This window comes from Crocodylus siamensis, chromosome 7 (assembly GCF_052110815.1).
Source record: "Crocodylus siamensis isolate JL-2025a chromosome 7, ASM5211081v1, whole genome shotgun sequence".
NCBI classification, from domain to species: Eukaryota; Metazoa; Chordata; order Crocodylia; family Crocodylidae; genus Crocodylus; species Crocodylus siamensis.
The window spans coordinates 13,550,960-13,621,575 of record NC_143401.1 but is presented as its reverse complement, the minus strand read 5'-3'; the positions used below and the strand labels follow the sequence as shown (position 1 = coordinate 13,621,575).

The 70,616-nt window shown below is 50.6% G+C and overlaps 1 protein-coding gene across 4 annotated transcripts; it reads left to right on the top strand.

Annotated features, from left to right (window-relative positions):
- The first annotated feature begins 18,201 nt into the window (after window positions 1-18,201).
- On the top strand, window positions 18,202-70,086 carry PKIB (cAMP-dependent protein kinase inhibitor beta). 4 transcript variants are annotated; one of them, XM_090057596.1, is made up of 5 exons: window positions 18,202-18,359; window positions 32,207-32,396; window positions 61,938-62,106; window positions 63,231-63,382; window positions 64,208-70,086. In XM_090057596.1, exons 4-5 carry the CDS (start codon window positions 63,238-63,240, stop codon window positions 64,288-64,290), a joined length of 228 nt encoding a protein of 75 aa, XP_089913722.1. In that variant the 5' UTR covers window positions 18,202-18,359; window positions 32,207-32,396; window positions 61,938-62,106; window positions 63,231-63,237; the 3' UTR covers window positions 64,291-70,086. The 4 variants fall into 4 exon arrangements, with proteins under 4 accessions (XP_089913722.1, XP_089913721.1, XP_089913720.1 ...); XM_090057595.1 differs by lacking the exon at window positions 32,207-32,396; XM_090057594.1 differs by lacking the exon at window positions 32,207-32,396 and having other exon boundaries at window positions 18,202-18,421.
- Window positions 70,087-70,616: the final 530 nt, after the last annotated feature.

Here is a 70,616-nt window from a genome sequence, read left to right as displayed (position 1 = left end):
TACCAGCAGTAACCTACAGTGACAAAATGTTGCTGACTCCTGCTGTATAGCATGGGGTTAGGTCATTCTCCTAACAAGTGCAAAACTGTGGTTCAAATCCCTACTCTGAAGCAGAGAGTACATGTAAACTATGGTATTCCCAGTCCTGGTATAGTGCTTTAACCTATTGCCCTATTGGGCAAAATACGAATCACGACCTTCTCTATACAAATGGTGCTGTTGTGCAGCCCTTCATTCTGAGTGCTTTGCTTTAGGCACCAATGCCTGAAATGGAAATTAAGTGCTCTTTCAGTTGAGCAAAATGTTTAATTTGACCTGAAGTGAAAAAATCAATGATTCATACAGCCCTCAGTGCAGGGATACTTTGCTGGTGTACTATACATTTGTGGATCAGCAAGTAGATGCACAGATTATAGAGATGGAGAAACAAAAGCTTAGGAAAGGGGATGTGACTAGTCCCACAGCCAGAAGTGAAGAATCAGGCTGTCAAGAGTCCCATCTCCCTGGACTGGGCTGCTTTCCCAGTGCTTTCAAAGTGGAAGGATCCTCTAATTGAAGCTTCCCTCCCCAAGGATTTGGAAACAGAATCCTCCCCTCCTGTTGGTTATGGTCCATCAATGCAGGCACTGCATGGCTCTGCTAAAGCCCAGGCCTTTCCCTCTGTGAATAAGAGCATGGATGATGTATTTAAGGAATCTGTGCAGTCACATACCACCTGGCTTCCCACTTGTTCCTTCCAATATATACATCACTGTAGAAAGCTCCAGTGCAGCAATCTGTCTTGCAGGTATGGGGTCAGCTTCCTTTACGTTGTATTTGACTGCCTCATAGTCAACACCTGTTTAACCTCACAACTACCCTGCAAGGCAAGGCTTCTGGGAGGCAAGGGAACTGCTACTATCCTGCTGTACTACTGGGGATCTGGGGCAAACAACACCTAAGTGACTTGCTCCCAGTTGCACACAGAAATGTTGTGGCAGAACATAAACGCGAACCTGCATCTTCTAAGACTCAGGTTAGCACTCTTACCCCCAAACCATCCTGCTATAGTGTGCTCTGTGGCATGCAAGGTCACATAACACAGCATACATGTGTCCTTGGACACAGGCTTTCTGTAGCCTGCTTCCCCCTCGCCCCACAGAATCACTGCAGCAAGTGGCCTGCAAATCTATTGAGGGGCTTTTTAACATGCATCATGCTAAGGCCACCTGGTATGGTCTGAACGAGGCACAGACTGCAACCACATGCCCAGCCATGCTCCCCAACCCATGTAATGGGGAGTGGATCTTTACCCCATCACCGCTGTGCAGTTGAACAGCAGTTTCCACTATCCCTGAAGCTGGGCTTCCTTGAAATCAGCCCTTGAAGTGAAGTGTTTTATGAAGCTTCATAAAATCCCATTTGAGAGCAAGTGGAGCATATACAACAGACCTTATATGTCCCATTTAGACATTTCGCAGGTATTTTATTTGTACTTGATTAACTCAAACTTACTTTTTATAAAGACCTCTCTGACAGCCCTCGCCTAGCCAGCCCTATGGAAGAAAACTAAATCCTGCCAATAAGTTATTCCATACTCCTCCTCCTTGCACTTCTTTAGACGAAGAAGTTCACCTGGATCTCAGGCCCTATTCTATGGTCATTTTTTGCCACTGAAAACCAGTCTGCTTGCAGCAAACAGGAGGGTGTCAGTGAATACTGAGGTCTGTTGCTGGAAAATGAATGCTATGATCAGAGCAGTTTGTGCTGGAAACCTGCCCTGAAATGTTTCACTTGCCCAGCCAGGGAGCAGAAATATGCCATGTTCAATAAAACAGATCTAGCTTTCATTGCTGAATGCTCCAAGCAGCTTTCCCAGTGACTCATCTATGAGCATCCTCCTGATCTGAGATGCATAATCTCGTGATAGGTCAGGATTTTCAGTAGCTATTGTGCTCTTTAAAAAAACACACGCACACTTTCAGTAAATCATTTCAACATAAAGTTGAAAGGAGCATCAGGATTTGGCCCCTTGTAACACAGCTATGATGCAACCTCCTAAGTTCTTCCAGGTACTGCCATTGCTCTAGAACAGGAGTGGGCAAAATACAGCTGACAGGTCGAATCTGGCCCACCAAGTGCTTCTATCCAGCCTGTGGCAGGTCCTTCAGCCCCGCACAACCAGAAGCAGGGGCAGCCTGGGCCTGGGCATGGAGGTGCCTCCTGGCATGGAGCACAGCCTGCCTTATTTCTTGCGCACAGTTCCTGGGCATGCTAGAAGCTGTAATCCATGGGGTTGGGTGGCATGGCAGTGGGACAGGGGTGACACGGTAGCTGGACTTGGCTTCCCAGAAGGCCCTGCAACAGCAGCTCACCCTCACCCTCATGCTCCATCTGCCCCACACCCACTGCCAGGGATACCTGACCAGCTCAGGACCACCATGGGCAGGGTGTATTTGGCTGGGTGGATGGGATGGGGCCTCAGGCAGGCAGGGGGTGGTATCCAGGAGTGGGGCAGGCAGGTGGGGCTTGGATCGTGGAGTAGTGACAGCACAGAACTGATGCCCATCACAGGGACATGGGGGAGCAAATTGTATCTCTGCCTTAGGCCCTAGACCCACACTGTCACTGCCCCGTGATCCCAGCCCTGCCTGCCCATCCCTCTCCCAGGTACCGCTCCTTGCCCACCCACAGTGTCATCCCATCTTCAGCCAAGCATGCCCTGCTTGCAGGGGTCCTGGGCCACTCTTCATGGAACCTCCCCTCCCTGCCCCCGCCAGTTAACTCACCTGCTTCATCTGGCACCTCCGGTGATACGTGCAGGGTGGATGGAGCCAGACAAAATCACTTGGCATCTCCCCACTGTGCTGCACAGTGTAAACAGCTGTGATGGGGTACCCCCCGACCGCTACCCTCAACCCTCACTAAAATTCCTTAAATGGCCCTCCAGCTCAAATACTTGCCCACCCTTGATCTAGCATCTCATAGTTAGAACTGGTTCCTAGTATCTTCTTGACACCAGAGCTGAGTGAAAACTGGAATTTCTATCCTGGGGAAAACTTCAATATTTCAATATTTTTTTGCCTGGCTCAGGACAAGAGGCTGAATGAATAACTAGCATGAACATATCTGAAAACAACCGGATGCAATGAATGACAAAATGTTTCCCTTCAGGTCAGTTTGGGCACAGACAGAAGTTACATTTTTCATGAGATCAGTTCTCTGAAAGTGCTCTACAGCCATGCTGTGACACATGCACAGCTGCAGAGAGCTTTAAAGGAGCCATACATGCAACAAATTGACCCTCATCAAGTGAGATGTCCGATGAAGGTGCTCCATTGTAGACCATCTTAGGGAACTTGTGTTCCCTAGGGTTAATTTGTTGTAAGATTGGAGCTGATGCAGCTCAGCCCCAACTTGGAGGCATTAGCAGGAAAGGAGGGGGGGTGGAGCTTGTGAGAGGGAGCTGGAGGGAAGGCAGATGGATCGGAGCCCCCCCCAACATCACAACCTGCCCCTCCCCTCTTCCCCCCTATCTCCTCCCCTCTCCAGCTCAGGCCAGGCAAACCCCAGCCAGCAGGTTGCTCCCCCTCCCTTTCTGCTGACAGCCTGGGGAGCTTGGGGGAAAGGGCAAGGCTGGTGGAGAGGAGTGGGTCCTCAGCTGCAGGCAGGCTTTTCAGGCTTGATTGGCTCCAAAAGGGAGGTGATTCTCCCCTCCCCCTGCCCTGACCCAACAGGCAAATATCTGTTGGGTTGGGGGGGCAATGTAACTCATGGTGCTTTATGCAAAGTGCCATGAGTTAGGGTGGAGGCCTGAATGTCTGTCAGCACTCTGTGGTGCCAAAATAATTTCCCCCTCATGACTCTGCCAATGCACTTGCAACCATCTGACTCCCATGGTGCATCACACTGCTTAGTCAGAGGGGAGATTGTGTAGCAATGTCAAGGTTAAAGGTCCTGCTGAACCTCGTGGCTCCATGGGCTCATGGGGCAAAGGCACTTCAGATCCATAGCAAAGAGTACACAAGGAAGTGATATGATTCCCCAGGCCATGTGACCAGGTGCTCAGTTACAGCAAGGCCAATGGGAACAGCCCAACTGGGCACACATCCAAATAGAGCTTGGACTCATGCCTCAAGTGGAAAATGGCTTAACAACCCTGCCCTCTCTTGGGATGAAACTTCCTGGACAGATATTTATTTAGCTTCTGGTTTCCTAATATAAAATTGAGAATCAGACACTTATACAGCCATCACTGGAATTCCAGCAACAGTGCTTTGTGAGGGGCAAATGGAGCCAGGCGCAATTCATTCATCTCCACTAACCTCAGACAAATGCAGCAGGCTGTGCATACTGGTAGGTATCTGCTCAAGTGCGTGGAAAGGAAAAAGCACCACCACCTCAGAGAATTTAGTTTTGTGCCCAGGTCGCAAGAGGAAAGTAGATGTTGCATAATTGATGCATCCTGACTAGTCTGAGAGAAGGACAAGGCAGACAGCTGAAATTTAGGTGGCTGCATACACACAACTGAGAGGACATACCTTCCACCTGAAATGAGCTTAAAGTCTCCAGTAAAGAAAGAGCTGAGAAGATCACCCAGACTTTGGCCTGACCTTCCAGGAAAGGTGTGTCAGTCCTACTTGATGCTCCATCCCTAACTAACACCAGATTGCTCCATGCAATGAACACTCACGTGTTTTGCTCTGCCTGCGCCTTGTGCCTGTCCCCTGACTCTCTTACATTGGCCTTTCTCCCTCCTTTATATCTATCACATAGTAGTAGATCATAGTAACACCTCCCTTTTGGCTAAGCTGTGTGTGTGTTGGATTAAATCTCTGTCTCCTTCTGCAAGCCCCAGGTAAAATGTCTTTGTCCACAACCAGAGTCAGGCTGCTATGCACCTGTGCATCATAGAATCATCGAATCAATGAGTGGGAAGGGACCTAGACAGATCATGGAGTCCGACCCCCTGCCATGGGCAGGAAGGAGCACTGGGGGTGGCAGGGGTCATAAGACCCCAGCCAGGTGCCTGTCCAGTCTCCTCTTGAAGATCTCCAGGGAAGGTGAGAGCACCACCTCTCTGGGAAGCCCATTCCAGGCTCTGGCCACCCTTACACTGAAGTAGTTCTTCCTAATATCTAACCTAAACCTATCCTCCCTCAGCCTGTGGCCATTGTTCCTGGTGACTCCAAGGGGGGCCCTGGTGAACAGACTTTCCCCGAGTCCCTGCTGGTGCCCCCTGATAAGGCTTGTAGGCAGCCACAAGATCCTCCCTCAGTCTCCTCTTGTGGAGACTGAAGAGATTCAGGTCCCTCAGCCTCCCCTCATAGGGCTGGCCATGGAGGCCCCCAACCATACGAGTGGCCTCCTCTGGACCCTCTCCAGGTTCCCCATGTCCCTCTTGAAGTCCGGGGCCCAGAACTGGACACAGGACTCCAGCTGCGGCCTGACCAGCGCCGCATAGAGGGGGAGCAAGACCTCTCTGGACCTGTTAGTGATGCCCCTGTTGATGCAGGACAGGGTGCGGTTGGCTCTGCCTATTGCCTCGTTGCATTGACGACTCATATTCATCCTGGAGCCAATCCTGACTCCAAGATCCCTCTCTGCCTCTGTGCTGCTGAGATGGTCAGCTCGTAACCTGTAACCATAATGCTGGTTCCCTCTCCCCAGGTGCAGCACCCTGCACTTGTCCTTGTTGAACTGCATCCTGTTGAGATCCGCCCACCTCTCCAACCTATCCAGGTCTGCCTGGATGCAGTCCCTGCCTGCCGGTGTATTCACTTTACCCCACAGCTCGGTGTCATCAGTGAACTTGAACAGGGTGCTCTCCACACCCTTGTCCAGGTTGCTAATAAAGATATTGAACTGCACCGGCCCCAGGACCGAGCCCTGGGGGACTCGGCTGCCCGCACCCTCCCAGGTCGACATCGACCCCGCCACCACCACCCTCTGGGTGCGCCCCTGGAGCCAGTTTGCCACCCATGTGACTGTGCATTTGTCAAAGCCGCTGTGCATCCTAGTAGTGCATCCTGTGCATCCTGGTAGCTTTGCCAGGAATAGGGCCCAGAGAACCACCTGCAGCTGGCTGCACTCCACCACTGCCCACTAGGCAGGGGTCCAGCCATGAACGGTGTGGGCCCCCGGCTGCTGGGGGGGCGTGGCTGTGCTGGTGGTGACAGGAGCACGGTGGTGGCAGGGGGAGTGCAGCGGCAGTGGCAGCCATGGGCGATCATGGACCGTCTGCAGATGTCGCCGGCGGGATGGTGAGTGGCAGTTGCCCACAAGTGCTGCCAACAGTGTTGGCGGTGCCTTTTTGCAGGGGGTGCACCACCACGCACAGGAGGTGCACATGCACCTGTGTGCACACCCTACACATTGCCCCTCGGTCCAGCTGTAGACAGGTGACCAGAGCATGCTCTGCAGGAGCCCAGCTTCTTCTTTACTGCCTGCAGAAGAGATACAGCATTCGGGCACTGGGGCATTTTGGCCATTTTAGGCCATGATACTTCACTGGCAGGGTCTTCAAGGCAGAAGTAGCACTGAGCAAAAGAGCAATTTTACATCAAGACTGAGACACAGAAGAGAGAAGAGCCTGGCAGCTCTGAGCTGCCCAGAATCAAACTGTTTGTTTTTATGACCTCTTGCACAGATGAGATAAAGCAGCTTAGCCGCATTGGAAGAAGAAAAGCAGTGAGCTTGTCTCAGTCAGATAGAAGGTCCTCCTGCCCCCACTTCCTTTAGACTCTGGTTGTTTATCTCCAGGGGAAATTGCGATTTACAATGGGTGGGGTCTATGGGCAGATTTGGCACTGCCCCCAGCTATCTTCCCTCACCACTGCTCATATCAGTGGGTTTGCAAATTGGCATCAGAACTCAAAGGGACTCTCAGCTTCTCATTTCTCTTCCAATTCCTGGCCAGTCGGGAGTTTGAACAGCTTTGTGTTACATAAACATACCATTTGCATCGGGACTGGAACAGATTTTGCTTGATTGCTTTTAAACATCATAGGATATGGTGCATTTTTAAAAATCGCAGCTATGTTTCCAGCCTGTGATTTGCTTATGTAGCAACTGAAGCTGATTTTGCTGTTTATGAAAGGAGCTATGGAGATAGTCCTGGAGAGTAAAGCCCTGGGCTTAACTACAGAACAGTCAGTGCTCTTTGTCCAACTCCAATGCACCCTGCATCCCTGTGCCTCCAGCCTAAGAGTAGGGACAGACTATTCAATGTGGGGCAAAATGGGGTAGATAGCTGCACCCCATCAACTGCCCGTGTGCATGCTTTTACCCTGCAGTAGGTGAAAGCTAAACTGTCAGACTCAGAACTTAGTCTTCAGTTAAAGAAGAGTCATCTACCATAGTTGAATTGCCATTTGGGATGGAGTGGTTGACATGGGGAGATCCTACACCCCTTTGCCTTATGTTAACTGTTCTTTTGTCCACCCGCTGTGAAGAGGGCAGTTATTCAGAGTCCTCAGCAATGGGCCTCAGCTGCACTTGGTCAACATTTTTTTGAGCAAACAATATAGTTTTGTTTCCATATCAGGTAGAGGAGGTAAAGTTGTTAATAAGGATATGGAAATGGCATATATACCCAGTAACTATTTCTCTCAGAAGCAGGACAATGCATTCACCTCTTCCGGTGATATGCATGTGTGATGGGCTAGCTGGCAATGACTTGGCCCAGAGGTTTTGAAGGGGTAAAAGATGTTTGGAGGACTTGGGACTCCCTTTCTTCACCAATCAGGCCCCAGAGACTCACCCGCCGTGTCCCCTGATTGGTCCCTTGGGTCACCTGGAGGGGGATGAAAGGGGCAGCACAACTGATTCAAGGGAGATCAGCGAGGGACCACAAGGAAGGAGCTTCAAAGAGCTGGCAAGAGCTGGGCCAGTGGGGTGGAAACAGTTGCCCCAGAAGCACCTGAAGGAGTGGGACCTGCAGGCAGCAGTTGAACCCTCAGCGTGTGGCGTGCAGCTGGCAAGAGAGCTCCCCACTGGGCTCCAGGATCCCTACGAGAGGCTGCATCCAGCGGGAGAGGCTCCCCCGCTCCAGCAAGAAGCTGACCAGCAACCTGAGAGGTTCCCAACTTTGTTTCCAGCTCCTCCAATAAGAGGCCAGGCAGCACGACATGAGGCTGGGGCTCCAGGAAGGTCAAGACCCCTAGTAGCCTAGTCCAACCCTAGGACGGGTGACTGTATGGTAGAGTTTCTGCCTCTCACATGGGTGATTTGAGTTTAAGTCCCAGCTGGGATGACTTGGGGTGAGTGAAGTAACAGGGAGAGGTTTTTGTTGCAGTGGAAAGGGGTCATTGTGTTTTCCCCCTTTCTCCCTCTCCAGGTACCTAGGCCCTATATTCCTTGTTATTTGACATTTTGTATTTTGTGCCTTTTATATTTCGCCAACCAGTATTGTTTGTTGTGCTGTTTGTGTTTTATATTTTGTTAACCCTGTCTTTTGCCAACTGGATGAATATGTCTATAATTGTATAAGTGTCTAACCTTTGTTGAATCCTGCCCCCTCAGGGCATTGTAGTGTCCCCTATACCCCCTGCTTTATGCCTGTTATGTTCCCACTACTGTTCTCTCATTAAAAGGTATATGGTTAAGTCCCCATTAGTGATCTCCCTCGACAGCGGGAGAAGAGTTCCTATACTTCCCACAGCGCTTGTAAACCTGCTTTGATCCCTTCAGCTGGAGAGGGGGTACCTCTTGGAGTATTGCCTGGATTACACATGTGTAACCCAGGTGGCGGTGCAATAGTTGCCGCCCCTGCCCAATATCAGCGATGGTGTGGTGAGAGTGGGGCAGGGCTTCCAGCCAGCACTGATTTACTTTCCAGCCAGCCTCTGTCCCAAGAAGGTCTAACACTTAACTGATTTAACTATTCACACTTTATTTACAAAACAAGAATAATAGGAAAAGTTATTTACAAGTGACCTGAAATGGCATAACCAGAATCACAAAACAAACCACAATGCAGTAGTCGGCCCTTGACTCAAGAACCGCAGGTCCGGGTAACTGGCAGCTTTCAGCCACTGCTGAGGTGCTACCACAAGGAAGCAACATGGTCACCCCCAGCAGCTCCAGCAGGCTTCCCAACAAATGACAGACTGCAACAGTGTAAGCTCTTCTGGTCTGCAGCAATCAAATTGTATCAAACCCCAACCCCACAAAGAGGCTGAAGGGTGACTCTCTGTGACAACCAAAAAGGCAAGCAACAAGCAACAGAGTAGGCGCCTGCAGCAATGGTCATGACCCAAGCACAAAGCTCAGGGACTCCATCTGATGACAATCAGCTGCAGAATAAGGGACAGGAGCGAGTCCCCTCCTGGGCAGTCAGTGGCAGAGGGTCAGCAGCACAGGCAACTCCCAGGGGTCATTGCTCTAAACCCTGCTCCAGATGACAGGCCAGGCGCCCCACACACCTCGCAGCTCGCCAGTCCCGCTCCGAGCGCCGGCCTGCGCCCCGAGCTCCCAGGGACCCTCGTCCAGGCGCTCTGCTGCTCCTCAGGATCCCAGTGTCTTGCCTGCTGCTTCCCCGGGGAAGGTGAGGGGTTTCCTCAACTCGCCAACCCAGCTCCCTGCTCCAGATAAGGATGCCGCCTGCGCTCCTGGGCGCTGTCTCTTCTCCGCAGTGGAGTGGGGGGCTGATTGCCGCCCCCAGCCTCCGGGACGCCCGGCACGTCCAGCACACTGCGATGGGGCCTTGGGGCACCAGCTCTCTGCCCCAAGCCCTGGCCGCGGCTCCCTCTCTGCTGCAGGGCTGGAGGCATGGCCGGCTGCCACTGCCTTCTTCTCCCAGGGCCCTCGAGGCTCTTCAGAGGGGTCTCTCTGCTCTCTCCGCTGGGTCAGCTCACCCAGCTCTTCTCAGGCCTCCTGCGTTGTTCCCCAGAGTCACTGTCAGCAGCCTCCACGCCAGTTCGGCTGCTGCTTTTATCCCCTCTGGCAGTCCCTCCCTGGCTTGCAAACCGGTCAACAGGACTCAGGCTGGCTGGCCCCCAAGCCCAGCCATCCCCCTTCCATGCAAACGAGCGGATTGAAAACCCCTTCTTTAGATCGGCTTCTCCTTTTCCACAGGGCAGGGCTCCCCTGCTCCACCCTTGGGGTCGCTCAGACTTCAGCGGCACTGTTTCTAGCCCAGGGTAAGTGTCTCAAGCCAATCTGGTGAGCCCACATTGGGCTCACCCATCTTCCACATGTAGATTGTAACTATATTAAATTGCAGCTGCTAAAGTTGTGCATGTCTAAGAGTTGCACTGGAGAATTTAAGAGCTGTAACTGAGGAGCATCATGAGCCACTGATGTTTAATAAAGGTTAGGCTACCTGGGAAACTCCAGAGTGCTGGAACATGGACAGTGACACAACAGAAAACTCTGTAATTGAAGTAATGGTTGGCTACAGCCAAGGAAGGACCCTGGCAAGATCTCTTACAGTGTGCAGATAAACAAGGCCTCTTGGGTACTCCAGACTGTAGAACTCTTCCCGGTACCTTTGGTATTGACTAAAATTAGGGTGAAATAAACCCCCCAAGACCACAGGAACAGGGGGGACATGACCAGATGAGTGGGAACATGCGTTTCCCTGGGGACAGGCTGCTGCTGCTTGTCCCTGGGAAATGCCCATGCCACGTGCACTCTGGTACAGGACAGTTACCCTGAGTGGGGTAGGGGAGGCTGGAGCCCGCAACTGTGCTGGCCCCAGCAGCCTTACCTGGGGTCCTGGGGGCCTCCAGGAGCTGCAGCCATGGTGCTTCTGCAGTAGGAAGCCTAGCCAGAAGTTGGAGTGTGCTCTGGCCAGCCAGGCTCATTTTTGGGTGGCAAGCACTGCTGCCATGTGCACCACCCCATTTTTTTTGGCATGGGTTTCTTTGATCCTTGGATCTCCCAGGGTCAAAAACCTCCCATGCACTGCAAAGTAGCAGCATGGGGAATGCCTGCACGTGCAGTCTGTGGCAGCACAGGTGAGTCTGCAGCACCGCGTACCACGTATCTCTACTCATTTGGATGAGCCCAGGGTGTTACATATTCATGACCCATTCCACAACTGGCTAAAAAAGAATGGACTCTGCAGCTCTTCTGCCCTGGGTTACTGCTAGGGTCAGTGATTCTCAAAATGAGCCAGTTATTCCCAGTTATTGCAGAGAAGGAACATTGGTAGCAGTTAGAAGGGAGGTAGTTGAGACTGATGCCCAACAACGCTTTGCAAATCCTAGGGAGTAGCATAGCCTCAGTAAACACCCTTGCAGTGAAGCAGTGCACAGGACTGCTGTCCCAAAGTCGTTTGTGTGCTGTTCCTCAGAGTTCGGTCAATAGGGCCAGGTGGACAACCTGAACCTCTCATGCTGCTCCACAGCTGAGCCAGCCACATTCCCAGGGTGTTGCAGCTTTTTTGCAGCACTGCAAAAAGCTGCCTCACTGGACCAGGCAGTGGGTAGGTCTCAGGAGCTGATGCACTCCTGCCTGCCCCCCCACCCGGGATGAGCTGCCTGCCAGGTGCTGTAAGGTCCCCCAGGGGCTGCTACAACCTGGAGACTGAGCCATGCTGCGAACAGCTTCTGGAAAGGGCTCCCTCCCCTCCCCTTCAGCTCCGTGTGGCAATTTAACACAGGAGAATCTGGGCCTAAGGGGCCAACTCTTCTCTGGGTGGCGCTAGGCCAGAATTACAGCCCGACACTCAGGCCCTGTTGCTGTGAGCGGCTCACATGTAAAGGGTGGGGGTTTCCTCGCCGGGAAGCCCCACCCTCATTCTACATTTTTTCAAACAACCCAGTTATTTCTTCCCCCTGAACAATGATGCCTCAGCACCTGCTAGCTGTTTTGCCATCTCCCTTCAGAGCTCCTCTCCTCCCATGGGAAGGGAAGTGTCATGACCGATCAGGCATCACGCATCCTAAATGGACCTGGCCTGCATCGGTTTCCCTTCCCACTGATCCGCAGGGCTGAGACTGCTGGAGAGAACGGGAAAGCAGGCAAGGAGAGAGCAGGGAGTGAGGAGCTAAAAATAGCCCTTGGAAATACCTCCCTCTGCAGAAAGCTGCCTCGGGAGCTGTGCTGCTCCTGTCAGCATGGATGGATGCACATGCCTGCCTGCTGACCAGCCCTGGGGCTCCCCCCGCCCCTTTTCACCCTCATCACCACCTTGCACTGCAGCCGGGTGAAGGGTGCCTTCTGAGCAATGCGCCAGCCTGGCATGCAGGGAACTGGGGTCTGCCGCGACCTTCCTGTGTGACCCGAGGCAAATCGTTGCCTTTTTCTGTGCCTCTGTGTCCAGTCTGTTACATGGGCATCCTCCCTCCTGTCTTGTCTCTCTTGGCTGTCAGCTCTTTGAGGCAGGGAGTGGGCCTGGAGGGCACCTAGCACAAGGGGGCCCTGGTTGTGGCTGGGGCATCTGAACCTGACCATCATGGAAATCATGTCACACTCTCTGGCACAAGCTGACCACAGTAGGGGCTGTGGGGGGGGGACCGGGGACCTCCCACCTAAAGGTTCAGTATCGCCAGGCCATTCTCTGCACCAGGGATTTGCAACCAGCTGTTTGCATCACCCTGTTGAAGATCCTTTCAAGGGTGCTGCAGGATACAATGCAACATCAACACTGTTAGGCATGCACATATGATTCTCAAGATAAACTCAGAGATTTCAAATATAGATGCACAGTGTCAAAATCATTTTGCTCCGTGGTGGTCTTTCTGAGTTATTTGCCACAGACAAATTGCTCTATTATTTTTCTGGAATCAAAAAATGAGTGAAAACTAAGAGCTGGCATTTTCTGAGCAGAGCCTTGAGTCTAAAAAGTGTGAGATCTACTGTTTTACATCGTAAGGCCTATTCTCTCCTCCTTGCTCAGCTGAGCACTTTGCTTATGCCAGTGTTCCCACAAAATTCACAGGCATATCCTTGTGCTGAAGTCTGCAGGGGCAGGTCTTAGATGGCCTGACAGCACTCACGAGCTCCTTGCTCCCTGGAGGGATCAGACAATGCCACAGTGGAGAAAGGGAGAATCTTCTCTGCCTTTCTTGGCCAGAGGTGCCTGCCCCATCCAATCCTCACAGCTGCTTTGTACCCACAGAAAGGGGATTTCTGTTGCACTTGCCTTGGGGAACCGATCCACTGCATATTTGCAAAAACTCCTGATGACAAGGCTGCACTTTGCCTCGCTTGGTCCCTGGATGGCAAAACTAATTTAGAAATGTTCTTGTGTAACCCCTGCCTTTCCCCTCCTCTTACACAAGGGCTCAGAGGACGGGGCGCAGCAGAGAGCAGATGAACCACAGCAGATGACAGGCAGACCTCTCTTCCCAGACAGGGAAGGTTTGGGCTGTTGCTCATGTAATTCATAGCAATATCTGGTGAGAACAAAGGACTCCCAGCTCCTACCCTCTTGAGTACAGATACCGACTGTCTGAAGGGCTGGTCCGACCCCACACATCTCCCTGCAGGAGACTTAAAAGGGGCCAGGAAACTTCTTCTACACCTGAAGCATTGCTTTTTGTTTCCTACCCTGAGATCTTACATTGAAAGACAGTAAAAGTCCCTGGAGAGCCTCTGGAGAAATCTCTTTTTCCAAGGGTATAACATCCTGCTTCTCTTCTAGAGGCTGAGCCTTCTACCTACTGGTGCGGGACAGAGAACGTGTCCACCTTATGCCAGGTGAGAAGGTGGAAACTTGTCTCTGCCAGGGTGATTTAAACAACAGGACAACAGTTACTTGAAGCAGCGTAGGGACTTGGAATGCTAGAAGCAACCCAGGAGTTGATGGCTTAGTGAGCAGAGTGCTGGGGAGACAACTCTTCCCTGTATCAAATCCTGGATTGTCAATAGGCTGCACTTGTAAAGGTCCACACAAGACCATGCTGCAACTGAAGCATCATTCCTCAAAAGCCATCTCCTTTCAGTATATACGAAGTGCAAGGAAAGGCAGACCAGCTCTCAGGGCTGCTCTAGGGGACCAGGGTACAGCCAGGATGCCAGGTACAAGGGAAAGTGCAGATGAGAATTAGCAAGTCAGGCTGTTCTGCACTTTCACCAGTAGGTGGCAGTGACAAGTCCCACACCTGGTTAGCATTGAATTAAAATCGATTGTCCCAGTGCCAAAAATTGTGTTTGCTGAGATTTTCCATCTCCCGCATCTTGGAGAATAAAAGAAGTCCAGATCAGGTAGTTGGATTTCTTTTTTTATCAAGTACTTTACTTTCTGCATTCATCTCAACAGCTGAGCTAGAAAGGCAATGTAGGAAGGCGTCAGGTCATTCAGGGAACTGCTTGGATGGGACGTTCGTAACCAAAATCATGAAAACTTCTGTATTCATAACCTCACCATCATAGATGAAGCTGAAGAATTAGCCCGAGTCATGTAGTGTTAAAAACAGGAGATGTCACCGCTTGAGATAAAGGAGCAACTTCTCTAGCTAGCAGCAGCAGTGGACTCCTATCTAGACCTGCCCCAAGTGGTGAGCTAAACCACACATTAAACAAATTGAGCTGAGGGTTTTTAAAGGTCTTGTTTATTAAAGAACCCTGTAGATATTGGGCTTAAATGGAGGTAGGCACGCACTGCAGAGAAGTGCCAAGTCAAACATCAGTTATGGTTATAAAATAATCAGGGCCAAGTTCTCCTATGTCATAAATGACAGCATCTGACATCAGAGCAGGGTGCTGTAAAACTCTCATTTGTGCTGCTTCATCCCTTTCTGCCTTTTAGCTCAAGCGAGCCGGCAGCAGGCAACTCCCCTGGAAGGCTGTGGCCCGAGATTTGAAAACAGACAATGTAGCCCCTCCCTGGCTGGGGGTGGGGGGGAGTATAGATCCCCAATTCCCCCTACCAAGCCCCAATTCCATCCCCTACATGGCTCTGGAGGCAACACCCAAAAAAGTTTGCACATCTACAACCCTTCCCCTTCTCCCTCTCCAACTTCCTAGCTGCTGGCCCAGACTCTCCATACACAGCCAGTACTTAAAGAGAAAAGCAAGGAAACACCTCCCAATTACACTGGAGGACACTGCCCGTATCCCATCTCCTTCCTACAAGCCACGCTGCACAGGCCTATAAATGCCAGCGATGCCTTAGACCTGCATTTCAGGGACAGGAGAAAATGGAGCAGTCTGATCTTGACCCAGCTCTCTGTCTTTCTCCCATTGTGGTCCCAGACACCAGGGTTGGCAGCCTAAGCTTTCTCAGTTAAGTGCAGCATCCTTACTATACAAAGCTCTGCTTGAATTGCCAGGGTGTAATGAAGAGATAGGCCACTCAGGCAAGAGACAAGTCTACAGACAGGTCTGGAGTCATACTCATGGGTCACGGTATCAAGGCCAAGTGCCAGCTATAAGGCAAGGTCCAGGGTCCTAGTCATGGGCTCACAGATAAGCAGTTTTGAGCTAACTGCTGCTGCTTCTCTGAAGTTCCTGAGCTGCATTTTGTGTGGCCTGAACCAATGAGACTAAATAGCTGAACAGTCAATCAGGTCACAGGCATGTGAGGATTAGTCATTCTACTATTGTGTGAGGCATCATATCAGGTGTCTGTCCGTGCAGAGTACAATCTCCCCTATCTCCTGCTGGGTGGAGGCGACACACTGTGTAAAACAAGCCATGATGTCCTGAACCAGAGTTAGAGAAGGAAGCCCAAAGGACCAGCACTGCCTAATGCCCAGAACAGGGAAGTGGAAAAAACGGAGCTGAGATCAGCTGAGTATATGGAGCAGATGAAAGAGAGAAGGTCCTGAGTGGGGTCAAAGGAACAACAGAATAGAAAACAAAGCAGGGAAGCTCAAGCAGGGACCAAACCACTCTCTAGACAGCTCACTGGTTTTTAGAGGTTTTTCCTGTGGTCCCACAGGTGTATGCTTGCACCGTAATCCCCAGGACAGGTTAGCTTGACTCCTAGATTCACAGTGAGTCTATCCTGCATACAGTCATGTTAAGCTACCAGAGCTGGTTCCAGGATCCCTCCACAGCAGGGGTGGGCAAAATGCAGCCCATCAGGCCATTCTATCTGGCCCATGGAGCCCCTAAAAACTTTAGAAAATTAACATTTATCTGCCCCTGGCTGCCTGTCATACGGCCCTCAATGGCTTGCCAAAACCCACTAAGCGGCCCTCCGCCTGAAATAATTTCCTGTCCCTGCTCCAGAGCTTACAGCAGGCAGCATAGGCACAGTGATCCATCTCAAGTCCAGAGGTGCAATGACACCACCCAGTCAGACCTCCTGTATGTCACAGGCCAGAAAATTTCATCCACTTACTCCTGTGCCAAGCCCAGTAACTTGCATTTGTCTAAAGCACGGCTTCCAGACAGCCCCCAAGCCTAGATCCAGAGGCTTCAGGAGAGGGAGAATCCAGGGTTCCCCTTGGGAGCTCACTCTTGTTTAATCACCCTTGCAGTAACAAATGTGTGCCTTGCACGTGTCCCCAGAGACTTTGCTCTTCATTTTTAAAGAACCACTGTACTACAATTACCAGGTAGTTTCTCTTTTCTAGTTGCTCCTGTCTCCAGTTGCTCTGCCAGCATGGTGCTACCAGTGTTTGGGCTGCAGCACTCCTATCAACCAGGCAAACAAAGCCATGGTGTAGGGAGGCTGTTTTTGTTCATTTGTTTTTTTGAACACGAAATCATCTCTGTCATTTTAAAGGCCAGAGGAACCAAAAGGCAGGAATTCTGCACTTAGGCAATGAATCAGCCAGCTTGATTTTCAAGGGTGCTGAGCCCCCAGCCTCAGTGAACTGAAATGAGAATTGGATATTTGGTCCCTCTTAAAGCTGGGTCACTTCTGTAGGGAGAGGGGACATAGGATGAAGTGGTGGGTCGGGCAGTGGGCCTGACACAGGAGGCTTGGGTTCAGTTGGCTCAGACCCCCATGTGGGGGACGTTAAAGTCCCTTAACCCATCTGTGCCTCAGCCATCTATACATGGCAGATCATAATCCTGCCTCGTCATCCTTGTCTCTTTAGTTTATTTAAGCCGCACTCCTACAAACACACATGCATTTACATCTGCCACGAGCAGTCTTTATTTGCAGGTGTTGAGGCACATGGGATGTTTTCCCAGGTAGTGTCCAGTTGCTGTCGCTGTAGATGCACAGACTGCTGGCGTCCACGTTCTGCAAGGCCAGTGCCACCAAGTTGGCTTTGAGATCCCCAAGGTGACGCAGAAAACACAACTCTGATACGTGGTCAGTGGCAAAAGCTCACCAAGTTTTATTGTGGTCGGACAGCACACCACTTAGCCTGACTAACAGTCAGTCCAATTTGGAGAAGCTTGTCCCTGCCTAGTAGTGACATATAACATTACTCACGCTCCCATAGTCTCTGTGAGGCACAGGTCTCTGGGCCCTTGTGTTTATAAACGTGCATGCCCTCCATCTCGTGCCAACTCTTCTCTCTTTGTTGAGACCTTCATTTCTGCTTGTTTTGTTTGCCAAGTTTACGCGCCCGTCCTTGTTATCTCTACCTCATTAGTAAGCTCTAACTTTTACATTTGTCCTCTAGTGTTTTAGGTGTTGTTTTCATACTCCCTTCAGTTCCTTTTTGCTCATTAGTGCTTTTTTTTTTTTCTTTCTCTCTGGGTCACCCAGTGGTCAGGGGGACCCTTTCTCCCATACCACTTTTTGGGATGGTAGTTTAGCACAGCGGTGCCTGCCCTTCTCAGCCTGCGGGCCAGATGAGCGGTCCCAGGTCTGTCCGTGGGCCACCGGATCCTATCCGCGAGCCTGCTGCAGTGCACGGTGCTGGCCCAGCCAGGGCCCAGTTGGCCATGTGGACAGAGGCCACCATGTCAGGCCTCAGAACTGGGAATTTTGCTCTTAATAAGAAAACCAAAGAAAAATGTGGCGCCTTGATTTCCCACCTGCGGCCTGCTCCTCCCGGCCTGCCCGCTGAAGTCCTTGGCAGGACCTGGGGGCTACAGCGGGCAAGAAGCGGGAACCCGAGCCAACAGCGCGCCCGGCCGCGAGGAGGGCTGACGGCATCCCGGGCTGCATTCAGGCCAAGGGACGGGGTGGTTCCCCTCTTCCGCGCCGCCGGAGCGCCGTGTCCAGTTTTGGAGCCGTCACTACAGGAAGGGCCCGGACAAACGGGAGAGGGGGACAACAGCGGGCTCACCGAGTGTGGAGGAGAGGCGACCGAGGCGAGCGCCTGAAGCGCGCCGGAAAGGGGCGGCGGTGCACGGCTCTCGGCGGCGGCCACGCGCAGCAAGGCCCCCGCCCCGAGGTCAGGCGGGACAGGTCACTCCTGGGCGGGGTGCGAGCCCCGGGCCGGCGGGGGTGGGTCTGAGCGGCGGAGCTCCCCCCCGCGGCCGCACGGCTGACTTGTTGCGCGGGGAAGCGCCGGGGCGGCCGAGGGAGCGCGGGGCGGCGGCGGCGCGGGGCCGTCCCCGCCGCGGGAGCGGTACGTGCGGGCGCGGGGCGTGCGGGCTCGGCGCAGGCGGCGCCTCGGGACCGGCGGCGCCGGTGAGTGAGTGCGGGCGGGCGGGCGGGCGGGCGGGGGTCCCGGGGGGAAGAGGCCGCCCCCCTCCCCCGCTGCATCGCTCTGCGTGGCCGGCTGCTCGGGGGGGGGGGTGGTCCCTGAGAAGGGACGTCTGGCCTGCGGGACCCCCGCCTCCCGCCGGCGTGGGCTCCTGCACACTGCCCCGAGGCCTGGCCCTGCCTCCCAGGGCTGCCTTCCCCGCCTGCTCGCGCAGGGGTCCTCGGCCCGGGAGCTCCCGGCACGTGGGTGGGGACGTGGGAGAGGCCTGGGAGTAGGGCTGGGGAAGGCAGCCCGTCCCCATTTCGGACCCCCATGGACAGCCCCTTCTTGCACCAGTTCAGTTCCTCCCTCCCGCTGTGGGACTCGCCCGGCGAGCTCGTCCGCCGCCCGCCGCCCGCCTGGCTCCGGCTCGGGGTTCGGGAGGGAGGTCAGGCCCCCGCTTGGGGACAGACTGAGCCGGAGGCATCCTTTGCAGTAGCACCTCCTCCCAGGGGCAAGGTCGCCGCCCTTTAACAGCAGGCAACATTTTTGATGAGGACGGGAGGGTTTGGTACAAATGTCAGGCGTGCTTTCACGGAGGGTGAGGCTTGCTTGTGGCTCCCTGCGGCCTTTGAAAGGCTTGCGGATGGCCAGTGCCGTTTTTTGCAGCAGCAAAGACGGTGTCTCGTCTCGTCCCCACCCACCCTGCCTGGGCGCCAAAGCTGCCCTTAGGTGCCAACAGCCCGTTGCAGCGTGCACTTGCTCCGCTGCTTGCCTCGCTTGGACTTGCAGTTGCTAACAGGGATGTGACAGTGTCCCTGAAGGCAGATGGTGAAATGTGCAGCGGAGGGGAAGAAAAGATGCAGAGACGCTTTGTGTTTGGGACTTGCTCCGAGGGGAGGAGGGGGGAAGCTGAGGGGGCATTCGCTGAAGTGGTGGGAGGTGGCAGCAGCCTGAGCTGTCTTCTTGAAGGCGTTGTCTGAGAACAGCCTCCTGCTCCATGAGTTGAGGCTCCTGACCCGCCTCTTGGAGAGAGAAGGAATGAGTCAGGGACACCTGGACGTCGTTGGTGCTTGGAAGATTGTTTCTGCGACCCTTATACTGGGAACACAATGCCAGACGCCTTGGAGGTGCGTCCATTCAGAGGCAAACTCCCCTAGTTTGTGGAGAGATGTCCCAAGCCTCCCTGCTGTCACGTTACTCTGGGTTTGCACCACTGACATAGGGCAACATTTGCTCTGTAAATTCAGCATTCCTAGAAGCAGGCAAAATCCTGATGACTTGCACCCAGCTCTGATTTTGGCCCTGCTTAGGGTGCTGTCCCCCAGGGTGTCCCTGCAAAAGGCAGTGATAAGACTTGGCTGCGAGAGAGAGAATCCCTGGCCCGTTACATGACGGGTACTTCTGGGCTCCCTGCAAAGAGGAGCCTGACCTCTGATACCAGCCACATCGTGACCCCTGAACACTGCCGGGGAGAAGGGTTTTGAATGGACCTGTCACATTGCAGCAGGACCCTGCAGAGGAGGGGGTTGAGGAGAACGATAGAGGAGGAGACGAGGCCATAGTGGGAATGGTAAAAAGGGGACAGGAGGCTGGGGCAGCACACCTTCAGACTTTCATAGCAGGCCCCTGCTATAGGCTTTGCACTTGATCGCTGCTGATATTCTGCTGCCAGAACAAAACCTGGAAAGCAAGGTCGAGGTTTCTACGTGCCCAGGGGTTTCCCAGGGCTTTCATTCCCCATAGTGCAGAGCAGTGACTTGTCCACCGTTCCTGGTAGAGTCAAAAGTAGGGCCTGGGCTGGTGAGCTCCCTACTCTGCCCTCCCAGCCCTAGAGCATTTTGATCATGTTGGCTGTGATCCACTGGGATCTACTGAGGGCTCTTTCTTGAATGACCACAGAGCTCAGGTGTGATGGAGCCTGCCTTGTACTGAGTCCACCAGTGGCCAGAAACATGCTAGCGATGCCTTTGCAGTCAGGGTCCCTGGTGGCACACCCGGGGCATGTTTTGTTCTCTTTCCCTTTCAGTTTTGCTGAGGATGGGGAGCGTTGCTGAATGGCAGGGCAGGCTTTGTTCCATCTGCCTGAGGAGGATGTCTCATGTCAGGGAATCCCAGAGATGCTGGCAGCCTGCGTGAGGGTGGGACTGTCTGGAGGCTTGGAGGGCCTGGGTGTAAAGCTGGCAGTTGCTTTCCCTCTGCTGAAGGCCAGGGGCAGGCAGATCATTGTCTCTCAAGGGGCAGGCTGTCTGGGAGCACAGTGCATGCGTGAAACCCTGGAAAATTTCCACCCTCCTTCCTAGAAGAGGAATGGTCACACGGGGAAGGAGGATGTGCGTGCTGCCACAGGCCTGGGCGGCAGAAAACGTCAGCATGCGCCGTGTCTGAGGAGCGTCTCCCCGGGGAGCCCCTGAGACACCAGCTGCAGGCACGTGGGCCAGGCAGCCATCAGCTGGCTCTGTTTCCATAAATGAATTAGCTGCCTGTTTGCATATGTTCTGCCACTTAAGCAAAATGAGTTGCTTCCCCTCTGATGCTCAGGGTTGCTTCTCTTCTGACAAGTGTTGTGACTGCCTGGAGACCCGAGGGGGAGGCTGCTTGGCTACTGAGAAAGGGACTTCGCTCTAGGTTGCCTCTGAGGTGAGAGGAGCAGCTGGGGACCAGGCACTGGATGTGCCCAGAGATGAGGACTGAGGGGACAGGGATGAAAGGAGATGGGGATGAAGGAGAGGAGAGGCTGGTCCTTTGGGACATGGGGCTGGGTAAGGTTGCAGAACAGGAGGGTATGTGTTTCTGGGAGGTAGGTATGGGCATGAGGGGCTGGGGGTCTTGCCTGGGGTCATACAGAGAGTCTGTGGTTGAGTCCAGGGTAGACTTCAGATCCCCAGACCTGTGCATTAACCATGAATGCCTGACTTGCCCCCCCTCACCTTTCCCAGATAACAATCCTTGTGAAGGGGGGTCCAGTTGAGAGGGATTCCTCATACTCCCATCACTCTCAGGGCCATAACTGCCTTCCCAACTTGCCACAGCCTTTCCAGAGCCCGTGGATGCTTCACCTTGACTGGCCAGAGAGGGTCTCTGAATAATGCGAGGCCTTTCTCCTTTGGCACATAGGAGCCATCCCTGTATTCATCACAAGATCTGTGCACCTGGAGCAGGTTAGCTGTCTGTCTTTGCCTCAGCCCACACACCAGCCTCTGCTCTCAGCTCCAGTAGGAAGTCTAGCAGGGAGCCCAGCAGTGCTGCTGTCTCATTGGGACCTTTGTTCCTCTTGGAAGGAGCTGCCTTTCTCAGCCACTGGCTAGCATCCCCTCCATCCCCCCTACACCTTCCTGCATCCTCTCTGTCTGCTGTGGTTCTGGCAGGTACCTGTGATGTTAACCTTGTCCTTGGTCACTGTCTGGGTCAGAAGTCAAGACTAGGGGAGAAATGTTTGGCAGCCAAACGTGGGGTCCATATATATGGAGTACAGCAGCTATGGGATGGGGAGGGGCTGCATGTGCAGTAGGATCAGGGTGATGATTTAGGCCTGTTGTTGGCCCTGGAAATGTGTTGCAGGTGTTACAAAGCAAATAGGAAGCTCTATCAGTGCCTGCTCCCGTGTGCAGTGATAGAGATGGTAGCTAGCAGAAGAAGTCATGGTAATACATGGTGGCTTCGAGCACTGTGTTGGTGGGAGACCTGCCTTTCAGTCCCAGCCTTGTAAAGGGGTCTGTGTACTGCTGGCTGTTGAAAGAGTAGTGCTGAAGAGCCCTGGCCTGCAGAAGGGTAGTGGTTGAGTTTTGAACCTCATCAGTGAAGGACTTAAGGCAGGGCCTGGAGAGAATGGGAGCCCCTGAGAGCACTGAGGGGACTTCATCTTCACATCTTCTTCACCATAACCTTGGCCAGGGCAGCAGATGCCTGAATCCATGAATGAGCTCTTGTATTCAGTTCCCAGGCTCCCCCACCGGCCAGCTCCCATGACCTGCAGCTTTGGAGCCATACAGCGTAGTGAGGGCTGGCTTCAGAAAGCCATCTTACATGGGGATGTGTCATGAGGACAAAGTTGGCAGACGGGCAGTCAGGCCTGAGCCTGGTGATTTCATCCCTCATCCTCCACAGCATCAGAACCAAACCACATCCCCATGTAGGATGGATTTGGTTTAAAGAGAACTGCGACACAGCTCTGTCCCTGAATGGAGATGCAGCAGTAGGTGAAGTCATGCGTGATCTAGAGGGTGGGATCTTCTAGGAATAAAAACAGGCCACTAAGTTGGCTCTAACTATCTGAAGTAAAAGGACTATGGGAACCAGATTAAAGAGGCTGTCAAGACAAAGGCTTGGCTTAGTGGTTGGAATGAGAGACATGAAGGGGAGCACCAACTATCCTGTGTAACTGGGCAAGGGTGATCTCAGGACTAAAGTCAAAGCCCAGCAGCCTGAAGACCTGGGTTCTAGGCCTGCTTCCACCCTTGGTTTCCTCTTTGATCTTGGATAAGAGGTCACTGAGGGCCTTGATGTGTGGGTCAGAGGATTCTGGCGTGTTTTAAGGATTTTTTGAGCCCAGTGTTATGCATCCATTCTGGTGTTTCCAGCTTGGTACTACACAGATTCATAGTTGGTAGGGTTGGAAGGGACCTCAGCAGATCAGGAAAGAGTCAGATGACCCCAGCCAAATGCCTATCTAGGTCTTGACCTTGTCATGATCTTGGCCCTGTGTAGTGCAGCGCTGTCAGACCCATCAAATGAACTGTATGCCACGTCTCTCCGTCGAGGCCCACAAGTTGAGCCTCCAGCTTCATCAGCTACAGGAGCTCCCCCTGAACTTTCCCCAGAGCTCCTGTGCTCTGCCAAGTGCTCCCCTTTCAGTCTTTGTGAGGGAGAGAGATCAGCCCCCAACCCTGATCCACCCCAGCCCCTTTGGCCTTCTCCCAGTGGCACTCAGCCTTGAACAGCTACTGCCAAGCCATTTTGGTGTGGAAGGGAGCCTGGAGCCGCAGAAGAATGAAACAGATTTAGAATATGAAAATGTGGGTGACACATTTATTATATAAAATAATAGTTTGTACAGTCATCAAAGCAGCTAAATAAAGGTTATGGTGGGAACTGTATTATTTAGGACTAGAGCACCATAATTACCTTCCATTAGATCTGCTTTGTTGTAACTGAGACGCATCCTAAGAGAAGTTTCTATTTACCTTGGTTGGCTACTAGAGCAAATATAGATTTACCCAGTGTGAGGGCGTCTTTCCGTCGGCATGGAACTGTACATGTGTGTCTGCCGATCTGTGAGAGGGCGTTTGTGGGTTTCACAGCTCTCAGCAAGTGGTCTGCCTCTCTGTGAGTGTGTTTGTGGAGCTCTACGGAGAGATACCTGTGTGTGCATGCACCTGCATGCGTGTGTGCTGTACCTCTTTTATCTATATAAAGAATCCAAGTGCAGTAATGAAAATTGACTGCAAACAAAGATAATCCAAAGTACCGGAAGCTTCAAATACTACCGTGCACATAAGCAAAATCTGTCTGTTGTTCACAGAACAGAGCAGGGCCCAGGCTTATACCTGCTGTCAGCCATCCGGATGAGTGGGAGATGCAGCTGGCGATGCCTCCTCCGCTAAATTTGGGGCTGGGTACTCAGCACTGGGATTGGGCGGTTCACTTAGGCAGCTACTTGAATGGTAATTGAGGGATTTGCAAGCAGGAAAGAGAGGAAAGAAGAGAAGTATAAAAGGAAGGCACAGAGGGAGGGATATGTGGCAAAGTGAAGCGTTGGGCATAGAGGGGAGAGAGGCAAAAGGCTGAATGTGGCATCTCCTTAGCTTCTCCAGGGAGTACTGGGGGCACTGGTTTCTCAGCTGTGGTGTGTGCTGCACACCTATTACATGGGCCCATTGCATGGGTAGGATATCCTGGAGCTGTGCATGTCATGTTATTCTGCACTCTTAAGCCACTGTTGTGCTCCCCTTGCACCCCAGCTTCCTCTCCCCAGATGTGGCTGCATTTCAGAGATGGGAGAAGTGCTGCTTGTATGCACCACACACTCTGTGGAGAGTGCCTTCAGCTCTTTTGGGATTGGCAGGTGCCATGGAAACATAAGCTACTGTTTTATAGATGGGAAACTTTCATAGATGTCTGGATCACACAGTGGCTTTGGTGCTGGGACCCTGAGGATCGCAGGTCCTGACCTTCAGGTCCCTGATTTTGGAGTGACACTTGTGTTAGGTGCTCAGGATCTCTAGGCCGTGTATGGGGAGAGTCAGGCATTGCAAAAGGATTCCAGGGCCCCACATGCTGCCTGCCTAGAGCTGAGCACTGGGGCTGTCTGAATTCCCATCCTTTGGTTGGGGATTTGTTGTTTAATGGGGGGGCGGGGTGAGGAAAGTGGCTGGGGTCACAGCCTGAGACTCTTTCCTCAAGTGAGATATCAACAGCCCCTCTTTGAGACATCACGTAGGAATCACACTTCTTTTATCACGTAGCTGCAGGGGGTACCCCCCCTCTGTTGAACAACAGACTGAAGATGTGGGAGACCCAGGTTCAGTGATCTTCTCAGCTTGAGAGATGTCAAATGCTGGAGAGTACCTTGAGCCCCAGGCTGTGGAGTGCTCTGGGGTGTGAGGAGCACCCTCTGTCCTTCCTGCTGGAGCTGGGCCACTGCTTAGGAAACAGCTCAGGACTCATGGGGCCAAAGAAGGAGAGACGAGACAAGTGGGGACATGGCTGAGCATGGTTAGGACCCTCACTTGAGAGAGGGGACTCCTGAGTCCTCTTCCCTGCTCCAGGATTGTTTATACAGTCATATAATGGCTGTTTCACATAACTCGCACCAAGATCCAAGACCTTTCTCCGCCCCGCTCCGCTCCCCCAAATTGTGTGCCCTAACTGCTGGCTGATAATGTGCCATAGTGAGTGTCCATGCAAGTGTAATGGGCCTGATTTACACTGTTTACCGCCATTGGTACACATTAGTTTCCTGGATCCACATGGGGGGAAGTAGGCACGTGCGTCCAAGTTTGTGAGAACCACTACTGACCTCTGTTGGCACAGGTTCCTGGAAGCGGGGGCTGGGGGGGGTTAGGAAAGTGAGAGCCATCTCCTAGTTCTCAACTGTTCCTAGGCAGGACAAGGTCTTTCTGCATCATCATTTCACAAGCTAGGTGGCTGAGAGAGTTGCAGGTGGAGATTTGGCCATGGGGGGTGGGGCTAGCCAACTTGAGTTGAGCCTCCTTTCTTTTTTGGTAACAGGCTTCAGGCAGGTCCTTTGTAGCCCAAGAAGGAAGACCTTTTCACCTTCCCTCCCAGGGCTTCATTGCTCCTTCTCCCTCAACTCTGCCTTGGTCTCAGCAGCTTTCTTCTCCTCGTAAGTGTTACCTCTGCCCACTCAGAAGTCACAGATAATATTGTGCAACTGGAGCCATCCCCCACTACCTCCCATGACGGCTATTGGGTGCAGGCAGGTGATACATTCTAGTTCATCCAGATTGAAAAACAAATAAAACAATGCCATGAGCAAGGAGTGCTGAAAAGGGAGTGAAGTGCTTCCTTGGGAGGCCATGGCTAAAGCTAAATCTGCAAATGGTGTAAATTGGATTAGCTCCTTCAGAACCACTTGCACTGCAGCACTTTAGTCCATCTGAAGACCTGGCTCCAAATGTGTTGAGTTAGGTTATTGTCTGCCAATGAATGGCTAAGCTCCAGGAACTCCATTGTCTTTTATTGGTCATTTGTTGATAGATGATTGAGGTAATTGAACTGGACTGGAATTTTAGAAAAATATTGAAGAGCAAAGTACCCATCACCAGAGATCCTGGTTTTCTCTGATTACAAAAAAAATAAACCCCAATTTTTGGATTTAAAAAGGAACCCCAAATCCACATTTTTGCATGATTAAAATGAAACCTCACTACATATATCGGTATATATTAGAGATATATAATATTATATATCTATATAGAGATATAAGTGGGGTTTCATTTTAATCATGGAAAATGTGGATTTGGGGTTACTTTTTTAAAGCTGAAAATTGGGGATTTTTTAAATTGGAGAAAACCAGGATCCCTACTCATCACTGTAAAACTCCAACAGCAAGCTTTGCTCATGAGCTAAGCGTGAGTTATGTAAGTGTGTTGAATCTGCACATGTGAAGCTGAAGTTACTTTCTGTTGAATCTACTATTTCCAATGAAGGTTTAGTTTTACTTGATGTCTCCAATATATTCTGTGCCTGCCAGTCTGGTAGCACTTTCTTAGGCTTGTGGCTGATGTCATTTATTTATGAAGGCCCTGGGACAAGGGACAAATATAACACTAAGAGTTGGGAATTCTGCCCTAGGGGATTCACACCGCAATGCAACAGAGACTTGCTTGCTCGTGTACCAAAGCACGTGTGCAGACAGCAGCTCCATATATGCTGTCATGCTTATTTGTGTGCATGTGGCTGATAAGTCTGCATGTGTGCAAGCATGTATTGTCAAGGGTCACGTGTATGAGCTGTGGGTGTGAGGGCATATCCATTCTGCATATCTACATGCTTTAGTTTGGGGTGTGTCAGTATATATTGTGTAACTATAAGCCAGTGGTTCTCAAAATGTTGTGGGCTGTGTACCACCTTTTTAAGTTTCCTGTTTTGCTGTATGCCTCTCTGATTCAGAGTGACACAGAACAAGATGTAATACCTTATGTCAGTACAGCAATACTAAGAACTTGGATACCTCGAGAGAGCTTGTAACATTGTCATTTGCTTTTATTTTTCTTCCTTTTCCTTCATTAATTTTCCTTTTTCCCTTCTGCTTTCCCATGCTTTCCTTTTGCACACCCTCTAAAAGTCCCCCGTAGACTCGCAGGGGTAGGTGTACCTCAGTTTGAGAAACACTAGTCCATATCTCTGTGTGTCTGTGTATGGACACATATTGATGGCTCTGTACTTTGGGGTCTTGTGGGTGTGTGTATGCAGCTGAGTGATGGGTAACTGTCTGTGTTGGGGATCAGGTGTATATTTGTGTGCAGCTGTGCAGGTACACACCTTTTGAGTGTATCATGTGTTTTGAGTGTGTCTTGTGTATGTCTGTGTGTGTAGTTTTAGGAAAGTGCCTAGCTTTGTGTGTGCATCTAGATGCATGTGTACACTTCTCCTAGTGTCTATGCCCAAGGTTTGTTTTTTTTCTTATTTGCTCTGAAGACCTCTGGCTTGTCCAAGGCTGTTCTGTGCACTGAGGGAAAGCAGTCAGGACAGTTCTAGTCCAGGGAGGACTCTGGCATAGCCATAACCTAGTCACGCCTAGAACAGCCTCTGTGTGCAATCTGGCAAGGCCATTCTACTTTTCAGGGCCTAATAATCTGTCATTTTCCCACAATAAACAGTAATTACCAGAATATTGCTGGTGACTTCTCTGTGGGCTTAGTCTGTAATAGCAATTGTGGATCTAATTAGCATGCAGGCTGGCAGGCAGGGCTATTGCTGGAGGGAATGATACAAGCAGTTTGCAATTGCAGGGCTGTTCCCCGCGGAGCATTTTCTTTCTCCAATCTGGATTTAAAAGTCCCAAGTGAAGGAATGGCCAGTCCCTTCTTTGAGGAGATGCTATCACAACTATGTTAACAGAGATTTTGCCATTAGGGCAGTTTTCCTGACATACTACCTACATTATTTTCTTCTGAAAGGGGATGTTGTCAGCCTAGAAATCCCAGAGTCTTGAACTTGCTGTCCTTATGCATGGCAGCTGTAGGAGGCAGAACTGAGAGCAGGGAAGGCATTTTTCTCCTGAGATTTCCAGTTCGTGTCTGCTCAGCATCACTCTTTCCCAGACTGCTCCGTCACCTAGGTAAGATCTCCGGAAGGCCTGGGCCTGAAACGAGGCTTCTAGTTTCCTGGTAGTGCTTTGTGCTTTGAAACTTGAATAGTCCCCTCTGCCTTTAATAGCAGTTCCCCAGAGCCTGCAGAAAGAGTATCTGGAACCTGGTGGGGAAGGGCCTGGACAGTGCGATAAGGTGACACAGTGACTCAGCTGCACTGAGCGACTTCAGTGGGAGCTGCTCCTATGGAAGGCTTGGAAAACAGGGCCTTGCGTTTGGCTGATCCAGAAAAGAGGTTCCTTTCAGTGAATCGGTCTCTGGTCTCTCTCTGAGCCAGGTTTAAAACATTTTTAAAGCAACCAGCCATCTCAAAATTGGGAGTTGTGTCCAGGCATGTCCTCAAGGAGTCCCTGAAACGGGACTTTTGTCCCAGATTTGGACAATTGGTCTCCAACTTTTCTACAGCACCTGGCAGCATCCTGAGCAGAGGCAAAAGTAATTAACCTGGGTACGGGGCAGGTGAACATGGCTAGCCTGATTCTGAGGTGGGAAGCAGAGTAGACCCATAGGAGCCCACTTTAGCAGCTGCACTAACCAGAACCAGAATTGACGCTCTGGCTCCAGAGGTTTGTGGAGCTTTCAGGAGCGTGTCTGGGATGTTGCTACTGACAAGTCAGTTGCTTTGTTCATTATGTTCTGCAGAATGAGAGTAACGCATACCTGGGGGCTGTGAGCATGAACTGATGTCTGCGAAGTTCTTGGATATGCGTGGCTCCCAGGAGCTATACTGACACTTCCTGTTATAAGACTTTTTTCAAGTGCTTTTAAGTGGGTGTCTAACTCTGGCTGAATAAGGTTTTATTATTTCAGCAAAAGTGGTTCAGTCATTTCTCAAAATGAACTTGAGGCTAATGAGCATATTGTTTTGGCCATGTTAAAATCCTGCCAGGTGTTTCACTGAAAGGTTCTAGTGCCTTCATATTTCGAAGAAGGGTCTTGACATTTGGCAGATGACTGCCCTGATGACAGGAACCTTTAACTTTTCCCAAGAAGAACTACTGAAGTTTGGCCATATTATAACCCCTTGGGAAAGCTCTACTCATGTATGCTCAGTCAGGACCTGTTATAATTTAGAAACTAAATTTCCAGAAGATCCCATCTGTACCCAGCATGCTTCAGTCTAAGCTTGCAGGGGCTGAGAGAGCATTTCTTTTCCATTGCTACTGGTTCAGGCTGGAGTGGAGCCAGGCACAAGAGCTGAGAGCAGAGAGACTGTCTCCTGGGCTAATGCTTCCCCCTTGGCACTCAGGCAGCATGGAGTAGGAAACAGCCCGGCACAAATTCACGAGGTGAAGAGGCTGGAGGGAATAGTTTAAGACAAGGAGCTTGGGGAAGAGACTGAAACTCAAGTTAGAGAATAGACAGGGAGGGGCTGGGCAAGGAGATAGGAAGAGCTGGGACCTGAGGAGTATTAAAACATGGGGTGAAGAGAGACAGGACTGGCAGAGAGACAGGTTGGAAGATGTGGATCAGAAAGTTTGGGAGAAGGCTTAGCAACCTTGTAAGAAGGATGAGCCATTGCTTGTAACCTAACCACTGCCTCAGGCTGCTGATCCCCTCTATAGCACCCCATCTGCAGCACCCCAGCCCTGCATTCTCTGTGCTGAGGGATACTGGCTTGCCCCACTACTGCAGCCTCTGCTTCCTCTCTCCACAAAGCACCGGTGATGGGGAGTGCTGAATTTGGCTGTGAGGATAGGCAGAGGCTGCAGTAGTGGCTTGAGGGAGCAGCCCTCAGCTCAGAGCAGGGAGGGCTGGTGTGGCTGCAGTGGCTTAGGCACTGCAGGGAGGACCAGCAGCATGCAGCAGAGAAATGCACATTGCAAGGCAGAGAAGGTGCCCCTGTTGCTGCATGGCTACACAGGCTCGATCCAGTCTTTGTATAGATTGGATCCAGCCTGTGGACCATCAATAGGATGCCAGCCCCTGGTTTGGAGAGAGACAGCAGTGTAAGGGTCTGTGACCACTGGAGAGCACTCCCCCCCAGGATCTAAAGTAGAACCCGAGATCCCCGAGTCTCAGCATGGTTCTGCCATCAGCAAGTAACCCTGGCCAAGTGTTTGTCTCACCTTCTCTGGGTGGCTGGTCAGCACAGAAGATAACCACCTAATACTGCTCACTTGGCTCAAAATATTGGAGGATTGTGTCATGTAAAGGTGCTCGACCTTTTGGTCACATAGGCCAGATGACGATAGGCATGGGGCTGATCAGGCCCTGCACCTCCTCCCTCAGCCCTGCACCCTGAATCAGGGGCACATGCTGCTCTCCTGGAGCCTGTATGTGGGATCAGGACGCCGTGCTCTCAGATGGGGGTCCTGCACCGCCACCTGGGGGTCCATGCTGCCTCCCTGAGCTCTGCACCACTTTCCCAATGCCTTACTCCACCTCCATCAGCCCTATGCCATCTCCCTCAGCCCCATGCCACCATATCAGAGCCCTGTGCCACCTTCATCTGGCCCCTGTATGCCCAAATCGAGCTCTGGGCCTCCTCCACATGCCAATCTAGTGTGCTGTCAGGGCTCCCCACAGGTCTAGAAACTTGGCAGCAAAAATGTGGCAGTTTCTGCCATCACTTCCATGTCCCCAAGTTTTTGGACCTGTGGGGATCCCTGGAAGCCAGATGGCATGGCTCCATGGGCCAGATTGGGCCCACCGCCAGGGACTGAGCATTCCTGATATAGTGGTTTTAAGGTCTGGAGAAAAACCCAGTGTGGTTGCTAAAGCTGTTGAGTGCTGCCTTAGAATTTGACCCCATCGCTGCATCTCGTACAGTGTTCCTGTGTGGGGAAGTTACTTAAAGCAGGATGTTCATGGGTGGCCACTTGTTGCACGTTCCTTGTTTTCTGAGAGCCCAGCTTGAGACCCCACAATCTGGTCTGTGGAAGTGTTGAGCACTCGCAGCTGCAACTGAAGCTAGTGGAAACACTGGTTTATAAACTGCTTTGTCATGTAAAGTACTTGGAAACATCAAACTTCGGAGTCTTAAAGTGGGTTCCCAAAATCATTTCTTACTTTTGACCCTTATCTCTCCATCTCAGCTCCCATTGGGACGTTGCGGCACCCTCATCTCACAGGGGTGTTGGGAAGATGCATTAATTCATATTTGTGAGGCACTTGGATACCAGTGAGAAGTGAAGTAGAAAAGCCCAGGGGAGCATGAGTATTTCTTGCCTTCTGAGCAGCATTTGAACCATGTGCATTAAATGAGAAAAAGGCCGTGCTCTGAACAAGGAGAAAAGAACAAAATGTGAATTGACGTCCAGCACTCATTACCACGGGAGGCTATAGAGGCAGATAGTATAACCAGGTTTCAAAAGGGATTAAACAAAGTTATGGAGGACAATTCCAGTGGGGGCCATTAAATAAAACAGTCAGGGACATATTTTCTGACATGCTTAAATCACTGATGTCAACCATAGCATAGAGGGTATGAGAGGAGCTGTATCGTTTGAGGCATGCACAGTTCATATACTTTCCATTTAAAGCATCTACTGTTAGCCACTGTTGGAAGCAGGCTACTGGGCCCCAGTATCGTACATCTTATGGGCTTCTGATATTACAAATAGCTTCTTATTAACTGAGCTCTATCCACCCTATGCACTGGGTGAGACCAGGCTCCAATGGAAAAAAAATAGCACAATATCAGACTGTAGCAAGGCATTGTGTATGTGCACGATGGAATTAAGGTTGCAAGGGCAACCATCATCCAGGCAAGTCATGACTGTTCGGTGCTTGACTTTGCAACCCTATGGACCGGGGGGTGAGGTGGGAGGGTGTTGTATGTAATTATTGTAAGGCTGGAGGCCCAAGCCCTTCACATTGGGATCATTTTGCTTAATAAGACAGGGAAAAGTTGTTTGTTACTAGAGCGATGAGTATGTTATAAATACTTGGGTAAATAAGCTAGCTGCTCTTGTTAATGAGTTCATCCCGATTCTTTCTGGCATCTTTTAGGTTTGTCCTTCAAATGTTTGGAGGAGCTTACGGATTTGATGTCAGAGAGTGCAGAAGCCAGTTTCACTGTTACCCTTGAGCAGAAGTGGTCTGATTGTATTTTTACCATTTTAAACAAAAGCGACAGTTTATACAAACATACCAAAATCCTGCCTGGATTGCCTTAGTTTGGAAATTTGCTGGCTTTCATGTGAGTATTAAAAATGTTGTGGCTGAGCTTTGCTATCGTATTAAAGACTGTGATTCACAGGGCAACAGCATGTCATTTATCTGAGTAACTTGATTTTGCAGCCCACAGATTTCAGCGAAAGACATCTCTCTTTGTCTCCTTGTTGGGAATCAAGAGTAATAGATGAAGATAATTAGAGTTGCCCATTTTAAGTTCCTTGAATCTAGCTGTTTGTGTTGGAATGACGCTTGAATACAAATATTTAACTGCCCTGCTTCCAACTGCCTCTCTTGTGGAAATGAGATGTACTGCACGATGCCGTGCCAACAAAGGGAAGCTTTTACATTCAAGCTAGATTGGCAGCTGAGTACAAGAGACTCTTAAGTTTTATTTTAAAGATAAATAGTTTCTAGCCTTCCCAATTGCAGAGGAAAGCCTGAAAATGTGCCCAGAAGGCTCAGAAACCAGCTGGCAAATAAAAAACCTAACATGTATAATTATGATTATGATTACAAATCTTACGATTTTACAACCAGTCTCATAATTCAGAGAGGCTGACTCATGATTCCTGAACGCTGGGATTGGCCACATGAAACAAACCTGTGCTTACAATGCTGCATGGTTAAAGTAGGACGAGAACAGGCGTTTTCAGCCTATCTGTTTTGCAAGCAGGGTCCTGAGCATCCTGCCTTCCTAATGGTGATAAAGGGCGGAGGTGTCTCAGTGGTCTGGAGGGAGGTTGGTATAATAGTTACCATGGAAGAAGTGAGCTAGGGTCTGTTCCTACTTCTGCCACTGACTGGGGCCTGATCCAGCACCCACTGAAGTCAGTGGGAGCCTGTACAGACAGCAGGCATTCAGTCAGGACTTCATGGGACTTGTCCACGAGTTATTTCTCTGGGGTCTGGTTTCCCCACTGCCTCCTGGTGATGATGCTTATTCCGTAGGAGGGTGGTAAGGTTTCATTAAATGTTGTGGAGCTCTTTGACGTGCTTGCAGAAGTAACTGTGCTGGCAAGGGGTTATCATCAATAAAGAGTGTTAATGGTCAAGGGCATATTTGAGGGGTATATTGCTCACCTGATGCGCGTCCCCTGTACCCAGGTTTTTGTTTCCCATGGATTGTAAGGCTTATGAAGTGCTCACTCACATCTTGGTTTGAGAGAGCCAGTGAAGAAACAGTTTCTCACCAGCAGAGCTTGGTACAGCCACTTAGCCACATGCTGGGATCCTGTTACTGGAACTGTAACATAATCAGCAAGACTTTAGGGCTGTCAGTCCAGCACCTTTTACTAGCTCTGAATTCACTTTAAGAAAGAAAGAAATACAATTATTCTTTGATAACATGGTAAATTGAGGCCTAAAAATCCCAAAGTGGGTTTGATTGAATGAGAGCCCATTTCCATCAAGTGTTGAGGATGTCTAATACAAACTCCCTAGACAAGCCAAGGAGCAGGCGCGATGTTTGCTTTTCCAGCATCCCATTACAGCAGTACATGGAGTTTTAAAGCATTGTTTGTCAAAAAATCGGTTTACTCAGCAACAGAGATGGTCAGAACTGTTCTGACAAAACAAGGCGGCCTTTACAAACGCCAGTCTGCGGAGCCCAGAGTGTTTCATTTGAAACTTCCCGAGTTGCTGAATCCAAGGAAAGGTCCTGAGGGACCTTGCCTGGGTATCTGGTGGCCTGTCCTAGGCCGTAGAAGCTGCTGGTCCTTGGCCTTGAGGCTTGCCCACCAAGCATATCTGTTCCAGAGGCAGGGGCGGGGTGAGCCCAGCATTCCTGCAAGTGGGCCAGATTGCGTTTGCCCAGTTTGGCATCTCCGTGGACTTATACACCCTTTCCATTCTGCTCAAGAGAGAGAAGTGCCTCTCCCCAACCCTAAGCACTGAAGTGGAGGGGTATTTTCCCAGGGCTGCTGAGTTTTATGTACTGAGTTATGCATTGTGGTTGTGCAGTCCCCAGCCTGGGGTCTGCCGCGGTTACAGTGCTGGTGCCACGGGTGGGGTTGTATTGTGGGTGGGTGCACTGTATGAATGCCATACCCTGCTAGGGATGGCTTGCATGCTGGAGAGCTTGGGCATAGTTGGCAACAAAGGAGACAGTAGTACTCTCCACTGAGAAGTGACAGCTTGATTGGGAATGGCTGCTGTTATGAGCCAAGGTCCAGCTGGGGCTGACCTGGTCCCAGTCCCCAAATGGACGTAATCAGACAGTCAGGCTGAGTCAACCCACATGGAGAAGCCCTTCCCACACAGGCTATATAAGCTCAGACCAGACAGCAGAAAGCTGCCTGGGCAACAGACTCGCCTTACTGTGTCTCTGGCCTGCTTAAAACTCCTAAATCTGACTGTGCTCTGGATCCCTGGCTTGTGCCTCCACACTCTGGACCTCTGGCTTACACCCTCCTGCCTGTTTCTGCTTGCTCCCGTTCCTGTCTTGGACCTCCCTTCCTAGATCAGCTGCTTGCCCTCCACATGATCTTGACTTGACCTTTGGCTCGATATCCTAAACTCAGACTGATATGGAGCTTAACCATGGCTTATACTCTGATAACGCCCTGGCCTACCGTGTTCCAGTGAGGCTGACCACATACGACCTGGCCCACCGCCTTACAAGTGCAGTCAGCTGGCTGACAGAGGCATAGACCATAGTGGCCAAACTTTGTCCGAACAAGCGTCTTGTTGTCAGTTCACAGACTGGCACAATAGGGAGCATGTGGCATCCTTGTGTTTGCTGTGGAAATACATCCCAGGGAGATCACAAAAGGAAACTAAGGGCTTGGAGGGATTCGGTGAGTGTGGGCTTGTGTCCTCTGCAAAGACCAGCCCAAATGTTCCCGTGTGAACTGAATATGGAGAATGGTGGGTCCAAACAGCAGAAAATGTGGGGCAGTCCTTTTTTGACTTTTCTAAACCTTCTCCTTGTTACTTTTGGCCATAGCCATTTGCGGACTCCAACAATATGACCTAACCCCCAATTGCATTTTGGCAAATAAATCCTGACTGGAAAAGCCTGCCTAGCTCTAATGGCTCTTGGTGCACTGAATTAGGACTGCTGATGGTGGCTGGATCCACAGGGCATTTCCCACAAGCTGTCAAAGACCTCGGAGCATGACAGCTTCTGGCATCTGTTGATGGGGGCAGGCTTTGAACTGGACAGCCAGTCCCTACAGTCTGCTTATTTCTGTGTCTTTCCATTCCTTAGGTAAGTTTCTTTTCAGGATTGATGAGTGTGTCCAGTATGGAGAAATGGGATCTAGTTGATTTCCTCGCCTTCCTCCCTGGTTCTTCTTAGCTCTCAGGGATCTAGTGCCTACTTGCAGAGCAGAAGTGGCTCTCCTATTGAGGTGGGAGGCGAGGGCCACCAGTGGGTCCACAAGAAGCAGGACGAGGCCTTTGGACCCAGGTTGTTCGCAGTGGCGACAGATGACAGAACACGGAGCAATTGTCTCGAGTTGCAGCAAGGGAGGTTTAGGTTGGATATTAGAAAAAACTTTCTCACTAGGAGGGTGGTGAAGCTCTGGAACGGGTTACCTAGAGAGATGGTGCAATCTCCGTCATTGGAGGTTTTTAAGGCCCGGCCTGACAAAGCCTTGGCTGGGATGATCTGGCTAGGGCTGGTCTTGTTTTGAGCAGGGGGTTGGACTAGATGACCTCCTGAGGTCTCTCCAACCCTAATTTTCTATGATGCCGTGATTTCACCTTCTCTGTGGGTGAAATTCACAACCCAGCAGAAAGCCCACCCAAGGTCTGGGCACCACAGAAATCCCAACTCAGCCCATGGGGAGAGCCTGGAGCTGTGCTGGGACATCAGGATTGCTTTAGGCTGTACTGGTTAGCTAATTCCTGGCTTTTACAGATCTGGCCTATCTCACCAAAAGCAGAGGAGGGCACGAGGGGACTTTCTGGGTTCAAAGTACAAGCCTGTTTGCTTTTCACATGGTATCGCCATTTCTTTTTCTTGCTGCATTTCCTTATTACCCAAGGTACTTGTGCACAGACAAGAGGCTTGGCTCTTTCCCCAGTTCCACTTGTCTTCCCACTTGCTCCCAGTAGGAAGTCACGGAGTGCAGATTTGCAGCATTGTGTTCTGTTCCATTCTGTCTGCCCCGTTTTCATGAAATGTCTGGAACCCAATTATTTTCCCTCTCTGTCTTATCAGAAAAGCATGGGGCATTTCTATAGGATGTGGGTTTTGTCAGAATACTTAGAGTCACTCCTGTTATACAGTTGGGCATGTTGACTTGTTCTGGTAGGATGGTGCTGAGGCTGTTCACACTGCCTTGTTACTGTGAGGTTATTTGTGAGCATGCAGCTGCCGCCAGAGACTGTTTTCCAAAATAGACCATGGTACCACTTGTCTGGAAGGTGCCTAGTAAAACCACGTGGCTTTTGCAGACCGAAGCCAGAGAACAAGGCGGCAGGACGTGGGCTTACAGACCTGGAGCCCTGGCTTCCAAACCCTTCTAGAGGGCTCAACCCGGTAGAAAGCACACCTGATTATCTCCCCCAAATGTCCATCTAAAAGCAAATGCTTGCTTGAGGGAGCACTGTGCTTCAGACTTTTGGCTCGTGTTTAATTATCACCAGCTGCTGTTCCAGTCCCCAGGGGCCAGTTGGTTTGTTTGGTGGTTGTTTGTCTGTTGTTAAATTAACCCCACAGGGTTTTCCAGTTATGTGAGCTCCCTACTTATTTTTCTGGCTTTAGCTGCAATATTGTCCCAATCCCGTGATGGAATCAGCTGTTGCTCTCCTATTCTGCAGAGCTCATCCTTGTTCACCTTTAGATTTACAGCCCTTGATTGGGGGGGAGGGTGGGGAAGAAATCCTGAAACCCTTTCATTTTTAATTCTGCTCAGCATTGTTTAGCAACAGTGACACTTTCCACAGTAGCAGCGCTGAGGGATTCATCTGTGCACTGGGAGCTTTCTCAGTCTTTAATGAGAAGCACCGGGGTGTTGATAGATAGAGCCCTCTTCCAGAATCTCTCTTGGGCATCTCAGTTAAATGTGTCAACCCTTCCCAAACAATATGGCAAGTCTTGTTTTCTTCCCACCCCTCAGCAGAACTGTAGCACTGTTGTCAAACTTACTGGGTCTTCAGTGGATGCACTGGGAAATCTCTGACTGTGTTTATAGCCAGATTAACCATCCTGTGGGTTGTGAAGGAGCCAATATGATGGGACAGTCAAGGATGAGAAGGGTCTGTAGGACATCCGGGCCCCCAGATCTGCTCAGTGATGGCTGTGATCCAGTACCACATTAGAACTGATGAACACGTTTCACTGTACAAACCCCAGATGAGACTGAAGCCAGTCCCTCGGTGTTGTGCATGTCTCTGTCTTTCTCTCTCCAGCCCTTAGGCCATGTGAAGAAAGGGGATAGCAGCTGTTTCCAGGATGTGCCCTGGACTGAACTGTTTAGCATTTCTGAAGTGGATGTTGTATTACAGAAGCCAGGAGAGCCCTCTGAGATATCCGCTCTTGCAGTGTAAGGGCAGAATTTTTCCATACGGGACATTTTCTACTGCTTTGTACCAGAGACCTTTCAGTGCCTGGTTCAGTTGGGTGGGGGAGAATTATGCTGACCATTGGAGAGTGCATATTTGGTGGGGTGGGGGGGTGAGGGAGAGAAGAAGAGTCTTGCCTCCGCTTTCCTCACTTGGGTGGCTGTGGTTGCGGCTGCAGCTGCAGTTGCAGTCGTGCAGCTGCTGCTGGAGGACAGGCAGCGGTGCAAGCTCCCTACAGGTCTCTCCTGATACCTTGTTTGCTCCTCCTCCTTGGACATGGGGCTGTGCCTCCCATGGCAAGGCTTGGTGGGGAACATCATTTCACCTCCCTCTTCCCCAGGTACACTGTATGGGATCAGGCTGTGCCTGCATGCTTCTTATGCTTGGGCTACATAGGGCTGTGCCTGCTCTAGCAGGCTCTTGGGAGGAGAGGGGCATACTGGCAGTCCCTCTAAGGCAGATGATGCCCTTCATCCTCCCTAGTTACGCTACTGTTTTATACAAATGCTTTGCAAGTGGGGCTGTCATATCACGGCAGAGCTAGCAAGTCCTCAGCCCTCTCTGAGTTTTCTGTCCATGTAATCTTGTTGGGTGTCAGGCCTTGAGCTGTTTCCTCTCCTGGGATGGCTCCTGTGATAGTCTCCTCTCAGGAGCTCTTTGCCACAGTGTCCTGCAGATCAACCTGCTAACGAGTGGGTCTGCCTGGGCTCAGGGCCTGGGAGTCTTCCCTCTAGGAGTCTGTGCTTAGTGACCCGACAGCTCTCTTCAACCAAAGTGTTGTTCACTAGGCATAAACCAGAATGTAAGAAAAACAAGAGTTTAAAACAAGTCTGCCTCAAAGGTCTACCATCCTGGGAAGGAGAAAAGAAGTCCAGGTTTTTCAGAAGCTCCAGTGGGTGCCTGTCCCAGCCTGGACAGCTTCTTAAAAGCAGTGGACTGACCACTAGCGAGGGATAGACAGAGAGTGTGAGCATGCGCCTTTACAGCTCCTTACAGTCCTTTTGATCTTTAGGATCTAAGTACTAGCAAAATGTGTTTTGTGATGTGGCTATACACAGAAATGGGATATGCACTGCAAATGGCTTGCACTTGGTTTTCTACCTACCTGAGTGTTTGCTAAGAGGTGTATTTGTCAGAGCCATTATTAGGCCTTCTTACCTGTTACCTTACCACCTGCTATTAAGGGAAACCAGTATTATTCCTGGGGTAAACCAGGAGCCAGGTCACATGTAGTTTTCATGTGGAGCAGCTCCAGGTTTGGTCATGTGGATGTCCACCAATTTTTATCCTCCGCAGCCTCCCAGCCTCTCCCTGTGAGGAAATCTCCTTGTGCTGTACACCATAGCACCTAGTTCTGTCCCCTAAGTCTATTTTGGGGTATAAACAGACATTGCCAAATGAAGCAGATGAGTTGTGCTGGGATGTGTCCCAGTACAATTGATCAGCTTCATTGAATGAAACAAATGTCTCCTCTTGTCTGGCAGGGTCAGGCCCCTGCTGTTTCCAGGGTTTACCCATTTCCAGACATGCCCTCAGTCAGATTCCCTGGGCATGCCTCTGCAAGTTGGGGGGAAACTGGGGTTCCCTGTTTGCAGAGGTACCCCCCAACCTGGAGCAAGGCAGAGTGATACGCACACCCAGGGAATCCCCTTCTGGGCCCCTGCAAATGGGAGGACCTGGGCAAGTGCTCATGGGACTTCAGAGGCCTGATCCTGCACGCCCCAAGAATGGGAATTCCTGAGGTATGCAGGATTGGGCCCCTGCACAAAAGCCCCCAGGAGCACCTGCCAGGGACAGCTGGAGAGCATGGGCTCCCTGTGCTCTCCTGCCGTAAAGCAAAGAGATGCCCACCAAAAATAAAAGTGCCACAAATTTCTACCACCTGTCATGGCCACTCAATTTTGGGCATTTGTGGTGCAACAAGAAGCCTACGTGTCTGTTTGCTGGGCCTTTGTGCCACCGTGAAAATGTTTATGGTAGCATAAAAGCAATATGAACTTCCAGGCTTAGACAATTCTGTTCAATGACACAGGTGGGTGCCAGCACAGTTTCTTCCTCATCCTTCCACACTTTCCCGTAACCCAGGGCTCCTGGGCAGGAAGAACCCTGACCGACAGAAACTAAGTTTGTTGCCATTTATCTCCAATGTAGAATCCATCAGTAAGATAGTGCTACAGCCCCATGCTCTGCTTAAAGCCCAGACACCTCAAAGCAAAGGGAACGGCTTGCAAATAAAGGCAGGTGGAGACTGAGTGGAATATATGAGAAAATTATAAGAGAAAGAAAGGCTTGCACTCAGCGTGGGAGCCTGGCGTGAGTGACACAATCCTGCTCTTGTGTGCTTTGATGTCACCGCAGCCCTGCAGAACAGGATGGGGGGAATGGCATGTAATGGGCCATCCTGCTGGTTGCTGAGCACCTCTTGAGAGCTGTTGAAAGTCCCCGGCCCCCAGTGAAGCTGCTGGATTTGGTGCTGTTCAGCAGTTTGTAGGAAGTTTCCTATGTGGATGAGTGAATGCTGTTAATCATAGGATCTACTTGGAGTTAATGCTGCCAGTTATTAGTGGCTGTCCCGAGGAGACTGCACCTCCTCACTAAGTGAGTAGAGCTGTGGATGCTTGAAGCTGAAGGAGCCGAGTTGAAGCCTGGCTCCCTGTGTGTGTGCTGTACAGTCGTCATGTCAGCTGGCAGCAGGAGGGGATCTATTACAGCGCAGCCTCTGGACCATAACTGGGGCTCAGTTGGGGCGAGATTCAGCCATGATGGTGTTCTTCTGGCTCTGGGAGATAATTAACATAAAGAAGGGTTTGGTGGAGGAGAGTTGAATGATGAGGAAAGCTGTGACAGACTCCAACAGCAAAGTTGCTTTGTCTTCAGTCCCCCAGGAGCCTGGAGCACTGCTCCCGGCAGCCTCTGTGCTCTGAGCCCATGCAGCGTGGGAGGCCAAGGGGTGGGAAACAGCCATCAGGGCTAGAACAGACCAGCCCTGTCTGGAGGCCATGTGGCCACCGTTTAGGGGAGGAGCATTCAGACCCAGGCCCCCAACACTGCATGGTGACATGTCTGAGAATTGTCCTAATTATCATTACTGGATCACAGGCTAGATCTCCAAGCAGCGTGCACATTATGAGCTGCAGAGAGACACCAGTACAGCCCCGGCCATTTCTCCATAGAAGTAGTGGCTGTTCCCGGCCCCGGTGATGTAATATGGTCCAATTCCAATGGGAGCCCCCAGGGGGCCTGAACAGGTTGGTGGTGATCGGCTTTCTGACACAGGAAGTTTACTAAGAGCGTCTCTCCACCGCCTTCTCTTGTACATGTTCCAAACCCCTCCTGGAAGGGGGCCAGGGATCCAGCACTGCTGTAGTTCTTGCTAATGATCACTTTGCATCTTTGCCTCACTGCCCTGCAGCTGGCATTTTGCTTTCACCTCCAAGGCAGAAATGGTTTTGATCATTTCACTGCCAAGTTGAAGTTCTCTCCTGGCATTTCTAAGTAGAAAGCTTGGGAGAGTTCACAGCATTGAAGAGGAATAAGGTGCCCGGCTCATCGCTCTGTGTATATGTGTCAGATTGGGGACATGTTCAAAAGTCTTTCTCTGTTTTGATTTTAGCTCTGAAGAGCAACAAGGGCCTCCTTTCCCTTTCAGCTAGACCCATAGGCAATGAGTAGAGGAGAATGGGGGGAGGGGGAGCACATACCCCATGTGAGATTGGCCATCGCTGCAGCTGCTGCCGCTTCTGCAGGCAGTCACCACTTCCCACCTGTCCCCACCCCTCACTTGTGGCCTCTGTGGACAGTGCCTGCTCGCCACCCCGCTTTGCCGCTGTCACTGCCGCCAGCGGCTGCGGGTGGTCACCACTTGCCAATGCTGGTGGCTGCAGGCAGTCCCCGCTCGCCACCATGGTGCCTCCCCAGTCTCGGGAGGCACCAGTCATTCATGGCCAGACCCATCGCTAAAAAGGAGCAGGCCCCCTGCCTGCATAGACATTGGATTACCTTGGGAAGGTCTGCTAGAGCCGATTCAAAGCTCCTTGGCATATAATTCACTCCTTTCCCTCTACACAGCATTGAGCTGGCTTGTCTTCAAATCCTTTGAGCCAAATAGCTTCAAAATCTGAACCTGCTTCTGCTCGTTGGTATACTGCAGCACCTAGTCTCACAGCTTCAGCTTCCCTGCCACGTGCACCCCTGACATGCCAGGCCATTCATGTGGGACATGGAACTTAAAGCTGAGGCCTGCAGATTGTCTGGACCAGGTCAGAAAAAAACATCCCTGCAAGTTTCTTGACATATGTCTTCACTGTAGTTTGCTTTGGCTTCTACTAGGTTCCTGTCTCAGCCCTTCCTGTCCACACTCAAAACCTTCTCACTTGGGTATAGCAATGCTTTAAGCTGGGTCTGCCCCACAGAGTGGTGCTGGTATAGCTGTGCCAATTAGGAGTGTGAAAAGATCACCCCCCTGCCCCACTCCAGCCACCATAGGCAGGCCAGCAGCCCCAAGCCTGGATTTAGCCTTGCCCACAGAATAGGTTTCTACTTTCTTGACTTGCGCTGTTCAGAGAGGTGGCATAGCTGTGGCAGCAGGAGTATGTAATACAGTGTAAGCCATGTTAAGCAGGCTCATGGGTGAAGTGCCTGAGACCTGGAAAAGAGCCAACATAGTGCCCCTCTAAAAGTGGCAAAAAGGAGGACCCAGGGAATTATAGACTAGTTAGCTTGACTTTACTGGAAGTTACTGGAGCCAGTTATAAGGAAGTCCATTTAAAAGCACCTTAAGGAGGAAAAGCTGATCACAAACAGCCAGCTTACATTTGCTAAGATCAAAGTGTGCCAACAAATTTGATCTTCTTTGACAAAGTATCTAATTGGGTGGAAGGAGGGAGTGCAGTGCATATAATGTACTTGGATGTCATTAAGGTTTTTGACAAAATTTCACATAGACTTCCCATGCAAAAAATTGGAGAAATGTGGGAGGGACAAAACTACTACAAGGTGAATAGACTGTTAGTTTAATTGGTTTAAGCAAAGAATAATATTACATGTTGGAATGGCAAGAAGTTTCAAGTGGAGTCTCACAAGGGTGTGTCCTGGATCTAGTGATCAGGGTAGCACCATAGGATGGCTATACACGTGCAGGGAGGCTGCTCCAACATACTGTAATTACAGCATGTTGGTGCAGACTCCAGCATCATGGTATCGGCCTTCCTACACTAAAAAATGGTGGCAGGGGCACTTTAAAGCTTGTTCAACAAGATTTCGTTAGTGCCTCCACCACCATTTTTCAGTGCCAGATGCTGACACACGTGACCTCTGGGTGCTTTAATTAGAGCGGCTCTTGGAGCCCCTCTAGAGCACGTGTATAAACGTCCATAGAGACTAGATGATTCAGAGAGGCATAATCTTCTGCAGGCAGCAGCGTATTTTGTCAGATGCTATGACTAGAGTAGTAAAAACCAGGAGTCCTAAACAGAAGGGATTTAAATACAAAGAATGGGAGAGGAGGCAGTGCTGAGAGGTGAAGGTGGTTTGAATAGGTCAACAGGGATGAAGAAGGCTGTTAAAGCTTTCAGGGACATAGGAGCAATCAAAGCTAGTACAGGTAATGGGACAAGAATTCATAATCTCTGTTCAGACCATATTTAACACAATCCGGTCTGTGGATGATTTCTTGTTCAAATTGGTTTTTTAAAGTTTTGTTGTTTCAGGTCAGCAATGGGATGTCCAGGGAGGTTAAAGCATTCACCCACAGGCTTTTGTGTCTTTCTAGAACTGATGTCATGTCCATATCCATTCATTCTTCCACACTCTGTCCAATGCAGACCACAGAGGAGCATTGTAAGCAGGTAGTGCTGTATATGCCATAGGAAAGGAGCAAGTGAATTAATGTGGATATTATAATCTATGTTGTCTGGTCCAGTGATGGTGTTGTCTGTGTTGTTAAGGGGCACAGCTGTAATCTGGGTCTTGGACAAGGCCTGATGGCTGGGTGAGAATTGGAGGTAGGTAGCCTATTGTTGGAGAGATGTTGTTTGTAGTTGGAGGCCGGTGTATAAGCCAGGATAGGCATGTCTCCCAATGCTCCTTCTAGACGGTTGTCATTTTCTAGGAGGGGCCATCAACGATGCATTCCAGGTGTTCAAGCCGTTAGAGCCAGTGTTTATTAATGATTTGGATACCAGTCTAGAGAATCCTGCCCCAAACCTGAGGTTGGTTTTAACTTTTTTATTATTTACAAATACAAATTAATTAACCCAGGCCCCGGGAAGCCAGATTCTCTGGTGCAAAGGTCATGATATGGGGTGTTGCAGTGGTTTCCTTATTAGATTTACTGCCATGTTAATAATTCACATCAGTCTGCTGTTGGTTATTTAGAGAGGTACAGGTGTATAACTGCTTACTTGGTGGCTCCTCAGACACTGGTAAAACCTGTTTTTAAAAGTGATCTAGTATGAGGTGCCTCAATTTCTCAATCACAGGCAGCACGATGTCCAGGTATGACAAGCAAGTGCAGCTCTCCCTGGACAAGGAGACACCTGAACAAGAAATCACGTGGGAAGTTTTAATGTAAGTGACTTTGACTAAGGTCATGCCACAAGACAGTGGCAGAGCCAGAGAAAGAGCTCAGGAATCCTGGAACTGCATGCTGCACGGCAAAGGGAGGCAATCGCTAGGCTACCTTACTCCCTGTCAACAATCCAATGCATTTCACTGGGAGATTAAGATCTGTTTCTATTTCACCATAAAATATCCCCATGAAAGTTATTAAGATGTAGGCCAGGACCAGTAAGAACCCCATCCATGTGGCCCTAGCTATGCTAAGATTATGGGAAATCAACCCTGCTTAGAGAGCCCAGAAATGACCAACCACCAGGTACTGCAGAAACCCAGGCAGCTGGCTTCTTCCCCTGGTCCCAGGGCCTCCAACAGCCAAAGTAGTCAGTGCAAAAACTTTGCTCTGGGTTATGTTTATTCACATTTATGAAACACAGTTAGCCTTCATTACACAGCCCAGCCTTGTTGACCAGTGCTGGGTTAGATCGCTAAATGCTGGGGCTCAGGGGGCCGATCAGCTTTCCAGGGGTAGTGGATTAATCTGGAACCTCTCCAGTGAGTGCACAGCTGGGCTCTAGCCCTAGCACTGGAGAACATGCAGCAGAGTGGTGCTCGTTCCTGGGGGCTGCAGTTGTTTGTGCAAACCTTTGTAGGGCTCCGGGGAACGGACAAGTTGTGCTGGGAAAGCAGGCGGCCTCAGGTCCCACCTTGGGGTCTGACAGCTTAAGCTGGGCTCCAGCTTACTTGTTCTTGGCATTGCTTGCCTTAGGAGGTCCAGGAGGAGTTCTGCAGATGCGTGTGCATGCTGCTGTGCTACGTGTCTTCCCATCTGGACCTACATTCATTAGCTTTCCTGTGACCCCATGACACCATCCAGACATGAACGGGTTGCCCCACACAAGGTAAACATGAGCAAAGTTAATGCTGTTGTCCCCACTCCTCCATGGGGCCTGAAGCCCAGAGGATGAAATACACTCCAGATCTACTCCCAGCCCAGGGGGTCTGATTTCCAAGTGTGCTGGGCACCCCCAGCTCCCACTGAGCTTCCAGCTGAGCTGTGCATGCCCAGCACCTTGCAAGTCAAGCCAGAAGTTACTTGTGCAGTTACATGGCTCTGGCTGGCAGGACATACTTCCCTGACCGTTGCTCGACAATCTGGGCACGGCCTCCAGCTTGACATCTGAATACGTATGCCAGGTCTTCAGTCTGACCCAGTCAGGCCCTCGCGGTTCAGAGCACATCAGCCTGGACACCTGGAGCCAGCACCTGCCTACAGATCAACCTTTTCCCTTTCTACAAGCTGCTGGTCTCCCCCGCTCAGCCAGGCAAGTTCTTTTCTGTGCCGCATGCATCCAGGTCACAGGAAGGCTAATGCAGAGCTGAGGAGACAGATGTGGAGCAACAGGGATGGTTGTGAAGATGGGGTGATTCTTCTCTCTCATCAGCCCATCTTCCTCATTCGCTGGGCTCTCTGTCTTTATCCGTGTCACAGCTATTCTAGGAAAATACCCTTGTCTCCCGATCTCACCCTCCACGGCTCTCTCTTGCTCAGTGGGTCGTCTCATACCCGGGAGCCCTGTGCTGGGGGAGGCCACAGTGGAAGCAGCTTGTGTTTTGGTCTGGCAGGGTGACAAGGACTTGGAGGGACACGTTTATTTCTAGGTTTTGAGGGGGGAAGGAGCATGATAAAGTCAGCTACATCCTGGCAGTAAGAGGAGTCACTTACAGAAATCTTGCATTTGACCCACGGCCTGAAGGATGCAACATCCTGTGTTATTGATGTGGTGATTTAAAGCAAAATCTTCTGTCCACAGGGATTGTGCTTTATTAGCTTTGCATACAGAGTGAACAGGCTTTTTGTGTAATAATAATATACCCCACTAGGCACCAAGGCAGCATGGGGGAGGGGAGAGAATGACTTGGTAGGAGCTAATGAACTGGCATTCTTGCCGTTCATTAGCTGGGAAAGCTCAGGGTTTCATGAGCACGGACAATAGGCGTGACAAGGTTTGGCTTTCATTGCAACTCTGAAGTAACGCCACATTATCTAGTGCCCAAGCTAGGGGGAAACTGGGATCTTTGTTCTCCAGGACGTTCCAGCATTAGCAGCATCTCTTCTTGATGAACCAGAACGACAAGATCAAGCTCTGAAATTTCCTTTGCTGTGATGTTTCCAAAAACAACAACAAAGTGATGTGGACCCATCCCTGTGTCTTGTTTTGCTACCACCAAATTATTTGACTTTTCGACTTGATAATGTTGAAATGTTACCATATAATAGAAAATATTACCTCCAATGTATGGTATGAAACCTCAAAATATCTATATTTACAAATACAGAGACATACCATCTTCACCAATGTTAATGTAATATAATTTTTCGCACAAAAAGGAATTGAGCTGATAAGTCAAAAGCAAAAGTGTTTTTGTTTTTGTTTTTTACCATAATGAAATGCAACATTTTGATATTAGAGATTTGTATACACTTTTTCACATTGAAACTTTTGCCACAGAGGACGCACTCCTACAAAACAGTTCAGTTTTCACCAGACTCTGTATTCTGATGGAGAACAATTCTGCCAAAAAATTGCCAACCAGCTCTGCCCTGAGGAGTTGTCCCCATACATCAACAGACCCTGTGAGAATGACAAGAGCACTCAAGAGTTTGACAGGGTGGCAAATTATATAGCCAAAGCATTTTCGCCTTCCCCCACAACCTTAAGTGTTTTGGCCCATGCTAGAGCCTGGAGGGACCAATCCAAAGCGCAAATGTGCTTTTTGTTGGCCGAAGTCTTATAGTGTTTAGACTCCACATTGTCTAATGCCAAAATGATCCTAATTTGGTAGGAAACGACTTCTGTATTCTATACAGCTCACAAGTGTAAGGAACTAACGACATCTCGACTTATCTGGTAGTTGACAGCAGCAGCCGGGATCCCTTTCAGTCAAAGATGATCATTCCCATAGGTCAAGCAAAGGGTTATAGTAGAGTTGCCAACCCTCCTGGATTGGCTGGGATTCTGCTAAAATCGGCATCGATCTCCCGGTGACTATTGAAAGCAATCCAGGAGATTGATATTGTGAACAAGCTGTACACTACAGTTAATTAATTTGTCATGTTGCAAAAAAAAATCTCCTGGAATAGCTTCAGAGTTGGCAACCCTAGATTATAGATGAGTCTGCTGATGGCTAAGAAGGCTGATCCTAAAGCTGCAGACTCCCTAGCAAATGCCACAGGTGGTCGTTAAAGGGAGGGTCAGACCACAAATTTCTCGGTCTTGTTTCTTTTCCTTCCATTTCTTTTGTTTTTCTGTTTCCAGGATGAGATGATATTTCTCAAAGTAAAATGTGCCTTCTCTTACAAGGCGTCCCCACATAGCCCTGTCCCAGGCTAATTTTTCCCAAATTTTGGTGTCAGTGCCAGGCTTGTTTGCCTTGAGGGTGTCCTTGAAGCGTTTCCTTTGGTCCCTGTGCGTCCTTTGACCTTGGCTGACTTGGTGACCACAAGAAAGATGGAAAACAAAATTGATGCAATCATGCAGCCTTGCTTGATGCCAGTTTGAATGGTAAAGGGCTCCGTAGCAGAGCCACTGCATAGGGTGGAGGCAGTCATCTGGTCATCAAGGAGTCTTAGGATAGTGATAAATATCCCTGGGCGGCCAAATTTCGTTAAGATCTTCCATAGAGCCGCACAGTTAACAGACTTGTAGGCTCATCAGATCAATAAGATCACCAAATCACTAGTTCCTGGTAGTGTTCTTGGCATTTTTCCTGGATTTGCTGGGTATCAAAAATCATGTCCATGGTGCCTCCCAGTGGTCTGAAGCCACGTTGAGACTTGGGAAGGAGTTCCTTGGCAAGAGGGAGCAGTCAGTTCAGCAGAATTTGAGCAAGGATCTTCCCAGTGGTAGGGAGGATGGCAATACCTCGATAAGTCTGGCTGTGGAAACTATTTCCCTTTTTTTTTTAATGGTGACAATACTGACACTCCATAGGTCAGTGGGGTTTCCCTCGGTGTTCTAGATTTTGAGAAATAGTTTGTGGGGCTTATTGGTAATAGTTTCCCTGCCAACTGTGAAGACCTCAGGACAAAGCTTGTGTTAATGCTCTGCACATTTACTGAGAAAAAGGATGCCATTGGAATTGGCCTTGCCCACTCCTTACTTCCCAATGGTGCCCCTCCACATGTTAAAGTCCCAGCCGACTCTGGCATTGACGTTTCCAAGGTGAATGATCGTGTCCTCTTTCAGGATGATGGTCAGGATTGCATCAGGGTCAGCATAAAACTGTTCTTTCTGTTCTTCCTCGGCGTTGAGTGTTGGGGCGTATGCACTGATGATGGTAGCAAATGACTTGGTGGTCAGTTGGAGGTGAAGAGTCTTGAGGCACTAATTAATGCCAACAGGGAATGAAGTCGTTCGAGTGACAATCTGGTTCTTAATGACAAAAATCAGTGTCGTGTATTTTGCCTGTCATTTGTAGGTTTCCCGTTCCAGAAGAACAGATAGCCACCCCTTACTCCCTCAGTTGCCTTTCGTCTGCACATCTGGTCCCACTGAGAGCAGTGGTATCTGTGCTATGTCACAAGAGCTGCTGGGCAACAATAGCTGTTCTGCATTTAGGTCTGTCAGTGTTCGGGTCATCTAGTAGGGTTTGTACGTTCCCGGATGCAAAGGGCAATCTTGCGTTTTGACCGCAATTTGAGTGATCTCTCTGGAAGCAGCTATCCAGTTGGGTAAGGTAAAGTAGGACAGCCTGTGTTTGGGTCACCTTTTCCAGCCTCCTCCCCATGTGTGGTGAGTAGAGGGGATCCTAAAAAGGACTGCTAAGTCATGATCGCAGCTGCTGAATCACCCTCCTGTCCCATACCAAGGGTGAAGCAACCATCATGTGACCACCTCCTGTGTGTGGATCTGTGACTAGGGACTCCCAGCAATTACTTCATCTTTCTCCATCACCAGTTGTCCATTGCTGCAGAACTTTGTAGAAGTTATGGGTATTAGTATTGGTTATTGTAGTAGATGTTGCACCAGTGGGAGAAGCCTGTGCGTGTCTTGTTTTACATGAGGATGACATTATGCATCGACAAGCGCGCGGATCTTGGAGGAAGAGAAACCTGTGTCCAGTGGCAAGGGGATCCAAGACAACTGGGGTTACTCCTCCACTGCAGTCTTCATCTGCCTTGGCAGCTGTTGAGAAGTCTGCCTTCTGCATCCACCTGCTCCACCACTGAGGTCTTTGTGTTGCGTTGGACTGTTCTTCATGTAATACCTTACCTTTGTCTTTACCGCCATGGGTGACTACCAGGAATACAAGACTCCTGACCGTGTTGTTCTGAGAGTCAGTGGTACATGCAGTAGTATTCTGTAGAGGTATCTGGTAGTAATTCAAAAGGAACAAAAAATCATTTGCATTGTATATAGGACCTAGGGAAATGCATCACTTTGTGCTCCTGCTACTGTTTGGTTTGCCAGCAGCAGTCAGGCACCAGGTGTTGAACCCTGTTCTCCATCTCGCCTCTGCTGTGTCGTTACCGATAACGAGTGCAAGGGGAGTGTGAAGAGGAAGGGAACTCTTGTGGCAACGGCATGATTGGAGCCTCCAAGTTTAGGACAAAGGATGTTAGAGCAGAGCTGACACAGTTGGCAGTGCCGGGGCTGTGGATTGGGAAGTTGATGGAAAATCTTGGGAAAGGGGAAAAATATATTCTTGCTTTTTCAGTCTGCCTCCCTCCCCTTTTGCTCTGCTTTGTTGTGCTGGCAAGGAAAAGTAGGTGCTTTGCTGCCCAGAAACGGCATAAGGGCCTCTGTTGTGAGTCATTGAGGTGTTTAGCTGCAAGAAAGTACAAACCAGCCCCCAACAGAGGAGCGGGAGGCAGTTACCAAAGCACAGCAAAGCCAGACAACCTTTCAGCTCATTTATCAAAGCTTCTGCCATTCCCACATGCAGCGAAAGAGACAGCGATCAATAGGGAGGAGAGAGAGTTTGGTGGAGCTGAGCGGGTCCTGCTCGCTTCCTGCCCCTCCTGAAAGGTGTGGAGTAAACGGCACAGGTCATGAAACTGCAGCATGGCCAAAAGCCAGGAATAGTGCGAGCCAGTGCCTCAGACAGCTCTGCAGGCTGCAGCACATGCACGGTCCTCACTGTGCTCTTCCTTTCTCATGATTTGAACCCTCCTCCCTGCTCTGCCAAGGCAGCTTGGGTCCAGCCCAAGCTCCCTGCTCTTCCCAGCTATCAGCCCTGCAGAACTTCGCCCGGGTGTCTCAGGTCAGATTGGCAGCACCTGCAGGGTCCCAGTCCTGAGACCCCCAGAGCTCTGCCAAAATACCCCGGTCCTGGCCAGGCCACTCCTCAGCATGACTAATTAGCCTGGGTGAAGAGCCTCGCTAATGCAGCTATGCAGCTTCTAATATGTAAGCTACTGCTGGCTCCCCATGGCTCCCTTCTCAACCCAGGCTCCACTCACAAGTCCTCCTCTGCCCACGTGCCATGCTAAAACAGGAGACCACTCACAGTAGATTGTACAGTTTGCCCTAAGAGGTTCATCTGATTTTTTTTTTTTCTCCTTATACACTTTGATTGGCAAGGAAACATTTAGATTAGTACAATTAGGCTTCAGGAACACCGCATGGAGAGGAATGGGACTTAAGATGGAAGGTTCTTGGCTGGAGGGTCTTGCCCCTCTCCTCGGGGTCACACCAGTTGCCGTATTCGAGGTCAGGGAGGATTTTAACCCTGTGGTCAGATTGATATGGACTGTGGGGAGCTTTTGGCTTCCTCTGTAGCATAGGGCATGGCCCTCTTCCTTGGATCACTTGAGCATATGCTAGCAAACTGCAGCAGCAGGACGTTGGCCACTGTGGTCCCCCTGCTTTCCCCTGACACTATGCTTTGTGTTGTGTCAGATTGACTGTGTAGTTTTGCTAAGAGATTAGGCAGTGGATTTGTATAGGATTGGGTTGGATAGGAATGATCCTGCCTCAGGCAGGAGACTGGACCAGGTGACCTTTGGAGATCCTTTCAAGCCCTACTTTTCTATGAATCTAAGAGTCTATAAATCCCCATTCCCATATCAGCTACTGAAGACTCAGGCTGTCTGCAGAATCAGGCAAAGCGCAACTAAACAATACCCTTGCCACCTAGATCCCATTCATAGGGTTTTCTGGGCAATGGGAGACCTAGATTTATTATGGAAGGCTTAGACTGTGGATCACAAGATTGCTGCCTCCAGAGGGAAGCACTGCTTCACTGAGCTTTTGCAAAGCCTTCTGATCCCATCATGCCCATACCGACCAGCCCATCTATACTGGTGACAGCCAGTTGGGAACCTGCTTGGAACAGGGTTTTTTTTTTTCTCCCCTGGCTATTTCTGTTTCAGCTGGCAACAACAAGGAAAGCACTGGAGATGTGTCCCACAGGGTTTCTATTCTTACAAAGCAGATTCAGGTCTCAGCTGGCGTCCATCAAGTCTCAGTACCAGCTTGCTTTTTACCCAATGGTTTTCTAGGGGACAGGACAGCTTCTGGACAGGATTCAGGCAAAGACCACCGAAGGAGGGGGTTTTGAATCCACGTGGATCCTAATGGATTAGTAACGCCACCTGAACCTGGCTACCTCGGCCCACAGGAAGGGCTAAGAAGGGGAATGGCATGGCCATGCACAGTATGTTTGTGTGTATGGTTCCATCTGTGTGCAAAAGGAAGCGTGCAAGGGCCTGATTCAACGCTAGCAGCAGCCAGGCTATGCTCCCAAATGGTTGCTATGGAAACGCATTGAGTTTCTGGAGCCTTGCAATGTGGGTTACACTCTGCTCTGTGCAAGTGCCATAGCTCCTGTCCAGCCTGGTGGTTTGAGATCAGAGAGACTGCTTGGGTGATTCCTGTGCCCACAGGATACAGAACTGTTGCATGGGAGAAGCTGTAGTTCGTTCCTAGCTGGCATTTGCAGATGGGCTATGAATGGATTTATTATCCTGGTCACAATATAGATGATTCACCCCAGCTGGTTAGTTGCTTAATGCAAGGTAAAACATAATAGACTCAAATGCAGACTGGATAGAGCCAAACACCTGCAACGAGAACAATTAAATACCTGATATAATAAAGGAAACTGGCACAGCATCCCACATGCAAGGACAGAAACAAACAGGTGTGCATACATGTACATCGAAAGGCATGCACACTTGCATTTGTGTGCAGTCTTGGATGTGCACTGCATGTGGTCTGATACATACACTCCCCACTCAAGCACACACTTCTGTGAATAAATATGCCTATGTGCACACAAGCACAGGTACTCACACACGCACATTGTGGCCTCTCCAGTTTGGCTGTGTTCACTGGCACGGCTCTGCCTTAGATAATTCCAGACCCCTGGCTCTGGTCTTATCTGCCTTAGTGCTAGTTACGCAGGGCCAGGATCTCTATTTTTGGCATTTACTGGAGTCCTACAGTTTCCCCACTTGCAAAGGGCCCACTGATAAATTCAGGAAAACAAGAAGGCATCCATCTCGATGGTTAATGCACCTCCTCTCCTTCCTGCTAGAAGACATGCTGGGCATGGGTCAGCTGCTGTGCCAGCCAGCGGCTGTGAGCAAGTTTGATTCTTTTGTGGGCAGGCAGTGTGACTGTGATGTGCCAGTCCAGTGCCTCACACCCTGGGTTAATCATTGACTCCCTCCCCTCGCACGCCTGCACAGGACAAGGTTGCTTTTCCTCTGTGGGCTCCCTGATACTTTTCTCTTGCCTGCTCAGGTGAGAGACACAGCATTCAAAGAGCTGGGAACCTTTGGTTTAACTGCTTCGAAGTAAGCACAGTACCAGGGCAGCGGGCACCATGCGGGTAAGTGTGTCCTTTCTGTCTGCTTGGCCCCTGGCCAGGCTTGTGACCGTTTGGCTAGAGTATGGGTGCTGTTCAGTCACCTTGAGCTCCAGAGCAGAGTTTCCTTCTGCTCCTGTCTCCCGCAGGCCTCTCCAGGTCATTCTCTCCAGCCCAAGTGGTAGCAGCTGCTTTCCTGGAATTTCTCAGGAAACCTGGCAGGTGCTCAGCTGAGTCCACCGGGAGGGACCTTTTGTCCCACAAAGCCCCTCCTCTTGCATCTCTGCCCTCGAGTGTTTTGGATGTCTGCTAGGACCTGCCAGGGGACTCTGCACCCATAGCTGAATGAATAGGTTTTGCTAACACTAGCCCTCCATCTGCCCTAATATGGGATCAGTCTCCAGTTTCCCTCCTCCAGTCTTGTCCTGTGCGGTGCTGAGCTCAGGGGGACTGAAGAGCAGTCTGGACCCCAGAGGATTGGGCTCCTCACCTACTGTGTATTGGTTCTGCATGCCACTAGAGAGCTGCCACACCGCCAGGAAGAGGAGTTTTGCATTATGCCCATGTCCATGCTTTGCCTGGCAGTGCTTGCCCAGCCACCCAGTAGGTCTGTGGCCAGAGAGGGATTAGGGCACACCCAAAGCCAAGCAATCGGGCTCGAGCAGTCTCTAGTCTGTTGAGCAGTGCCTGCGGCAGTCCCAGGTCTCCATGCCTCGCTCCCATGCAGGTGGCTCTGCACAGGTGGAAGGTGTCCATCTCTATAATTCTATAAATTCAGATCTATAAATTTTGAGGTGAGTGATTGATTGCTAATGGAAATCATCAGCTCCTCATGAAGGCATCTGAGTGTGTGTGTGTGGCAATCTGGGAAGGGATTTATACCCTTGAATAGTCACTGAAAAGATGATCTGACTGCTTCCCTCTGTCTGGCTGTCCATTACTAGTTAAAATCTTCAGGCGGAGAAGAGAAGACTTCAGCCTTAAAGGCACATACTCCCCTTGGAAAACCAGCCAGCAGTTCCTCACCCTGCTCCCTCACTGCTGAACTAGTTTTGGTCTGGAAAAACCAATGCTGTTTTTGTTACTTGTACATGTGTATTAATTCATTAGATTCTACTTAGGTTAAATTAAGTAGATTTAGCTAAGCACCTGCAGCTGGGTCCAGCCGGTCTCTGGGCAAGCACAGTAAAGCCCAGGTAGCTGAGTGAAGATACAAGCAACTGAGAGCCAGGGCTTCCAGACGCTCCTCCTGGCTCCGACACTGATTGCCTTGGGCAAGTCACTTCTCTGGCCTGTGCCTCAGTTCCCCCTGCTGTAAGATGGGGGTTATTCACTTGCCCACCTCAGGAGTGTGTTGCAAATCTCAATTCCCTGTTTGCATTTTGCTTCGAGACTCCCAGTGCCAGCCAGGCCTTGCAATACGATTCTTTTGGCTACAGGCTTAGCTGTTACCAACTCTCTTTTCAGCACCCTAAGTATCTCTCCCAGCTAACCTGCTCCATGTCTGTGTGGTATCAATATAGTGACAGTGGCTTCCATTTGCTTTCGATTTGATTGCAAGTGATTCTTTTCTCTAGCCCAGGCTCCAGCAATTGAAGCGAAGGGATTTGCAAGGAAAGGGAGGGAAATTATCTTACAGCAATAATTTTGCTAAGTGCTATGTAGACAAGCCCCTGAGTTAGAGGGAGAAAAAGGGCTGATGGATGTCCTCCTGGCCTGCATGACGGTCATCAGACATTGTGGGGCCCTGCAGAATCCCCATGGCATCACTTTGCCAAATTTAGAATCCAAATGGGGCACACTTTGGTCTTTAGTTTACACCCAAAGAAATCAGGAGTGTCTGGAGACAGTGGAGCAGGACTGGAGGGAAACCGGCATGATCACCGATCAGAACAGCAGCATTTTGCACTGGAGAAAGGACACCGCAAAGTGCCAGGCCACAGAGATTCGGCTCTGGCAGAATATGGGTTCTGAGCTACTACACAGAGTTTATTTTACTTGCTAACATAAAGCAAGAGCAACTTCCAAGGAATTATTTTTCCTACAAACAAACCTCCAAAGGCTGTGAGATACCTGGGGAGGTGGCTGTTATCCTGGATGGTAATTACCCTTGAAAAAATGGGATCTATTAAAGGGAATGTCTAAGCTTGTGTCACCTCCTCAGTAATAAGGGAGCACATGCTGCCAGCTGGGAAGGAGGGAGATGCAGCCAGACACTGGTGTGCCAAAATATGGTCGCCACAAGACAGCAGCTGTTTGTGCAGCTGAATGTAAAAGGGCAGCTACCTACAGAAAGGAAACTGGGAGTGTTTGCTGCACAAGGGTGATCCTGTGGGGAAGAGCCTTAGGATTGCGTGACTGGGCAGCTGTGGAGAAAGGAGGTCATACGGGGGTCTGGTTCCCTACCCTCAGGAGGGAAATGGACCTGGGTTGAAAGACCCATCCATGTTTTGGGGGTTGGAGCCTGGGGTTTGTACCTTCCCTGTCCTTTTTTTCATGTTAAAAGCCCGGGTAGGTTTGCTATCATGTACATCCTGATGTAGTGTGACCCATATTGACCTCAATTGCAGAGAAGGCATCTTGGGAAGGTTGAAAAAAAGTTTCCCAAAGCCCTAGATTTAAAGTAACCATGTGTCCGAGGTGGCACTAGTGCTGGCTCCCATCACCACCAAATGGTTCATGCGACTGTAGCAGCACTTAAAGCTTGGCTGAGGTCAGGGATCCATTGTGTGGGCACTGCAGATGCAGTATAGTGGACAGCCTTGTGCCAGAGGTCTCACAGCTTAACTAGATCAGGTAGAAAAGGAAAGGTTATTCTTACTGTAACTCATGTAAAGGCCCACAAAGTATCAGGAGCAGAGCCAAGACCTCAGCCACATGCTTTTGTAGCCTGCTGCCATGCCTTAGTCCAAGGCCTAGCCTTGTCAGTACCTTGACCATGAATGAAGGCCTGCACAGGTGTCTTAGAGGAAGAGCTGCCTGTAATGCTCCCTCTGCAGCTTCCTATGGAGTCACTCCTCAGTTAGAACGAAGTTATGTTGCACAAGAAGTAGGGAGCAAGAACCTGTCTTAAGAAGGCTCCGTGCAGGTAATATGGTGCCTTGTAATCAGCAGTTCATTCTGTGTCAATCTGGGCTTGGGCTTGGGAAAGTCCTATGTGGTGAGAGCCAGAGCGCGCCCAGGGTCTGCTTGTGTCCACCAGCTTTAGCAGAGCCCGCCCTTTCATAGCCACTGCAGACAAGGCTTGGCTCTGCTCTGCTGTGCTCAGGAGCTAAGCCAAGAGGCTCAATCCATCACATCCAGCAGGATTTATTCACCAAGGGCTGCTCAGGGAGACTATCCTGGACCATGCAACACTGTATAGTCGATGAGCAGTTTGGAGTGGGTCCTGAACACTAATGTGCAGCCCTGCCTGGTCCAGGCCTTTGGGTGAGCCAAACCCCAGCTTCTCCTGCTTCTCTGCCCCACTCCTCATTCACAGCAGGGTGACTGCCAACTGCCAGTCCAGACTGGTTAGAAAAGCCCCTACATATGGTGGAGCTGGGGGCAGTACAAGCCAAAACCTCAACCCCCCTACCCTTCCCACAGAGCCCTGCAAAAGTCTTTTGAAGGGAGGCTGGAGTAGCATTAGCTTACAGCCTACAGGCTGGTCACACAGGGAATAGATTCCTAGTAAAACCTAGGGCTGCTAATTAACACCTTTATTAGCTTTGCCCTCAAATATCATAACAGCAGTCCATAGGTCCATCTTGCCCAGTATCCCGTGTTACACAGCAGCAGAAAGTGAATGCTGAAATGAAGCTCGAATGTGGTATAGCCAGAGTTTTTTTCACTTTTCCTCTCTCACTTTCAGCCTCCAGCATTTAAGGTCTAAGAAGTTCTGATTCAGAGGCTGTACCTCTAACTTCAAGGCCCAGTAGCTACTGATGCCCCTTTCCTCCAATATGTCCAATCCCTTTTTGAATCTGGTTAAACTGTCAGCTTCCACAACAACCAGCAGCTTTCCCTGCATCCTGCTGCCACTGCCAATACTCAGCACAAGCTGCTCATCCAGTTCCCTATTGCCAGCAGAGCAGTGAGCCTGGCTCTGGGAGGAGGCAGGAACAAGGATGCAATGCCCTAATTTAATTAAGTGGCAATGACCTCAAGCTTCTGGGCACCCCAGCTAGACTGTGTGCTCTGCACAGGCCCCACAAAAAACCCTGCAGCCTAAGATTAAGCAGTAGTGTGCTAGGGCATGATTGCATGTGTGAGTTTAGGTAGGCAGGACTGCTCACCCTGGCTGGCAATGACTGATCAAACCTTAGTGTGTCAGGCATTCATCTCACTGCAAATCATGGAGCCAGCAGCAGCTGGAGCAGCAGGGATACGGATGGGAAATTAATGAGCTTGCCACCTTCATCTATTTAACCATCTGTTCTGCTCTAATAGGACACATTTTACTTCATGCTACACCTGGGTAATTACCAGCATGGTACCAACAAAGCCCTGTATCCCCATGAAGTGAGCTTCTGCTCCCAACACTGCAAAGGAGATGGTGGGACTGGCTCCAGCTGCCTTTCCCCCCAGGGGCTGATTGCCAGCGAGTACTGTTTGGCTGGAGGAAAAGAAAGAGGCATGGAGGTGGCTGGAGTAGGGGCTGGCAGAGTATTATCTTTGTTCCCATTGCACTCCTGCATATGATGTGTCAGAGCAGTTGTCGCTCAGGACCACAGAGGATGAGAATGCAAGAGAAGGACTCCTCCTGGAGAAATACGGCTTTATTGAGGGAGCTGCCACAAGGGCCCTGCAAGTAAAGTAAAGGCAGGAGTACTACAACACAGTTTGGTTATGGTAGTGCAGAGCATCCCAAAGGCCTGTGAGGGCAGATGGAAGTGATGCTGCCAGCTCTTGTGATTCTACTGCGAGTATCTTGCTATTCCCTTTATTTCTTAAGGCCCCAGCTTCTGGGATCATAAGACTGTGTGAGAAGTTCAGTTTTCAGTTGAAGAAAGAAATCTAGTTCCCAACCTTCCTGGTAGGCAGAAGGAACTTGGGAATGGACCTAAAGGCTCTGAAGCTGGGGGCAAAGAGAAATGACCTTGCTTTTATTATTTTGTCAGTCTCCTGATCTTACTCCACTGTTCTGCTTTTAAAGCCCTAGGCTCATAGGAAAGCAGGGTTAAGAGGGACCTCATGAAGTCCTTTTGGGGTTGGCAGTCTGGGGAAGGTCCCTCTCCAGTTCCTTTGTGACTCCTGGGTTTATTTATCCAAATAAGCCACCTCTCTGGTTATCTCCTTCAGCTGAAATGGTTTGTAAAGGGAACAAGAAGGGCCCTTGGCAGCTCCAGGCTGCTTCTCACACAGAGCAGCCCCCTTCCTTCCCCTTGCCCCACATAAAGAGGGCAGTATTGATAACTTCAGGGGGCTGATGTTAGTACACATGGTGTTTTGTCCCCATTACCCTCCTAGAGCCAGCACACTCCTAGGAGAGGGTCTTTGCTCAGGGATGGACCCAGTCAGGAGGAAAGGGAGGAGCTGAATGAGGAAAAGTCTAGTCCTGAAGACCATTCAGAGCAGCCTCAGGACTGCTCTAATTTATGCCCAGGTGTCTGTGACCTTCAAAGGGCCTGTCTGGTAGCTCCACCACACACGGTGGCTGCCCTTGCTGAGTGCGGTTTTCAAGAGAACCTGATGACTTGCTCTGTTTCACATCCTTTCTGTAAGGGGTCAGGTCCTGAGATTAAAAGGTGGGGAGAGTAAAGATGTTACATACCCACAGAGGACTAAACAATGATTTCAGTTACTGATATGTAAATCTGCAGTATTCCTTTGTCTTCAATAGAGGTGCTTCAGATCCACACTGGGGCACCCACGGGAATTTGGCAGTCAAGTGCCTTCTCGTGGTGGCTCTAATTATATCCTGTATTACATACCTGGAGAGGTTGGGGGCTGGGGAAGCTTGGTGTGCTGTTCCTTGAACACTTCGAACAGTGGTTCTCAACCCTTTTCGGACTGTAACTTTTGTGAATGGAGTGGTACCCGAGTTTAGAAAGGACTTTATATATTACAGTGCTTGCCCCCTTGCAGCAGGGCTGGGTAGTTGGGGATGGCAGGGACAAGGACAAGCCTTAGCCTGTGTTTATCTACTTAGCTTATGTGCTTATCTCTTCACACCTTGCTTATCTCCTCATACCTCGTGGCACCCTTTACAGGATTTGGTGGCATCCCAGGGTTCCCTGGCACCTAGGTTGAGAATCACTGACTTAGGCTACAGGTGATGAACTGCTAACAACAAGTCGCAATGCTACTCCCCAGCCATGAACCTGGCTGTGCCAGATAGGGCCCCTGAGAAGAAGCAGCTGCTGGAGGAGTGGCCGTAAGCTATCATTCATTCTTGAGGTCCAGTGATTAATGCTGGATCAGTCAGCTTCTCAGCAGTGAACACCTGATGGATCCAAGGCTGTGAGACTGACAGTCATTTTGTACCTTGTGGTCTGCTGCTGTCTCAGCCTGACCTAGGTTGGGGTCTTGCTGCATTCACCCCTTATTCCTTAGAACGGTACAAGAGCTTTTCATTCAGGCTGCTGAGTTTGGGGGGCTTTGGGATCCTCAGAGGGAAAGTATCTAGGATGTCTTTGCTGTTGTACATGGGCACGCCTGGATGCTCTGAGTGGCATTGAAACATTCCTGTGAGCAGCCATTTTTGCCTGACTTTGGCATCTGGACAAAGGCTGTCTCCTTACACAGTTTCCAGTAGCCACCGTGCAGGCCAGCTCTGCTTTGCCATCCCCTTTTGGCATACCCTGAGGTGCAGAAAGTTACACTGACATTGCCCCGCAGTCAGAGACTCAGCCATCCTCTGGAATCACAGTGGGAAAGGAAATGATCAGTGCCCTCCTGGTCTTGGGCAGGAAAAGGACAGCAACTGGCAGACCGCTGGTTTTGTGGTGACTCGTGCTCTTGAGATTAGCAGTGTTACTGCTTTTGCTTTTGATGTTGGGTGCCATCATACTGATCCTCCCCTCCACCCCCAAAATCGCTCACTCAACTTTCCATCAGCCCCGATCAGCGTGAGCACTTGCCGTGGGGAGGATTAGCAATGACGTGCGGCCAAGCTGATGTTACTATTTCCAGTGTCGGTGTGGGGAGCAGGGACAGTGCTCGGCACCCTGCGAGCACTCCCAGCAAATGAGCAGCCTGCTTCTGTTCGACTTTCTATCAAGTGCCAAAGGGCGACTTTTGGCACATTAGTGAAAGGGACATTTTGGGCGAAAGCACATTGATCGGACAGCTCGGCTTCCAGCAGGGCAGGGTGCGTGTCTGCCTGCCTGTCTGTATGCATTGGTCAGTCTCACCTCCAACCCTTTCCATCATAGGGGTCTCAAACCCGTGAGCATTTTGTGTCCCTGATTTAAAAGGGTGTTGTTCTGTGCTATCCAAGGCAAGAGGTGCCTGCTGCAGAGTCCCTGCCCTGGCTCCCTGGTTACTTTCCACTGCTCTCTCTCCTGCCTGCCACAGTGTCACCTCCAGTTGTCTGTCTGTGTCTCCCAGCCATCACTCTGTCCCTTGTTGTCAGTCTTGTCTCCCAGGCTCTTCGAGTCACTGGCTCAGTCAGGGCTTCATCTTGCAAGGTCCTGTCTGCTATTAGTGACAAAGGAGCTCAGCATCTTGGAGGACTGGACCCTAGAAGCAGAGCTCTTCCCCCTTCTCCTTTTGGATTTGCTGAGCTTCTGCTGGTTGTTTGGCTGGCAGGGGCAGAGGCAGAGATTAACCCAGTAAGTAGGGGTGCAAAGTGGTCCATGTTGAGGTATTTAGAGGCCCAAGCAGGGATGGAGCCCTATTTCTGTATTAGGTGCTGTACACACACACGTAGCCCTAAAGAGCTCTCACAGCCCCTCTTCTGCATTTGCAATTAGCACCAGCAACACCGGCAACAAACCAGTGTCCTGCTGAAGCATTGGTAGCTTTTTTTACTCACTCAGTGTTCATGCACGAATCTGTCATGTCAGGCTTGACCAGGACAGTTTCTAGTTGCCAGAGACAGAAATGGACCCTCTCTTGATAGTGCCTGTTGCTACAGCTCTGTGCTTGCCAAAAAGTTCAGACGATGCAGCAGGAATTGTCCCAGGATCCTGTACTGCCTGTGACTAAGTCCTTGGTCTGCCCCGGCCTGCGTGGCTCTCTTCAGTGAGGGCACACCCTTCCTTCAGCCAGCACTGCCCAGGGAGGTGACATGGCTATCATTGCATTTGGCTGCCTTTGACTCCCCAACCTAAATGATCCTGTACTCACTCACAGCTAGGCTCATTGCTTTGAGGTACCCTCTCACCGTGGGATGGTTTCCTCAGCAGGGCCTGACAGAGGCACTGCATTGTCCATGCAGTGGACTAGAAGTGCTGAGAGGAACACACCAGCTGAAGCAAGTCCCCTTTTTTCCAGTGTAGTATGTAAAGCCCCCCGCTCAGCCTTTTCTAGGGCACATTCATCTGAGCTGGAGAGGAGAGGGGTTAGTGAAGTCGGGGTAAGAAGAACTCGGTGATTTGAAACAGGGGTGTGGAGAGAGGTGGAGCTGGGGCTGTGTGTGGAGGGCTTGGCAGAGCTGGCTCTGCAGCAGCCGTGGCTGGCAGCTGTCACTCTGTGGTGCATGGGTGTCCCTGTGACTGCTACGAGGTCTCTTACTGTCTCTTTGCACAAGCAGCTGCTGCATCGCTCTGTGGGCAAAGGATAACCGTGCTGAGAACAGACCCAGGCCTGAGTACCAGATTCTCTTGGGGAAGTAACTCCACAGCCTGAAAGACGTCTGGAGGGGGAGACCCCACCCTTGGGAGCCTGGAGAAGGAGAGCCAGCCCACTCCGGAAGGCCACAGGTAAGGCTGCTCCTCCTGTGCCTCCAGTGTCGTGCAGCAGGTGAGCTAGGACACGCACTGCCCTGGCTCTGGACTTTCTGTGCTGCAAGCTCCAGGCTGCTCTTGGCAGGAAGGCTCAGATAGAGACCGTGAGCAGACCTATCAGGGTCAGAGCCTGGTTCAGTGGGGACCCCCTACCCATTGCCGTCTTCAACAATGCAGATTAGTGGGTTGCTATGCAGCCAGCTGTTGCCTGCATGCTCCTGAAGTACCCAGGAGCCCTGCCACAACCCCCTGTCCTGCCAGACATGCATGCCACAGTATCTGTTTACAAGTTACTTAACTCCAGCCTGACATGAATGACGAAGTTCAAGGCCAGATGAGTCTGCTTGACCCCTCATCAGTTGGAAACAAGGGAAGGGTCATCTTCACTGCCAGCTGTGCATGCCCAGATCTCCACTCCTCAGTGGGTTAATAGTGGGAATTGAGTGACCACAGCTCATGACTCTGAGGTCCAATGTCACCAGGCAGTCTCCTGTCCAAGCAGTCCAACACCCAAGTTAGGCATGGCTCAGCTTGTGTTAAAAGAGTTCCCCGCAGTGCCCACTGTCCAGAGGGTCTGAGTCCACTACAACCCCAGCCACAGAGCCTGGTTCTTTAGCTGTTGGCTAGAAATACCTGCTTCTATCCCTGATTCAACCCCTGGTTGGCGGGGGAATGCTGCTGCTGCTGCCTCAGCCTGGCAAGGCTCTGCTCTCCTGCTACAACCCTTCGGGGCCTACTGAGATGCCTTTTATAGATGGGTGGTCCGAGGCCGGGCAGGAGTGTGGAGAGGCTGAGGCAGTTTACTTTCCCAACCTGGGTTAGAAACTGTCTCTTCCATGTGCGTTACTGCCAGGCAGTATTCATCATGCACTTGCATGTGCCTGCAAGCTCGTGTGCTGGTGGGGAGAGCATTGTTGTACTAGGGCGCCTATAGACATTGTGCAGGGGCAGAATAACTAACCACAGCTCCAGAATTAGAGACCAGTGTTTGCCGCCTGCCTGAGGGCGCAGCACCTTCCTGGGTCAGAGATTCTGCCAGGGAATCTGTGTAAGAGCAGGGGGAGGTGCCAGCCTGACCTGGATGTGCCATCTTGCTCTAGGGAAAGCATGACTGAGGTGGAGCCCGTGTTGGACTTTGCATCCTCTGGGAGGACTGGCCGAAGGAACGCCCTGCCTGACATCCTGGGCTCACCGGCCGGTGTCAGCCCTTCTGACCTCCCTCTCAAACTAGCAGAAATGTCTCTAAACGCAGGTATGTACCAGGCCCTGGGCCAGGCACTGCTGGGGGTTGGGAAGTGCAGGCCTGAGGACCCTTGCTTATGGAGCCACCAGAAACAGAGGAGATGGAGCAGGTGTCATGGTGTCTCAGGAATGCGGCACAGTGGTTGGAGCAAGGGATTGAGTCTGCTGGCTTACAATCAAGTGGCATCCCCTCTCTGGGAAGAGAGTTGCTATGTATTCCAATAGGCACCTCTGTAATTATTGTTTTTGTATCCTGTCAATCAGCAGCTTCAGTCCTGGACCAACACCTGTGGTGCTGGGCACTGTAGAAACACAGAGCACGAGTCCCTGATGCAGTGAGCTGCCAGTTGGAGTAGTGACCATGGCTTGTGGGTTTCCTACAGGACTACCCAGACCGTTTCCTAGAGCCGTTCTCCCCCAGTCTAGTGTTCAGCTTTCTTGCCCTACTGGCTAATTCTTTCTGTGTGGGGATTGCAAAGGCACGGTTGTTTGAGGAACAGCACGTTTGGCATTGTTGGCTGCCTGTGCCAAGACACCAGGGACTGAATAAGCCCAGGAAATGGGCCCTTTGAGGCAGGGCATAAGGATGGGCTGCTTAGGGATTAAGGGCTGTGGCAGGGAAATTGCTGGGGTAATGAGGACATCCGTAGGCAGGGGCTCTGGAGACAGTGGGGGCTGCAGCAGTGGGGCTACCCAGGAGCTGGAAACCTAAGCTGCTGGGCTGCCCAGGAATCGGGCGCTGGGAACGAGGAAGCTTGTGCTGTATCATCTCTTCAGCAAGCTGCCCAACCTGCAGGCTTGTTCACTGCATTTATCCCTCCCGCTTTCTTCACAGACAGATCCCAAGAAATGCAGTCCCCGACCACAGAGGTGCCCCCTCAACAGCCCCAAAGCCCAGAGCTGAAGGACACGTCTTAACACTTCCCGTGGGCGCATTTCTGACCAGCAGGGAAAGAGGAGACTGCCGAGCATCAACCAAGCTTTACTGGTGTGGCCTGGAGTTTGCTGGGTTTTCCTTGGTGCTATGCAGCAAGAACATCTTGTGTTCCTTGGAAGAGGGGAGCAGAGGAGGGACATGGAGCAGCCAAAGGGGAGTAAGCCCCTCCAGTCTGGTGCAGCTGGGACAAATCCCTGCAGGGAACCATTTTTTCTGTGGTGTTTAAGGGAACAAACGAAGGGACCAAGGGCTTTTGTTTTGGGGGATAGCTTCTTGTCTTCACACCTGCACAGTCAAGCAGCTCAGAGGCAGCCTTGCCCTAGGAATTGCTGAGGGGAGTAGCTATTTTTATGTGAGGGCACTGTCCACTGTGACATTTTGGGAGCAATTTCTTTGTTCTTTCTCTCATGATCCAGTATCCTTCTTCAGGCCTCTTGACAAGATTTGGGGAAATGGTCCAGAGAGGGGAACATGGTGCGGGTGCCACTCTGTGTCCCAATGGAGAAGCCTTTCTCTAAGAAGCAGGAGTCGGGGACCGTTCTTGGGCACGGTCCCACTGATCCAGGGACCCACTGTAACCCTTGCCATGTATGTGTGTGTATGTGGTGGGGGGGAGGGGGTTAGATAAATGCCCTGCCCTGGACTCTGTTTTTTGCAGTTTTCCAGCTTGAGGGGATAAAGCTTGGCAGTGTCACCTCAGTCTCCCAACAGCCAGCCAACCAGTCCGGGCAGGCCACCGGTGCCAGTGCACCGAGCTTGTTGGTGAGGTGGCCTCAGCCATACCCCTCCCCACTTCTGTCCCAAGCCTGGCACAGACTCCCAACCTGGGTTCCTGTTAGAGTCCAGGCAAGGGGAACACTGTGCAGAGCTACTTCTTTCACTGCTGGCCCTGAGAAGCAGACCCTGCTCTGTAGCCACAGCATTTGCTCTGTAACCAATGAAGGCAGGAACAAGAGGAAGGGACCGCTGGGCTCTGCAGTGCATGGCAGGGGGACTGACCAATACTGTAGTGAACTCTGAGTGGAGGGAGGGTGACCTGACTTGAGGTAGGCAACAGGGTCAGCATAATGTCAGTGGTGGGCTCAGAGCCGAGGACTGTGCTTCCTAAACACAGGCTTCCAGGACCTGGCCACGTGCTGCCCTCTGCAGAACAGCTGATGTATTACACAGGGCTCAGCTCACCCACCGGTTCCCATCCCTTGCGTACCAAGCTTGCCGTGGCTGATCTGCAGGTGGCACCGAAGCCTGGGCAGGGACTGAATACCTGCTTTCCATCAAAGGCACAGGATCTCCTGCCTGGCTCCCAGAGGAGAAGCTGTTGGGCTGTGATCTCACTGCAGAGCATGAGGTGGGGCTCAGGGCTAGTAGGGTGCAATGGGCACAGGAGGGAGCTCTGGTGCAGAGAAACCTGATGACCTGCTTGCCCCTTAGCATGTGTTTGCAGTGTGAGAAGGCCTGGGAGCCCCAGTTATGGAGCAGGGCCCCAGTAGGTAGGACACTGGCCAAACACAGAGCACAGACCAGGGCCCAGCTGACAAGACCATGCGCAGCTTCCCAGTCTGCAAGGGAGCTCATACTGAGCTCCTACAGAGCAGCTTCTGGCTTTTCCCCACCATTCACCTGGCAGCCAGGACCAAGCTGATGAGCATGACAAAGAGTTGTGGGATACCTGGCTTAACAGAAATGAGCACTAAGCACCAAGCAGAACTCACTGCCACTGGCCTTGTTTCCAGTAGTGGGTGTGTACAGACACCAGGAGAACAGCCCTAGTCATGGGACAATCCTGCAAAGATTCTCCATCTTTAATGAATGATAGAGTGGGGAATGAGTTAGCCTGGAGTTAGGCCTTCCCCTCCCTTGCCATTTCTCCCTCTGGGCACCCCAGCTTCTCATCAGTGAGTATTCCCTTTGACAAGGCTGCCAGCTGCCCCATAGGGAGCCTACCCCCTCCCTGCTGCACAGCTAAAATATTCAGATTTCAAAAGCCCATGCTGGTTTTGTCCCCCATCTCCCAAGGTTGAACAGTACCATATTTCTGGCTTTCCACCTTCTGCCAGTCCTAAGGGCAGGTAGCCTATGGCTGCCTGTCCTGGCCCTACTAATCTGAGTTTTTGGTGATTCTCCAGGTTCCCACGTGCAGTTAGGGGCTGTGTGGTAAGTGTATCTATCCCATGTCATTAACTCGGTAACTTATCCTAAAACTCTTTTTCCTGCCTGGTTTTTCTGGGGTGATGCTTCCTGGCCTGGTTCTGGGCGGCTCCTGCCTTGCAGGAATTGGGCCTTGAAGTGTTCAACTGTACTGCTGTTAGATCAGGATGAATCTCAGCGCTACAGCAGGTCACGGTCATCAATGCTACAGGTGCCTCTGTTGAACTGGCCAAGGAATATAAAACCCAAAGAATGAAATACTTCCACGGGCACCAAACATCCACTGTGCTACACAGAGATAACAACACTCTCTCATTCTCCAGCTCCTTTTACCTGGGAATTTCAGTCATTTATAAAATGATCGCATATACCCACAAATCTCACTCTGGTTATAAACATGTCACTGGTCCAAAGTGCTGATTATATTCAGGATTGGATAAGTATTTAAAAAATACAGACCCACTGAGCAACCCCTGAAGGCTCACCATGGATTTCATATATTTATGTCTCACAGCCATACACCCCTTGCTATTAACCAATCCGGGCTCTCAGGTTTCTAGAGGTATAAAGCACTTATTTCTATCTGGGAAAGATCATTGTACCCAGTCTTTTACAATCATACCATTCAATTACCGTTTTGCCTTCCTCCCCCACCCTACCCTTCTTAATTTCCATTGTGATTTTTGGTAGCTGCCATTTCAAGAACTACTTGATCTACAATGTGATATTTCCTGCTATTGTTAAAGGGGGACACCTAGAATCACAGATTGCAAAAGGGACAAAGCATCAGTTTCAAACTTGAAATACCAGCCGCTAAAATCATATTTCATTGGCCATTCCACAAGTGCTTTGTCAGTGGGACCAAGCCAGATGTTTTCAGAACTAATCGGTCTTTCCCAAGCACATCCCAGGTTCAGAGCAAGCAACTGTGTCTCTGCCCTCCCTCCTGGGCTGTTAAACTTGTAAAACATCTGTCTGCCAGGATTGTGCTGCAAGGAGACAACAGAGGGAAACTTGGGTATATCTGGAATAAATCAACTGCCAGGAATGGCAAAGTTATAGTTTTACACAAGTGTCACCGAGACCAGGCTCTGGTCTCTCCGTCTAAATAATTCCTGAACAAGGATACTGGATTTAGCATCATTCTTACTATGTAAACAAGCAGTACCCTGGATTTAATGTCTGTACAATGTAGCTGTGTGTGTGTTGGTGTGGGTCCATGTTGGGTGCATATAGCATGTTCCTGCTGCTTCCTTGGGATTTTGAACTGAGCACAGAAAGTGTCTGGAGGCTGTGGTCTGGGGTGGACATGGGAACCAGAAACTTGTGACTACTGATTTGATCTGACAATGCTAGACAGTGCTAGGAGGAAGAAGAGCAGTTGCAAGAGGAAGCTCCCCCCTCTCTGATGATGTGTGTCCTTGAACATCAAACTGTCAGTCTCATTCGTTTTGGCTGGGGTATAGTTGGGCATCAGGAGAGGGTTGGCGTGGGGAGAGAAAGCAGTGTAGTTATTTAAAGAGATCACTGTGTGTCTGGGAGGGTCCTGAGCTGCTCACACCAGGGGACTTGTTTGAGTAATAAATTGTGAGTATTTTCCTGTGATCCCCTGTGCTGTGTGCAGTTTCTTTGGCAGGAGGAGGGTGCAGCGAAGGGGCAAGGGAAATTGCAAAATTAGGGGGTTCTTCCCAGCTTAGCTTTCTCTCCCTGACTTGCAAAGGGGAGTGTGAGGTACACCAGATGCTAAGCTGCTAGTGGGGCATGGGGCAGGGTGGAAGTAGGCACCAGGATTCTGTGGGGAAGATCTCCAAGCTGCAGCAGGTCTGCTTACACCAGCATCTCATCCACCTGGGATCTGATAGGGAGCAAGTGAAACAGCTGAAAGGGCAAGAGGCAATGGAGGAGGAAGAAATTCAACAAGGGATGGGCCATTTTCTAGACATCAAGACTATCCAGAGTCATCATAATGAATTGGAAGAGCCAAGCAAGGATCAGTCCTCACATTAATGGAACTTTGTTCTCTCTGTAAATGCAACAACTTAAAATGCTGCTGATTCACACCAGGCATACACAGGATGATCTCTATGGATCCTGGTGAGAACCAGAACTTTAAAGAAGCCCAAGGCCCACTAATATCAGACCCGCAGAGTACCTGTTTGGTCACTCAGGATATGGCCCAGTATTGACTCCTTCTGTTTCCTGAGGTCCATGGAGCATCTTGATTGTCTTGGGGGGGTGGGGGGGTGCGCACATACATGCAAGGGGCTCAGGATGATGTTGAAACTTGTCTACATGTATAGCTCAGCCCACATGAGCAACAAAGAGTAAACTGGTCTGGTAAAATGAGATTCCCCTTTTGCCCCTCCATTTCCCACTAGGCTATAGTAAAGGGCAGAGGACTTCTCATAGGACACTAGTCCAAGCCCTCATAAGTAGTGGCTAGAGCCATCTGTCATCTTATGGCTTATACCAAACAAGTAAGATTGGATTTAAGGGGCAGCAAGCAGTGGCTGGGACTGGGGCAGAAGGAAGAGGCTGATTAGATGACTTGCAGGGGTTGCCAGCAGCAAGGTTGGCTAGCGGCTACCCTGCCATGGAGCCTTGGAGGTGACATTAGCACAGGCTCTCTATTTTGATCTCCATCTATCATGGAGGATAGAGTCAGTGGGAGGATAATGGTAGAAAGCTGCTTTAGGGATAAAGGACTCAGTGTTAGCAAGGTGGTTGTACCAGGCTCTGGGTGATCTAGTGCTTTGGAGAGTTTTGTGTCTAAGCCATTCAGACAGTATTTTTTCTGGGATTTGGTAGAAGGAAAAGGGATGCACATCTTGCTTGGCAAGGTTTGCCAGGTGTAGGAGAGCCAGCTTGGGTCTGGAAGGCAAGGTACTACAGCACTCGGCAGATTCAGGTACAGCGGAGACTGTGGCCAGTTTGACAGTGACAGGGCCGTGTTAAATATTAATGACATTTTGTTTGGGTTTAAAATCAAGTAAACAAATTTCTCTCTCTGTACTTACTTTGGTTTTACACAACAGTTCCCCTCCTCCTGCCTAGCACTGTTAACTGAAGCTCACCAGGACTTCCCTCATGAGAGTGTCCTGATAGCACATGCCATTTGCTAGCACCCGGGGGGCCCCTCCAGTGGTCTCCACTACTCTGTAAGGTGCTCAGACACTCCCCCCCACCTACTCCCCCATCAGCTGTTTAGCTGATGGTTTTAAGAGACCCTTCCTGGCATCCAGCTGCCTCATGTAGGGCTTCACAAGCCACTGAAGGAGCAGGTACGCAGGCCCCCAAGCAGCAGGTGGGAATAGTCACTCTGTCCAGCTCTATGCAAGCAGCACCTGAGCAAATGTTTCTAGCACCATTGGGAGGCCAGGCTGAGGTTCTTGAAGACCCTGGAATTATGGGCCTCATCCAATCACTCATGAACGAACCATCCCCCAGTGGTCCCCAATGCCTTATAGCATGATGAAGCAGTAGCCCTTGCAGTTGATGTGCTTCAAGCAATGGTACAACGGGTACAGGATGGAAAATAGGTGCCATTGACGCTCCAGTGCAGTTCGAAGAGCCCATTCAGCCATCCACCTGCTTCTCCATGGTCATGAGAACCCTTATTTTGGTGGCCTGCCTCTGAAACAACAGTAGATGGTCTTGGGGTCATAGGGTGACAAGCAAAAAAAAAAAAAAAAAAAAAAAAAAGTGGCAGAACTTTAGGCTGAGAAGGAACGGCTCCATGCAGAACTCCATAAATGTGGCCCTCCTCAGCCTAAACGTCTACTACTTCTGCTTGTCACTCCATGACCCCCAAGACCATCCACTCAAACACATAGCTGCTCACATCTCTGGCCAAGCAGCAGTAGAACACAGTTTAGAGGTAGTCCCAGAGAGGACCTTCCCCTGTGGTCTCCCCATGTTCTCCCTTCCCCAGCACATAGCTCCCAGACACAAAGCAGAGCTTCAGAAGGTACTTTGGTGTATCAGGATCATAGTCCCTTCAGCCACTGTGCCACAAGCCACTTGGCAGCAGAAGAGATGGAAGAAGCAGCAAAGCATGACTAGGTAGCTAGAGTCCACCATGAGCAGAAGAGCAGAGGCAGCACATTACAGTGCTGCTCTGTGGGAGCCTGGAGAGCGAGGAGACATACGGGCCCATGCT

Excerpts from the sequence above, each read along its gene's own strand:
- PKIB (XM_090057595.1), top strand. The coding sequence starts at position 63,238 with ATGACTGAGGTGGAGCCCGTGTTGGACTTTGCATCCTCTGGGAGGACT. Across the intron at positions 63,383-64,207 it reads AGAAATGTCTCTAAACGCAG|ACAGATCCCAAGAAATGCAG; the intron begins GTATGTACCAGG and ends CTTTCTTCACAG.